Raw genomic sequence first — 72,089 nt, 5'->3', positions numbered from 1 at the left:
TATGCTTCTGTTATTACTCATATATTGGCATTAACTTGTTTACATGTCTTTCTCAGTACTAGCCTGAGAGGTTTTTTAGGTCAGGGCCCTGTCTGGTTTTACTTTATAATCCTAATGCTTAGCCCACCTCCTGATATAAAGTAAAGGTTCAAGAATTGTTTGTTAATTTTATTGCAATGAATATCATATTCCTAGAATTGTACCTCTAAGACCCAGTTGAGTTTCAATCATGAAAGTTTAACAAAATCCTTCTTCCTGGTGTTACAAGATCAGTGGGTAGATTGAAATCAGCCTTTGTGTGGGAGTATTTACGCCAGGGAGTTGCGTAAGCAATACAAATGACCCCCGCACCCCACCAACCCTGTTGGAAGCTGGCTGCTAAACACAGCACAAGCACAACACTTCCTGTGCCTCCGGTATTTGCTCCCCAGTTCTCTTTCCTTTTCTCTTGCTCTCTGAGGCAAACAGTTGGAGGATCTTGTGTTTAGAGTTTGCCTCTTTAACCTTGACTGATTCTGTGTCTGACCCCGCCCCCCAAAAAAAGTATTCCTGACTCTTTACACCTCTCTCTCTCTCCTCTCAAATTTAGTGGTAGCAAGGCTCATTCAGACATTGGCTTTGACTGAAGGAAATCTATTTTGGTTGGAATCTTGCCATTAAGGACCATAGCATGGGGCATAGGGAAAAGCATGGATTTCACAATTGGATTCGAAATCCTCCCTCCAACTCTTCTCTCTGTGTCTTGGAAGGAGTTACTTAACCTCACTTATTCTCTGTCCTGTAACCTGTGAAGGAGACAATATAACAATTGTACAAATTTACCGTGAGGATTATATGAGATCATGCGTCTGAAATCATCGAACAGAGTGCAGAATAAGTAGACGATAAACACAGCCATCTTATTATGCCATGTTTTCCTTTTAGGATTAGAAATGTATCCTTACTCCATCAACAGCACGTCTGTGTTTAAATATGAATTGGAGACAAAGGACCTAGAACAGATGCCAGGCTTTGCCACCGAAGGGTAGTACGATCTGAGCAGAGCTCTCTGAATCTCAGTCTTCCCACTTGTGAAGGAGGATAACGATATCTCACTTGCTGCCCTCACAGCACAATTGAGAGAATCAAATGATGTAATAAATCTGAAAGAACTTGGAAAACAAATATGAGGGCTCCTACCAGAGGCAGCCTAAAAAATGCATGTGTCATGAACAAACAATTCCATTTTTCAGGAATTTAACTAGAAGAAATTCTTAGAAAAAGAATACATACAGAATATTCATAAAGCAGATAATTGCAGTGGTGTTACTGATAAGAAAATTAAAAATAAGCTAAATACTCAATGAGAGTGAATTTTAAAAATAGATTAAAATACATTCATGTAGTGGAATGGTCTGCAATTACAGTCATTTTCTAATAAACCTGAAAGAATGGATACCACGCTGCTTTTAAAGAAATTGTCACTGGGTGGTAGGATTCTCGGTGACTTTACTTTTTACTTCTTTGTATGTTCTAATCACTCTGTGATTAATATATACCACTTATGTAATATTAACAATAATAATAATAGTAAATGTCTTAGAAGAATATTATTATCATTGTATGGAGTCCACAACATATTAAGTAATAATAATGATGATAATAATAATAAAAATTACAAAACGGTACCCAAAGTACGAAGAACATAGTAGCAGTGCCAGTGTGTGAACAGAGAGGGCCATGAGTAAATGGTTTTATATTTTGTGCATTTGGGTCTCTTAAACATCCATGCATCGAGTATATATACTTTTATAATTGAAGGAGAAGCACTACGATACAATAAAGAAATATGGGGGACTGATATTTAGATATTGTCATTTTATCATTCTATCAGCAATAGTTACCGTTTAGACAGAGATACTTTTCTGATCGCTTCCAGAAGAGCTGATATTGTAAAAGGATAGTCGAAAGCAGGGGTCCCCAACCCCCGGGAGCGCGCAGCAGGAGGTGAGCGGCGCCCAAGCGAGCGAAGCTTCATCTGCCGCTCCCCATCGCTTGCATTACCACCTGAACCATCCCCCACATTGCTCGCATTACTGCCCAAATCATCCCCCCAACCCCGCCGCCCCCCCCCCCGCCCCCCGTGGAAAAATTGTCTTCCATGAAACCAGTCCCTGGTGCCTAAAAGGTTGGGGACCGCTGCTCTAAAAGAATCTCTGTTGATCTTCAGTCTCATATAGTTGTAAGACCTTAGCCCACACCTTGAAAATTATCTGATATACTTAAGGGTTTCTCTTTTTTATATTAAATGGGGAGTTCTCTTTTCTTTATATTAACTGGAGAAAGGGGGAATAACTCAGTAAGAAACTGGACTTTTCAAGTTAGATCAACTCTTTTTTCCTCCCAGTTACAGAAAAAGAAACTTTCTTCCTTTGGGCACTGCTATTCTTATACATTAAATGTGGTAGTGAAGAAAACATGGCCATGATGGTGGGAAGAAGTGTGTGTGTGTTTGGGGGTGGGAGTAGGCAGCTGAAGTATGGGCCTTATATGAATGCCACTGAAAGGAAGCATTCCTTACATGATTCCCAGATGGGAATGCATTTAATAGAATGTCCTACTCATACCTTACTCTGGCATCCTTCTCAACATAGGGGGACTAGGCCCCAGAAGCTTAGGTTGTACTAAGTAATCCTACTTCCCTGGCCACAGCTTATGGATCATGATGGAGATACATGTCCTGGGATGACTCATATGCAAGTAAAATTCTCAAGACACAGGTTCTAGGCAAACTCTGAAATGTAGTCATAGTATTGGCAGTGTCCTAAGATTCAGGAGCTATCATGGCTGGCTCCTGGGAGGTCGCCTGACTCCTAACTTCTAAGGCCTGATTGTTTAACTCTGTCTTCCCTTTTATGAACTATCCTACTTTCCTTCTAATAAATTACCCCCCTTTTATTCTAAGGAACTGGGCAGAGTCAGTTTCTGTTGCTTATTCTGTAGCCGAAAGAATGTTAACTAATGATGTACGTATCTATCCCCTGCACCCCACCCAAAAAGCCATCACTTGGATGAAGAGCGTGAGATTCCTCATCTTAATATTAACTGTATCATTGATAATGGATATGAATGCACTTGTCCTGAATCTACTTTTAGGAAATAGTACATAGAATGGACTTATACTAAATCTGTAGTTAAATGACCCAAAGTTGCCTGAGAGGGAATTGCTGGAATGGGGGTTATGTAGAAAAAGAAGAGTCAACATGCATTAATTGGGAATCATGAATTGAAATGGGATTGGCAGACAAAGGGGAAAATTGGTGGCTGTGAGAGACGTAGATAGATTAGGGCCTGAAGTTTTGTATTTGAGCTGAGCAAGTAGGGAAAAGTGTTACGCTCTGTTACACTTTTTAAAGTGTAAAAAAAATTACTTAACATTGTTCTAATGTTTCCATGTCCTGCATGCATGTTATTTCTAGACCTAATCTAATGTCTGTATGTAGTCTCTCCATCCCTGATTTTCGATTAGGCCATGCCATCTTCAATTATCTCAAAGTACACTGAAAATTTACCAGAGATTCTTGGGCTTCCCTGGTGGCACAGTGGTTAAGAATCCGCCTGCCAATGCAGGGGACACGGGTTCGATCCCTGGCCCGGGGAGATCCCACATTGCGCGGAGCAACTAAGCCTGTGCACCACAGCTACTGAGCCTGCACTCTAGAGCCCATGCTCTGCAACAAGAGAAGCCATGACAATGAGAAGCCCGCGCACCACAAGGAAGAGTAACCCCCACTTGATGCAACTAGAGAAAGCCCGTGAGCAGCAGCGAAGACCCAACACAGCCAAAAATAAAAACAAATAAATTATTATTTTTTTTAAATTTATCAAAGATTCTTGAAACAGAATTAAATGTCATACCTGCTAATTATAAAAATAAATGCAGGTAAGAGATAGTTTATGTCATGGAATTAAACTGATGGCTTTTAGATGCTGCACGTTCACGGAGGTTTGGAACTGCTGATTTGGGAACTGCAGGATAGAGCAAATATATCAAAAGATGCAGGCAGAGAAAGCTGTGCTTGTGATGAGGAAAGATTGAGAGCTGGTGACAAAAGCTGTTGAGTTGAGAACACCTTGCCACTTATGATAGTTAAGATAGCTTGCCTTGCCTTGGGCTCTTTATTTTAATGTAGATGTCTGAGAGTGCGTGGGTGATTGAGGGAAATGGAGAGAGGTTATGTGTCTTCACAGGGCAAGACGGCAATTGAATGACTACCAAACCCATCCCCTGTGATGTTAATATATGCACTCATTGTTCCACCCTCTTTTCTAGTAACAGTAAACAACATTTGTCACTGGCAACAGACTACTTTTCACTTCCGAACTGATAGTGAACCAACGTTTGTATTTCAAGTACCAAAGTTCAGGCTGCAGAAGCAGGAGGCCCAGAAAAGATGTATGCGGTGGGTGGAGAGAGAGAACGGGACAAGGTTCACATGTGCAAATAGGCAGATTGTTCATAAGTCTGGCCTCCATGACAGGAGATGGCCTAATGCCTCATTAATTCCTGCAGAGATGACGATGATACATCACCCCTCTCAATCTGAAACTAAGTAATGCATTCCAACAAAACCTAATTTGCACATGTTTAATGTGTTCATTAAGCTATTAGTCTTTCAACAAGAGATTTAATAGCAAATTAACATTTCTTTTAAATAATTTAAAAAAATCACCCCTTCCCCCAAGCCCCCAGTTAATACAATTATTTTGTGTTTTGAGTAAAATGGGCTACAGGAGAAAGCACTTGGCACTAGATTGGGAGTGAGAAAGACCATATTGGGTTCTTCTCATTTATACACAATTAGTCACCCTGGGGCATTATTTTCTTTGAGTTACAAATATTTCTGGGGAATAAAAAGTCTATTGGAAGTAGATATGAGAAGGTCAAAGACAGAAAATCCGAAAGGGCTAGTTTTGTGAACTGAATCATGAAAAACAAAAAATGGCTTTCCCTTGGGCTTCCCTGGTGGCGCAGTGGTTGAGAGTCCGCCTGCCGATGCAGGGGACGCGGGTTCGGCCCCGGTCTGGGAAGATCCCACATGCTGCGGAGCGGCTGGGCCCGTGAGTCATGGCCGCTGAGCCTGTGTGTCTGGAGCCTGTGCTCTGCAACGGGAGAGGCCACAACATTGAGAGGCCCGCGTACTGCAACAAAAAAAAAAAATGGCTTTCCCTAATCATAAAGTTTGTGAAACAATAAAATTGACTTTTTTTGGTCAACATTCAAATATCAATATTTACCTAACATTCACTTAGCTCCTGTTACATGTTAGGCACTAGGCTAGGTGATGTAAGAGGCTTAACATATAGAAACAAATAACATGTATTCTTTCTCCCAGTAAGGTTTTGTTGAATATCTATTTGTGTGCCATGTTGAGCAAGATGAATAAATCATGGGCTCTCTTCTTGGGGGAAGTTACAGATTGTCAACTGAAAAAAAATTGCACAACCTAAAAGTTAAGAATTATGCTTTATTCAGTGGACAAACTGAGAACTTAAGCCTGGAAGACACAGCCTCTCAGCTCTGAGGGACTGCTTTGAAGAGGTAAGGGAGGAGCCAGGACATATAGGAGTTTTTGCAACAAAGACCAGGTAGTCGGAACATCAAAAGATTACTGTTAATTAAAGAAAACCAGACATCTCAAGTTAATGAATTTAGTGCTTTTCTATGTATGAGAAGATACAAGAGTCTGGGCTCAGTGAAATCATCCCTTTGATATGCACCTTAACTATCTAGGGCCAGTATGTTTTTCTCCATCCTGAATCCCCTCAGGGTACACAGGTGGGGGTGGCTGCAGTGGCTGAAAGCTTGATGGCCACAACATCCTTTGTCTCCTGATATGGCAGGTGACATTCTTAGTCCACAAGATGAATTTGAAAGTAAGCATGTAAGCAAAAAATTCATATCTAACTTGCTAAATCTTAAAAAATATAGGAATAGATAAAGTGCTTTGAGAGCAAAGATAAAGGAAATTCTAACTCTAGTGGGAAATTTAGAGAAAGCTTTATAAATAGAGTGCAGTTTAGGCTGGAACTTTGAGATTGGCACACATTAGACATAAAGAAAGGAGTGGAAAATGTACTCCAAATGCAGTGACAGCACGGGTAAATGTACAAAAGAAAACTTAATGCATAATTTTAAAAATGACTTGCCTCACATCCCCTCCCTTCCCTAATTAACAATTGCTTGAATCTGCCCATTGGAACTCAGGGAAGGTCATGGTGACCTAGTGAAGCCTATTTCCTGTAATCAAGAAATGGGGGACACAGAAAGGCTTTTGTGCCCAGGATCCCCACAGGGCCTTGCTCGGTATCATTATCACATTGGAGGTTAGGATTTCAACATATAAATTTTATGGTGATGTAAACATTCAGTGTATAACAGCTACTCTACTGGACATTACTCCTATTCTTTCCTCCCTGGCTTTCAAAGCATTTTATTATATGAGTTTGAATCCACTTCTCTAGAAAAGCAGAGAAGACATGGAGAACATATTGATTAGTGTCCACAGATAAATTTATATTGCATTCTGAGAATGGGCTCTACCAAGAAATATAACTATTATGTTCCTGCTGAGAAGAAAGCCTTTTTCACTTTCAGTAATTAACTATCTCTGGGTAAAACAAATTCCTGTGTATTCCATTAAATAAATATGGGATTTTACAGCAGTTTCAACAAATATAGCTCAAGGGCATTGCCTCGTATCTTCTATTCCCACCCTCATAAAATGTCCTGTTTGTTTGTATCATCCATGGAACATTATGCGCTTTTTTAATAGACTATCGTATTGCATGTATTCTCTCCCTTAAGTATATGTCTTCAAAATGAACCCAATGAGATTCTCATTTTACTTTAATGAATTATATTTAAAATTAAAATCTAGAGTAAAGTGCACTATATTCCTCAATCTGTTAATAGCAGTGTGCATTATTCTTCCATCACTGTATACATACTGCTTTGGTTTGAGGAAGATCCTTAAATTATTTCTGAGAAGAGACTATGCTGATTGACAACTACACAATACTAGTTATTAATATTATTCCACGTCTGACAGATTTCTTCCACCGTGATATACTTTGCAAGTTCCTGGGGTAAACTTTGATTTGTCACCTTGGGAACCAAAGAAAGAAGAAATGAATCTTGAAAAAGCTCAGAATCCATCTTTTTGGAAAATAGTAAAGAATCAAATGAGTAAATAACATCAATATCAATATTTGATGTCTACATGCACACCCGAACTTTGAAGAACATCTCTCTTCCTGCCACTAATGATTTTGTTCCAGATGTAATCCAAGTATGTTTGCAAATGGGGAGCAGAGGGGTTAGCACAATTTACTTTGTAAGCAGTTGGTGTTTATTATAGCTATTTTTTGTTTCTTTTAAAACATACATACATTTCAAAGAGCTATGGCACCCTGCACTATGTTTGAAATGACAGTAGAATAAATCTAAACTTGCCTTGGGCTTTGCTCTGCTGTTCATCTTCTTGAAAGAGAAACAATATGGTGTAATGGCAACAATGTGGGGTTTGGAGTCAAGACAAAGTATCACAAGTAGTGATATGAACAAACTCCCCGTTTATGCCTCTGATTTCCTATATGACTTTGAAAAAGCCATTAATAATGGCAAGAATAGTAAGAATAACTGAGTATGATGTATTGCATATTAGGTGTTCTACTAAGTGATTCACATGAAATACCTCTTTTGTAGTCTTCATATCTTCCCTATAAACAGTGTGCTATTACTATTCCAATTTTAGAAGTGAGAAAACCAAGACATAGTGAGGTGAAATGATTTGCCCAAAGACCCAGAGCTAGAGAGTGAAAAGATAAAATTCAGAACCTCAGCTCAAAGCGGTCACATTCTACGCTCTTTTCTTGAGCACTATGTCTGAGACGTTACAAAGTACAGGTGACTAAACAATAACAATATCAGTAACAGTAATAATACAAACTGGTTAGGTGCTCACTGTGTGACTGCCACAGTCCTGAAAATGTAATAATTTTAATTTCATAAACTCTCACTGTAAGCCTGTGAGGTAGATCCTCTTATAGAAAAGAAAGGGAAGGCACGAGAAATTAACCCTAGGTCATATAGTTAATAATGATTAGGAAAAGAATATAAATCTAGGTATTCTGACTGCAGATGCTACTTTTTTTTTTTAACTGTTAAGGTCCATCTTAAATACTTGTTGAATGAATGAATAAATTTTCCCTTTCTTAGTCCTAATTCTTCATTACAAAATGGCTGTGAATGTAATGTATCTCCCAATTACACTGGGAGCTACATTACGTAGCTCCCAATGTAATGAAATATATAGATCACAGTTTTGTGAAGATAGGCATCATTATCATTCTCATTTGGTGAGGATCATATCAGCCTTTATGAGTCTGGAAAAAGGTTTGGCAGTGTCGTCAACTTTACTTATTCAGGAAAGGGTAGAGCAGAGACTTAAACCTGGCTTTCAGAGGCCAGATGCTCTGTTCCTCACCTTCTCCATGTTGCCTCATCTAAAGTGAATGGTCTTGTTGAAAGGTACTTATTTATTGGATGTTTTGTCATTGCAGACTTGTGCTGTTCCTTAGGCCACCTGTTCCTTTATTTACTACAACTTGGAAATAACTATATCCAATTTAGTGTTAGGCAGTGGTAGAGGGTAGAGAGCTGAGTCACTGGGTTGTTCAAAAGATTTCTAAAAGCCATTTGCAGCCTGAAACATGGAACGTTCAGCCAGAGAGACTTGACACATTGAAATGCAGATCTATCTTTCTGGCAGCAAACTATCACTGGGTCCTGGGAAGCCTGAGTCCCGGTGAGCTGAGGAGTAATGAAGCCCTGCTTCTCATGTCATTGACTCTGGTATTTCAAGCACCACATTCATAAGAGTAGACGCAAACTGCCAGGTCCCTCTCTACTTCACTAAATTGAAAGGGTTCCGCAGGGGAATATGGCAACAGGGATGAAAGAAAAATAACATTCCATTTTCCACTGTACAAAAAGAAGGTGCTGACAATGTTTATTCAAAAGAGTAACCTCTGGAAATAGTGCTGGGACATGGTGACATTATGCCTAGCCATGCTTCAGTAAAGGCATCCAGCATCCTGGAGGGTGGAGAAAGAGTGTTTTTATTATGGTCTTTTATTTATTTATTTATTTTGAGTGTAAGCAGTGAAGAAATTCAGGACTAAGGAAGTTTTCCCATCTCACCTCAATTCCCTCTGTGTAGCAGCTTGGAGTTTCTGTTGCCATTAATAGAAACTCAGATGCAAATTAGCTTAGGTTAAAAAGATTTAATGGATCCCATGTTAGAAAATCCAAAGTTACCAGCTTCAGACATGCTGGATATAGGAGCACAAATAACATAATGAAGATCCATTATTTCCCTCCCAAGTGTGTTGTCTCTGCTTCCTCTATTTTGACTCTGTTCTCTTAGTTTTGTTGCCCCATGGTTCCAATATTGCTTCCAGTATCTTTCAGGACTACTGCTTTCTTAGTCCCTGTCCAGCAGAGAAAAGAGGATCTCCTTTCTTAATAACATTTTAAAATGTCCCAGAATTGAGTCCCTTTATCTCTTATTGGCTTGGCTTGGGCCATGTGTCTATACCTGAAACAATTTTGCTATTGAATTACAGTATTTGATTCCCCTAAGCCACCCTTACAGTTACAGATGGACTCAAACTTCAATGGAACATTTAGACTCAGAATGGAGGAAAGATGTCCATTTCCAAATAAAATATGGGATTTTTACAAAGGGAGATGCAAGGGATGTTGGGTAATACAACCAAACCATGGAAATAAAGACCAATTAATTTCTAATCAGTCACAGAACTAAAAGAACCTTTACATCTTATCTAGCCAAGAGATTGCAAATTCATGGCTCAAGGAGTCAATTTATCCCCAAAATGGGTTTTATATGACTTGTAAAGGTTGTTTTATTGTAATTTGAGTTAATACATAACATCTAAAAAACAAACAAAAAAATCCAGATTTTCATGGTTTCTCCAATGAAACTGGAAGATTAAACACCTCTGAGCCAACATTCTGGCTTGGCAGTTGTCAGCTGAAGATGAGCAGTTGCTTTCTCCTTTAAGCCAAAGCCAGATGCTCCAGTTTACTGCAGTCTGTACTGTAGTCCAGTTTACTGTAACTATTCTATATCACCTCCTCAACACTGAAGCCTGGTCTAAGTATCCAGAATTGAACACACTTGCCCTGCTTATATCCTTGTGGCAGAAATATGTTTCTCTATAAAAAGGCAGAGGGTAGCATGAGTGATTCATGTGTATCAAGAACATGGGAGTAGACTTATAGTTTGGGAAAGCAAGGAATAGCCCTGACAGTTTAGTAAGGAAACACTTTGATACACACGATGTGCTTAGATTAAGAAAAGTAGGCTTAAAAAACCAAACAAACAAAAAAACCAAAAAACCTCATGGCAATTCTCTGAGGTAGGTATTTTTTTGCTTTTTGTTTTTGTTTATTGGGCTTTGTTTTCTTTTTGTTAGTTTGTTTTTTGCCCACACCGCACGGCTTGTGGGATCTTAGTTCCCCGACCAAGGATTGAACCCTGTGCCCTTGGCAGTGAAAGCTCAGAGTCCTAACCACTGGACCACCAGGGAAGTCCCAAAAAGTAGGCTTTTGCATTTGGAACCCTGGATCAGTTTCATTCACCATCATTTTACAGATGGTGAAGTTGAGACCAAAGATGACAGAATCTTACTAAGATGCTACAATAAGTAGTGGGTCCACACCTTCTGCCTTGGACCTTTACCTGACACATAAACACACACACACACACACACACACACACACACACACACACACACACACTGTAGAAAATTGGGAAAATAGAGGGAAAAACATTTTATTTACTTAAGTTGTAAAAGTAATGTAAATATTTACAGAAAAAAACTCACCCGTAATCCCACACACTAAAACCAGTAAATTATTTTTCTACCTTTTTTTCCAGTTTTAAGTTAATACCCATTATTTTACATTGTAATTATGATATACCTGCAACACTGTGCTCTGCTTTGCTAAACATCTCAAGAGCATTTCTTTATTATATAGTGTTCATCATTGTTAAATATGTAGATAATAGCCTAAGAACAAATGTGCTATAATTTTTGTAACCATTTGTCTTCTTTTTTTTTGGACATTCCTTAAACTATTCTTGTTTTTTTATTCTGCCTTCCATTCCAGTCTCCCAATCAAGTGCACAGTGCTTCACAGAACCCTGTCCTCTTTCCCAAGCATTCAGAGAAACAGTGAGTGGGCAAGCTTGAGGAAGATTTCATAATGGGTGGGAGATCTTAACCTAGGTTTTAGAAATTGGTAAATTAAGAAAAAAAAAAGCCAAAGGTAAAGTTTCAGATTGGCCACAGGCAAAGAAGTATAAAGGAATAATGTTTCTTATTAGAAATAGCTCTACATGTTGAAGAGGAATTCAAACATATTAAGCCAGTTCTGAGATTCCCATAAATGAAAGTACAGAGGAAAGAGAGCAAGCATGTTCTGATCTAGGGCTCAAATAATTTGTCCAATATGCTTGTTCTCACACCTTTTTTTCTCTATTTATTGGCTCTTCTATATTAGTAAGTGGGTTCCATCCATGGAGCCCTGGAGAGTGCTACTGACACCCTGATTTGCATTCTTCTGGTACCATGACAACCAAGGAAAGATAATATTTCCAGGCAGAAGAGTCCCAGGGGCGCAAGACTATTTTTGGTTCATGTACCCATTCCCCAAATAATTATGGTGGTCAGACAGGTAAATATTCATTCATTCATTTAGTCACTTGTTTGTTTTGTTCAGTCTCGTGTTCCATGATCACTTTTGTGATCTGAGAGCATGCAGTGAATTAGAAGAGGAAAGAGAAACAGAGAGAAGTACAAAGGCATCTGAAATACTACCTACCAACTAGCTCAAACCTGAAGTGACAAGGAGTTAACTTTTGAGGGAGTAGGTGAAAGCAAAGGATTAGAAATGGGTAGACCATTCAACAAATGTTTATTGAGTCCTTAAAGTGTTCTAAACTCCATTATATGAATTGAAAGAATATGCAAATGAATAAAATGTCATCCTGGCCCAGAGGGAACTGTTTGCTTTTGGAAGCAAGAGGAGAAATGCAGGTGCTACTAAATTGAGTCCTAAAGAAAATGGTGTCAGCTTTAAGTGCTATGAGAGGAAGTGCTGGAGGAATTCATCTTGGGCTGGAGATAGTCAGGAAAGCCTTATGGGAGAAATAAGCCTTTGAAGGATAAACAACTGAATATCAAATGGTAGTGATATGCACAGTGTGTGTTAAAGATGAGGAAGAGCCTTAAAGTTGGAATAGTGAAAAAGAGCAGGAAGTAAGTTTGGAAAAATGAGTAGGACCCATTGCAAGAGAGTCTCAAATGTGAGACCTAGGGCACTGAACTTGATTTTTTTTTTTTTTTTTTCATTATGAGATGCCTTCAAAAGATTTGACCCCAATGGCTTTGAATTATTTTTTAATTGTGTTATGTGTGGAAGGTAGAATGTACCAGGATGAGAAAACCGAAAGACATTATATATTCATCAAGAGTACCCTATAAATAACCACAGAAATATGAAAATAGGTTTAGCTATGCTAAAAATAAAGAGAGAGAGAGAAAGAGAAAGACATTTATCAAAAGATTCATAAGGCCAGGTGTTTATCAAGGATGTGGTCAAACAAACATCCTCATACACTTCTTTCTTTTCCTGAGTGTAATTCCCTAGAGGAAAATAAAGCAATACAGATTAACATTAAGTATGCATATTATTTAAATCAAGAATTTTAATTCTAGGAAACTATCCTAAGTATCTGGAGAGATCACTGGTTAAGAATGTTCAATAAAGCATTGTCTGAAATGAGAAAAAAATGAAAACAGGCAATATAACTAAAATTGGGTTATTAATTTAATAAATGATTTGAAAATCATTCAATGGGATGCTATATAATATTGGAAAATAATGTGGTTATGTATAAAAATTAATATAATATATTGCATTTTAAAACGCAGACAAAGTTTGAAAGACTATATGCCAAACTGAACAGTGACTGGCTAAGGGGCTTGAGGAATGAGAGCATAAAATAATTTGTATTTTACTTTATACACAGCGCTAACTTTAAAATATCTTATAACAAGAATTAATTTCATTTAAAATCAGCAAAATATGCACATATGAATTTAGCTAAAAGAAAGGAAATTATGAAAGTATAAGTAAACCAGGCAGAAACTGATTAAATGACTGACTAGAAAGAAGCAGTGAAAAGAAGTAGAAAACAGCCTGGCTGTCAAAGTCCAGCAGATATTGAGGCAATTAACTAATGAATTTGAACATCAATTTAGAGAACTGAAGTAAAGGTTCCACTTGACAAAATATGTCTGGCTGATCTATTTGTCAGGTATCAACCTGCATATCAAATTATCCTATGGAAGAAATAAAATAGAAATATTTGACTATGCAATAAAGGTAGGCTGAGTGTTAAGAATGCTGGAAAAATCAAAATCTGAGTTTGCAAAAAGTTAATTAAGCTATTAGAATTCATATCACAAAAGGTGCTTGCTATTTATGAAAAGAGTCACCCTGGGGATCTTTGAAAAAGCACGTGTTTTTAATGCAATTAAACAGCAACTACATTTACAAACCTTTTATTAACCCAAATCTTGTCATGACCACTGCAGCTGCATGAGTAGGGTTCATCTGTAGTTTCCCCCTCCATGATACTTAATGTGGTTTCCACTTGGCTGTGACCTTGTGGACCTGGTGGAAGTATAGTACTAAAACTAAACTAAAAATGGAATGGTTGACATTTATATGATGAAATTGATCCATGTAGACAGACACTCTGAATAAATCAACCTTTAAAACTCATAAAATCTTGTTTTCTGTAATATTTTGTATACTTGGCAAAAGCATTTTTATAATGCACAGATTTTAGAATTAGGAGAGCCTCTGACATCCATATAGTTCAGTCTCCTCATTTTATATCTTTTTGTTTGTTTTTGGCTTTGTTTTTGCGGTACATGGACCTCTCACTGTTGTGGCCTCTCCCGTTGCGGAGCACAGGCTCCAGATAAGCAGGCTCAGCGGCCATGGCTCACGGGCCCAGCCGCTCCGCGGCATGTGGGATCTTCCCGGACCGGGGCACGAACCCGTGTCCCCTGCATCGGCAGGCGGACTCTCAACCACTGCACCACCAGGGAAGCCCTCATTTTATATCTTTAAGAGATAACCCAAAGGAGTTAGAAAGCTTGTCCCCGACCACCTTTCCCACTTGTGGAAGATGGAGAGCTAGAGAGATGTCCCCTAAGTCCAACTCCAAAATCTTTTCCCACCAAACAATGTGTTAGTTACCTCATTCCTTTCTTAGGGTTACAGCTTTACTTTGACACAGGTAAGGCAGGGGTTGTTTTTACTCTAATATTACCACTAGCAACTGCCAGTAATTACTAGTTACTCTGGTAAAGGGCTTATTAAATCTTTCCCTGACCAGATATATACACACTCACACACACACACACACCACAAAACAAACGCTGTATCCTGAAAGTTAAGTTCTCACTTTGATCTGGCTCCTTCTTTTCTTCTCTTTAGCCCTGTTACCTTCTTTAAAGAGCTCTCTCATTTCCACATCGTCAATAATTATCTGTTTCTATGTAGATGATACTCAGATGTTCATCTCCATCTCTGGAATCTCTCCTTAAAATTCAGTAATATATTTCTAATAGTCTTATGCTTCTTTCCCATTCTGGTGAAATACTGAAGCCAGCACAGAGAGAAAAATTTAGGTAACAGAAGGAAAGAGTACGAAGGGTATCTGACTTTCTGGACTTATACTTGAAATAAGCAAAAAGCTGTCCCTGCCCATTCTGTACTTCAGTACCTGAACCAGTACATACTATTTTTAATCATTAGTTAAAATTGAGCTTCTGCTACTTACATGATTGACTGTGATAGAGTATTGTCGAATCCATAAATTAAAAAAAAAAAACTATCTGATTCCAGCTAGATAAAGATAACAAAGATTTTCATTTTACAAAGATGGTCACAATGATATCTCCCATTCCACATGCTCTTCTGCAATATGACTTTGCAATGATTCCAACAAGAGATGGAGCCTATCTCTTTACCTACTTGAATATGGGTGATTGTTTTGACAACTAGAATCAGGCGGAAATGATGCTATGCTAGTTCTTAGGGGGGGACTTTAACTGTTTAGGTGACTTCTTTCTGCTTCTTAGAAGCCAGTCACTGTGTAAAAGGTATGACATCCCTGAGACTCCCTTGTTGTGAGTAGCCCAAACCAGTAAAGTTATCTTATATTAGAATGTTGAGATGACATATGGAGAGACAGAAACAGAGAGAAATGCCAAGAAGCTCTGAGGTTCCAGACAAGTGCAATCAGAAGCCATCATCTTGGAAGAGTACTGTCCAGCCGTGTCCCACATGGATCCCGTGTGGATCAGAGACAAGCTGCCCAACCAAGCCTTTCCAGGTTTCTGACCCCAAAGTCTTGAGAAAAGCCAAATGGCTGTTTTATAGTACAATAAGTTAGACAGTAATTTGTTACAGAGAAATAAGGTAACTAGGACCAATTTTGTGGACCAAAACACAAAACTAAGAAATGACAGAAAATATTCCAAAACTAGTGAGAGATCCTTTCATTTCAGTAAGAAATATGAAAATTATAGGAATCAACCATGTAACAGGAATAGATTATAGGATGGGGTTGATCTGAGAGCCCTCCTAATAAATAAAGTGGCGTTGACTGTACTGTGCACATAACTTAGATCCCCTGAACATCGTGATGATGGAGGTGATGAACACGATCTGAGCTGTGAGAGTTTAGCGTCCAGACTCCAGAGCCTGAGTCCCTAATGCTTGTCTCTAACCCTGCTCTGCCACCTACGGACTGCTGACCTTGGGAAAATTGCTTTGCCTCTCTGTTTCAGTGTATTTATCCATCCAATAGGTATAATAATATTACTTACATCATAAGGTGTTAAGATTAAACGAGCTCTTATTTACATAGTGCTTAGATCAGTGATCAGCATACAGATGCATTATCTTTGTGTTGGTTAAATTAAAAAAAATAAATTATGCAGATACCACTGGATGCATAGGTAGAATACATTCTCTTGTGGTTTTTTTTTAGGGTATTTTTTTGTAGTATAATATATACATCATATAACTTACCATTTTAACCATTTTAAGTGTGTGATTTAGTGGCACTAAGTGCCTTGGCATTGTTCTCAACCATCATCACCATTCATCTAAAGAACTTTTCATCCTTACAAACTGAAACTCTGTATCCATTAAACAGTTACTCCTTATGCTGTCCACCCCTGACCCAGTTCCTGGTAACCTCTATTCTACACTCTTTCTCTATGAATTTGACTACTCTAAGTACCTCATGTAAGTGCAGTCATACAAGATTTGTTCTTTTGTATCTATCTTACTTAGCATAATGCTTCAAGTTTCATCCATGTTGTAGCATGTATCAGAATTGCATTCCTTTTAAATCTGAATACTATTCCAGTGTGTGTATGTGTATGTATATATGTCTATATGTGGCTGTGTGTGTATATATATATATTACATTATATATATACTATATATCATAATATATATGACATTTTGTTTGTCCATTTGTCCACTGATAGTTGTGTATTATTTCCACCTTTTAGCTATTGAGAATAATGCTACTATGTACATTGTTATGTAAATACCTGTTTAAGTCCCTGCTTTTAATTCTTTTGTGTATATAACCAAAGTGGAATCATTGTATGATAAGGTAATTCTGTGTTTAAGTTTTTTGAGGACTGGCTTTACTGTCTTCCACAGTGGATGCATCATTTGACATCTCCACCAGCAATGAAAAAGAGTTCCAATTTCTTCTTGCCAACATCCTCACCAATACTTGTTATTTTCTTCCTTCCTCCTTTCCTTCCTTTCTTCCGTTTCTTCTTTTTGACAGTAACCTTCCTAATGGGTGTGAAGTGAGGTTTCACGCAATAGGTCATGACAACTTTGAGATCTTAAGAATAAGTAAACCTTAGCTAGGAAAAAACTAGGGGAGGGCATTGGGCATAAGCTAGGGGAGGGCTATAAGCTCTGTTCTGGCCAGAGCTTACAGCCTGTGAAAGGCTCCAAGGCAGCAGAGAGGACACTGTATAATCAACTTACTTTTAAAAGTTTCGTGTGGCCAGAACGGATAGTGTGGAGACTGGTGAGAGACAGAGACTGAGATGTAAGTGGAGGAAATCCTAAAGAGCCGTGTTTTATGGGTTGAATTGTGTCCCCCTCCCCGCCCCCCAAAAAAGATAAGTTCAAGTCTTAAGCCCAGGTACCTCAGAATGTGACATTATATGGAAGTATAATTAGTGTGGATGTAATTTAGTGAAGATGAAGACATAATGGGGTAGGGTGGGTTCCTAATCCAATATGTCTGATATCCTTATAAGAAGACAACACTGCAAAAATACCATGTGATGGTGCGGGGTTGGAATGATGCATCTGCAAGGCAAGGATCATCAAATATGGTGGGAAATCACCAGAAGCTAGGAAGAGGACTGGGAGGATTCCTCTACAGGTTTCAGGAGGAGCATGGACGCTCTGCTGATATCTTTTTTTTTTTTTTTGATACTCGGGCCTCTCACTGTTGTGGCTTCTCCCGTTGTGGAGCACAGGCTCGGGACGCGCAGGCTCAGCGGCCATGGCTCACGGGCCCAGCCACTCCGCGGCATGCGGGATCCTCCCGGACCGGGGCACGAACCCATGTCCCCTGCATTGGCAGGCGGACTCTCAACCACTGCGCCACCAGGGAAGCCCTCTGCTGATATCTTGATTTCATATGTCTAGCCTTCAGAACTGTGAGAAAAGTAATTTATGTTGTTTAAGCCACTCAGTTTGTGGTACTTTGCTAAGGCAGCCCTAGGAAATTAATACGTCACGTAACAAAGGATGAGAGCTATCCTAGGAGAAATGGTGTGCCAGTGGAAAGTATCAGCGAGAAGAGAGAAAAGCTGGTGAGGCTAGTTGAGATGCTTCTGGCATGATTTATATAGGAGGGTTAAGAGGGTAGATTCAGATAGAGGTGAAGAATTGAAGAGTTGTTTAGAGGAACGAATACTAGGTCTCAGTCTGGATAATAATACAAAAAAAAATTGATGACGATAATGAGAGAATAGGAACAAGTATTTACTTAATGCTTGCTCTTTGTCAAATCCTGAGGTGAAATACTTAATGGTGAATTATTAAATTTGTTTCATAAACCATACCTATAATGTAACTACTATTTTTCATGTACTATTATTATAATGAAAGGAGTCTTGAAGAAGAGAACTGTACAAGGACAGAGATTAAATGTTCAAAACGGGATTCTAACTGATGCAAGTTTTTTCCCAGAGCCTGTGGTCTGAGCCACTTGGCTGTACTTATCTTGATCAGAAGGAACAGAGTGAGAGAGGGAACGTGGAACAAGGGAAACATTTCTATGGAGAAATCAAAAAATGCTTAAACCCTAGATGATCAGGTGAAGGAGAAACAGATGCTATAATTCACACAAAGAGGAGTGTTGAAGTTTGGAGCCCCTGCGGGCCAATGAAGAAGGAAAACTGAGTTCCTTTTCGTCAAGGACAGAAAATTGCATCATGTCGCCAGGCCTGAATGAGCCTGGTCATTTCCTCTGAATGCTACCCCCGATCCAGTCTCAGCCACTCCATGAATGACATGCAGCTGCACTCTCTCCCCTGTGTTCCAGGAAGGCATCTAGAAATAAACAGCACTTAGCCCTGCTGCTGAGACAAAGGCATTGTTTCTTTAATAACATGTCTCTTTGGAAACCGTCTCCAGACCTACTTCAGAAGCTACGCTGTGCTGACCCTGACATGATGTAGTTCGCTCAGTTCTGCTGGGCAAAGGACTATGTGGGAGCTGTTGTGGGCACCTAAAGAGAACGGAAAATGCGACTTAGTGATGACTTCTGTGAGAGGCCCTTATATTGCAACAGGCAGGTACTCATTTAAGAATGCAGATGGTGGGACCCTCCGTTTATTTAAATTGGGTGTGTGTTTGTGTGTGTGTGTGTTTGTGTGTGTGTGCACAGGTCATTGGACTAGAGCAGGATTGACTGCTGTCAGCAGTGTGTCTGTGTCAGCAAGCATGCTGTCTGGAAACCCAGCAGAAGTGGAGCTCCACCCCAACCAGTGTAATAATGAGAGCATGTTCTGAATTGACACCTGCTGATATTTACATCACACAGGTGGCGGTGGTACGGGGAGGAGCTACCATTTATTGAACACAGAGTATATGCTCAGCACACTGTTATCTCACTTCAAGTGTATGCGTCAGTTAGTTGCTGTATATGCAACAGTTACAAAACTGTTGTGAAACAATCAGCCACAAACCTTCAGAGATATACAAAATAAACATTACTTTTTGTTGATGAGTCTAGAGGCAGTTGGTCAGTTCTGCTGTCCTGAACTAGACTTGATGGGGCTCACACAGTGTCTATGGTCAGCACAGTGTTGGCTAGACAACTCTCCAGATCTTAGGAGGACTTCCTCACATGTCTGGAGGCTTGGCTGGGACACCTGGACTGACTCAGCTCTGTTCCACCTGCTTCCTTCTCCAGTAGACTATCCCAGGCATGTTCTCCTGGGGAAGCCTGCGAGGTAAGAGAAGAAGCTGAACCACATAAGCACATTTTGGAGTCTCTGCTTGTGTCACATTTTTTACCTCTTTATTGACCAAGGAAAATCACAAGGTCAAGTCACAAGTCAGAGCTGGACAAAAGAGTCACAGGGTGGGAGGGGACAGCAAAGTGTGGAATACAGGAATAGCTTTAAGAGGTCCATTGATGCAATTGACGTAGCACAGCATACTTTTCCATTTAATCCTCGTAAGAATTCTATGACCATTTTAGAAATGAAGGAGCCTAGGAACCATTTAATGTCACATCTTATTTAATATCACACAGCTATGAAGTTAGGAAGCCAGGACTTGAAGTCAAGAGAACTTTTTTTTTTTTTTTTTTGCGGTACGCAGGACTCTCACTGTTGTGGCCTCTCCCGTTGCGGAGCACAGGCTCCGGATGTGCAGGCTCAGTGGCCGTGGCTCATGGGCCCAGCCGCTCCGCGGCATGTGGGATCTTCCCGAACCGGGGCATAAATCCGTGTCCCCTGCATCGGCAGGCGGACTCTCAACCACTGCGCCACCAGGGAAGCCCCAAGATAACTCTTGTCAGTCTATTTGTTTGTGTTGGTTTGTTTGTTTCCATTACATCAGGGGAACTAGACTCCAACAGAATGAGAGCAGGGAACTCATGAAAGTGAGGAATGCCATGGCAGTCCAATGAACTGTAATTCAGGGAATGGCCAGTTAAGAGGCCATACCAGGAATGAGTCAGCTTTGGGTACAAGAAAGATATGAGTTTCAGCTGGACAGTCAGCAAGAACCTATCTAGAATATTCTTATGAAGGAAGAAACATCAAGAGGAGTTTGCAGGATCTAGGCAGATACAGGAAACACAGCCAAGCAGTTGGGGATCAGGGCTGAGTTTCAAGTCAAGGAAATAATTAAGCACTAGGCAGGGAAAAACCCAGTTTAAAACTAATCCTTGGGGCTTCCCTGGTGGCGCAGTGGTTGAGAGTCCGCCTGCTGATGCGGGGGACACGGGTTCGTGCCCCGGTCTGGGAAGATCCCATATGCTGCGGAGCGGCTGGGGCCATGAGCCGTGGCCGCTGAGCCTGCGCGTCCGGAGCCTGTGCTCCGCAGCGGGAGAGGCCACAACAGTGAGAGGCCCACGTACCGCAAAAAAACAAAACAAAACCTAATCCTTGACTTCCCCTTGCCTTTTGTATGGAATTGAACATCCTTAACATGGCCTCTAATACGTTGCTTGGGTTGACATCATATTGGACCATTCTTCCACATATTATCCTTTCCCAGCTTAATGTCAAATGTACCATTTCCTTTCTCACTTTCTGGCATTTACACATAATCTCCCTTTTATCTGGGACACTTTCTCCTAACTTCTCACACTTTCTCTATTTGGCTAACTCTTATGCATCCTTTAGTTTTGGATTATTTCAGATTAGTTAAATGTTATCCCCTCACTCTAAGACACTTCCAGAGCACCCTGTACTTCTTAATATTTGCACATATTTGTTTCATTCCTTGTCTTTCCTCTAGAGCAAGTGTTAACAAACCTCTTCTGTAAAGAGCCAGATAATATGTATTATATCCTTTGTGGGCTACATAGTCTCCGATGTACTCCACTCTGCTGTTATAGCATGAAAGTAGCATTAAGGATATGCAAGTGAATGGGCACATCTGCGTTCCAAGAAAGCTTTATTTATAAAAACAGGTAGTGGACTGGATTTGATCCATGGGCTGTGGTTTGCTGTCTCTTGCTCTGAAGTATAAACTCCATGAGAGTTGGGAGTTTGTCTATGTTGTGCATCACTGGGTCCCAGTAACCAGAACAGAAATGGTACACAGTAGGTGTAAAAAACATGTTTGTTGAATGAATTAAGAAGTATAGTCTTGCATTCCGGGCCATGGGAAGAATGGATATATGGGATGTCTGTGAAGTAGAAAGCTCAACACCTGAACTCAAGACTAGAACCACAGCCTCACCAGACTGTGGAGCCCAGGCTGCAGGATCATTCTCCAGATACATTTGTTTCAGAAAGTGGAGTGTATCTCGTCCTCTAGGTAATGTCCATCAAAAGTAAAGGCAAAGACATCTAGGGAGGGTCTGGTTGGGGGAATCAAGTACAAACCTTGACTGGTACAAATGTCGAACTAGTTATATTTATTAGACTTGCATAACTGTCATAAAAATTACCTCAAACTTGGTGACTTAAAACAATAAAAATATATTATCTTACAGTTCTGTAGGTCAGAAGTCTGACACACAGTCTCACCGGGTTAAAATCAAGGTGTTAGCTATGCTGTATTCCTTTCTAGATGCTCTAGGGCAGGGGTCCCCAACCCCAGGGCAGTGGACCAGCAGCTGTCCGAGGCCTGTTAGGCACTGGGCTGCACAGCACGAGGTGAGCGGCAGGCGAACAAGCGAAGCTGCACTTGCCGCTCCCCATCGCTCCCCATCGCTCGCATCACTACCTGAGCCATCCCCCCCCTCCCCTGCCCCCCATCCATGGAAAAATTGTCTTCCACGAAACTGGTCCCTGGTGCCAAAAAATTGGGACCGCTGCTCTAGGGAAGCATTTGTTTCAAGGTCACCTATGTTCCTTGGTTCATGGTGCCCTTTCTTGATCTTCACAGTCAACAATGTTGCATCTCTCTGACCACTTTCCATCTTCACATCTCTCTCTCTTACCACTGTCAGGAAATATTCTTTACTTTTAAGGACATATGTAATTAGATTAGACCCAGATAAAAATGTGATATTTAACTAGAGAATGGACTTGAGGATGTGGGGAGGGGAAAGGGTAAGCTGTGACAAAGTGAGAGAGTGGCATGGACATATATACACTACCAAGTGTAAAATAGATAGCTAGTGAGAAGCAGCCGCATAGCACAGGGTGATCAGCTCGGTGCTTTGTGACCACCTAGAGGGGTGGGATAGGGAGGATGGGAGGGAGGGTGATGCAAGAGGGAAGAGATATGGGAACATATGTATATGTATAACTGATTCACTTTGTTATAAAGCAGAAACTAACACACCATTGTAAAGCAATTATACTCCAGTAAAGATGTAAAAAAAAATGTGATATTTAATAATCAAAGGGCATGATTTAAAAGTTTGCATAAATATCTAATTACTACAAAATATCTTTTCAAACAGTCAGTTTTACAAAATTGGCTGAAATGAGCAATTGAATGAGGACCCACTATGTTCTTGATACATTACACATGGTTCTGAATATTTTCCAGCTTTATTAAGATATCACTGACGTATAACATTATATAATTTCAAGGGGTACAACCGGTTGATTTGATACACTTATGTATTGCAAAATAATTGCCACTGCAGCCTTAGATAACACCTCCATTCTTTCATAAATTATCATTTCGTTTATGTGGCAAGAACATTTAAAATCTACTCTCAACAATTTTCAAGTATATAATACAGTATTATTAACTATAATCACCGTGCTATACATTAGATCTCTAGGACTTATTCACCTTATATCTGGAAGTTTGTACCCTTTGGCCAACAGCTTCCCATTTCCTCCACCCTCTAGCCTCTGGTAAACACAAAAGGCAACATTTCCTTCTTTCTCATGGCTGAATAATATTCCTCTGTGTATGTATGTGTGTGTGTGTGTGTGTGTGTGTGTGTGTGTCCGTCCATTCATCCATTGGCTGACACTTAGATTTTTTCCATATTTTAGCTGTTATGAATAATGCTGCAACGAACATGAGAGTGCACATATCTCTTTGAAATCCTGTTTTTATTTCCTTTGGCTATATACCCAGAAGTGGGATTGTTGTATCATATGGTAGTTCTCTTTTTAATTTTTTTCAGGAATCATCATACCATTTCCCATAGAAGCTGTATCAATTTATATTCCCACCAACAATGCACAGGGGTTCCCTTTTCTCCACATCCTCACCAACACTTATTTCTTGTCTTTTTGATAATAGCCATGTGTGTGGCTGAACCACACTAACTCCATTTTTTCAGCTCCATCTTAGGCCCTCAGTCCTATCCCCTCCCTCCCCTTTCTGCATGACTGAGCTTTAGCCTTATCACAAGGAATGTGCCCAAACAAGATAAGTTCTCTCTCAGTGTCTCCCCTTGCCTTCATCTGATATGAAACCTGGAAGAATGCCTTTTACTGAGGACGATGGTTAAGTCATAAGATCCTTGGAGGGGAGGAAAAACCCTTGTTTCCCATTGGTGCAGACATGCTTCTCCAACATCATTCTAAGAGGTGTAAGATAATATCTCAGTGTGGTTTTAATTTGCATTTTCCTAATGATTACTGAGAGAGTACATTTTATCTTGAGAATCCACTCCAGTTGATTGGTGGTGATTTCCTGGAAAGACATATTGAGAAATCTTCTAAGACCTCATGAGAATATACTACACTTGATTATAAAGAGAAAGAGGCATTCTGCATGACATGATTTTACCATTCTTGACTTATTAGGAAATTATATGAAAAAGAAGAAACATGAATTGCCTAAATTCTGGAATTTAATTTCTAAGAAAGCTGGAATACCTTTTTTTTTTTCTTTGCGGTACGCGGGCCTCTCACTGTTGTGGCCTCTCCCTTTGCGGAGCACAGGCTCCGGACGCGCAGGCTCAGCGGCCATGGCTCATGGACCCAGCCGCTCCGTGGCATGTGGGATCTTCCCGGACCGGGGCACGAACCCGTGTCCCCTGCATCGGCAGGCGGACTCTCAACCACTGCACCACCAGGGAAGCCCTGGAATACTTTTTAACCAGGAAAAGCTGGGTTCAAATCTCAGTTTCTACCTTTGTTATGACTAAGGCTTTATTATCATTACTGACTTCTGTGGACCTCACTTCTTTCAACTAGAAACTGAGAATGATACTACTAATCCTTACCTCACAGTTCTGTTATAAAAATTTAATAAGGTCATATCTTTTAAGTATTTAGCATCAAATAGTTATTCAATAAATATTGGTTATTCCAATTATATACTAATTGAAAGACTCAGAGCACCAAGATAACAGAGGAGGCATCCAATTCAGACATTCTGTTTTCTCAGGGGTAGCTTGAAGGTATTTACATTACAAAAGTAAACCACAGAAGGAAAACGCTAAGAAAGTGAAGTAAGCACATTGATAAATAGTTCTAAGTAAAAGCAATTTTAGCCTGAAACCCTAAGGCTGTCTTCTCTCTCTCTCTGGGTGACTCTCAAACCCCAGAGATATGGCTTCTTATAGCAACAGACATAGAAACAAATTATGCTCTGGATAGGTAGGGTTTCCTTTAACTACACTTGAAGTCCAGGTGGCTCGACTTACTGTCAGAATAAAATACAAGAAATCTTGATGGATTTAAAGCAAAAGACAAATTAAGGTGTGAGTGTGTGTGTGCACTTGTTGGCACAAATGCATGCACATATGTGTGTGCGTAGTCCAAGTAAAACAGGTTTATTTTTGGAAGATAAATCCTGCCCTATCTTTCCCTGCTAGTATTTATGAAGTCAACCAGGCACTTTTCCAATTCACTTCATTCTCCATTGCCCATTTATTCCATTTATTGAATCCTTGGGGGATCTCCAGAGAGCACCCACCAGTTGTGCCGATCATGCCTAGGGCTGCACAACTGTCTATTAAAAACTTGATAGCATAAGCTCCTTTCAAATCCATTATGAAATAGTTCTTTCTTTCCAATGACTTCTGGTGGCAACTGGCTTGAAAGAACAGCTTAGGAGAGGTATTAGTCAATTTCTGAGATTTGAATTTGAAATAAAAGAAAACAGAAAAGCCCCTATTTCTGAGATTAATATTACGCTTTTGATGTACACTCTAACAGTTTATCAAATTGATTAACACTTGGTTGTTTGTAGTAGGTCTCTGGATTTCATGCTCTTTCCCTCACATACATAAAACCAAAGTAAGGAACACAATAACCCTGATTCTAGGTAGAACAGATTCTGCAGAACATTTAATGAATGAAAAAAATTTATAACAACATCTATCTGAATATCCAGACAGTACTTTCTACTGACTTCCTTCCTTTCTTAACTTACCCCCACTATATGTGACTGACTCCCTTGCAACCAAGGCAGCTTAAGAATTGAATACAGGGTACTTGGGTTGTAACCACTCTCCTGGAATTTACCTTATTAGTTAATTTGAATAAATCACTGCAAGTAGGGATTATCAATGGTTTTAAATTTAGGATATTAAAGCTTTCCTGAGTGCATATGGAAATGGGTAGGGGTGCACATTTCTATATGAACGTGTAGTAGTTAACAGGAAATTAGGGCCTGGGGGCTAGGGTTGCTAAACACCTGCAATGTAGGGATAGTACAGTACAAGCAGGAATTACCCTGCCAAGGTTGCCAAAATCATGTTTCTTGAGAGTCACTGGGGCAGAATTTGAGAAAGGTGCTTTGGACTACTGATATATGGTTCTTTGACTTGAGCACTCACTCTCAGTTACAAAGAAGGGTCATTTAGACAAAAACTTAGCCCAGAAGATAAAAGAAAAGGTCAGACTGTAAAGTCCAAAGAAAATACATACTCAGACTAACTCCTTGTTGAAGATGTTAATTGTAAAGTTCACAGAGGTCACCCCTCCCATATTAACACTGGTAACTGCTTAATTAGCACATTCTGATTTTAATGACTATTCCTGGCAATGTTACTTTGGGTTTTGTTAGTTTGGTAGAGTGTGTGTGTGTGTGTGTGTGTGTGTGTATTTAGAAATTAAAGGTTAGTGAAATAGCTGGAGGGAAGGAGAGTTTATTCAAATCCTTACAAATGTACCTATGGTAACATATCATGGGGGCTTTCTGTGGTTATGGTGTCCTGGAGGAACAAAGTACTGTGGTCTCCATGGTGCGAGGGCAGTGAATTGAAAGAGTGATTTAAAGCCTGTTAACATAAATGAGGGGAGACAAGCCTGACCTATGTGCAACAGCCTCTCCACAAAGTACAGACAAGGCAAAGATGTTTCTCTTCTCTCACTTATTCTCTCTCTGCAGCCAGCAGGTGAGTATTTCATAGTGGAGTAATTCAAAGTGAAAGAACCCATGGGTAAGGCAGCAACAGTCATCCAACATTCCTTAAGCCATTTGATCTCACTGGAGCATCCACATGCCATATCTGCCTTTTTGCAGACAAATTCCGTGCATTCAATTGTATTTAAACCTTTCTCTCCATTCTGCCTTTCTCCTGTCCCTAGATCCTGATACGATTATCTAGCATTGGGCAAAGCACTAGCATAAATTTTAAAATAGACGCATTCATAGTCTGCATCCGTGTCTCAAGTCAGAACCCGATTAGTCCCTTACTCAGAATTCCATATCCCTTTATTTACCTTTGCCTAAGTAGTTGTAGAGTTAAGGATCTTGCAGTCCTGTGCTTTCTCCACAAAAGTATAAGTTTTTTAAAAAAATTAGTATTGACATTTATTGTAACTTTTAAATATGTGTTCCCAGCAATATATAAGTTGGTACACATATGAGGTCCTCAACAAATGCCTTTGCCATAAGAAGGATCTCTTTGAATGTATGCTTTATTTGACAAGGAAGTCTTAAAAGCTCAGGAACTAAACTTGGAGCTTAATTAATAGGGGAACATTTAATACTTATAAAGCCCAAATGATGGAAATCAAACATTGTATCTGTTGCATTACCTAAATCCAATTATAGAGGAAAAAAACAATGAATAAAACTGTCACATACATCTCAATGCTATAAAATGGCATATACTCTACTCTTAATCTTTGGACGCATTCATTTTTTTTTTCTGTTATATATTCCTGACTGGTTCGTGTGGTTTGTAGGAATCAAATTCCGTTTGGATTCTTGGACAAGCAATTAATGCCTTGCCATACCCATAGAAAATCACATTCAATACCAGGGACAGAGCAAAATTACTCCTTTCTGAACTACAGCTGTTTCCAGAATTATTTCCCCCTACTAATACATCCAGACCCACGTCTGTCTCTTAATTGCAGGAGGAGTTGTTACAAGACATCTTGAATTTTAACAACCTATTTTAAGATGAAGGAAATGGACTAAAAGCAGACTAGGGAAAACTTTAAGTACTTTTGTAGGATCCGAAAATTAACACCCCAGAAGTATGGAAAGGCAAACGTTGGTATTATACAGATGAACAAAATGGGTGAGGGGAGAAAGTACCCATCATTAACAAATAGAAGATATTAGAGGAGGTACACAGAAAACTATCAGAGAATGGGAGAATGAGCTGGACGGTGTCACCATTGTAAATGCATCAAGACACAGTAGAAGAATTGAAATTTACATTTGGGGTAGAAAAAAGGGTTTTGAGAATTTGGTCTTATGGATGGAAAAGGAAGTCCCAATATTTTCTAATAAAGAAGTAACAAATAATACCAGAACTGTGATTAGCTCATCTTTTTTGAAGAAACAGGGAATTTAAAACAACCACACAGTGTTGTTTTCATAAAGCCTTAGAATTATAAAATATTACAGATTAGTCTGTGACCAGCATGTGAATTGATTATCAAAATTTTCACCTGTGCTGTGCATTTCCTATGGAGAAGGCAGTCACTTATCTTTAGACTGCTGCTCATCTCTTTATGAATTCTTGTGTTTGTTAAATATTTATTAAATACCACTATGTTTTAAGAATTTGGATAGGCAGTAAGTCTACAAGAGTGGCCAAGACACAGTGCATATCCCATAGGAACTCACAGCTGCTGAAACATGAAGACTGTTATTTTGATGAAGAGCAGGGCGTGCCATGTAGAAAGGAGGCGAATAAATACTGGCTTTCTTCTGCTTTTGGTTGGTATGTTTTAGGTACAATACAAAATGCACATTTAATCTATTTTCACTGGGTTCTATCATCTCCATTTGCACACCTGAGTAGCCTTCTAATGTTTGCATAAATATCCTGCTCCAATGAAAATAGAATTTCTTTCTCTTAAGAGTCCAGCTTTCAGATAAAAAGAATATATGTGTATGATCATCTATTTCACGTTTAATATGTTTGTCTGTGTTTATTTTAGTTATGATGTTAATGACAGTGGATTATTCTGAAAAATATCAGTTGAGGCAGCAGCTCATTTTATTAAAATATGAAATACTCTGTTCATCTGTTTTTATGGCTACTTAGGTTGTTTCTATATCTTGGCTATTGTGAGTAATATAGTGGATCATATGGTAGTTCTATTCTTAAATTTTTGAGGAATCTCCATACTATTTTGCATAGTGGCTGCACCAACTTACAGTCCCATCAGCAATGTATGAGGGTTCCCTTTTCTCCACATCTTTCCCAATACTTGTTAGTCCTTGTTTTTTTGATAATAGCCATTCTGATTGGCATGAGTTGATATATCATTGCATTTTTGATTTGCATTTTCCTACTAATTAGTGACGTTGAACATCTTTTTATTTGTCTGTTGGCCTTCTGTATGCCTTCTTAGGAAAAATGTTCATTCAGCTCCTAGAAGGTGTGATACACACACACACACACACACACACACACACACACACATTGGAATACTTCTCAGCCATAAAAAAAACAAAAACATGGAATCTTGCTATTTGTGACAACATGGATAGACCTTGAAGACATTATGCTAAGTGAGATAAGTCAGACATAGAAAGACAAATATCATAGATTTCACTCATACATGGCATATTAAAAACAAACAAAAAAACAAATAAATTTAAAAAAACAAACCAAGCAAAAACAAACACATAGATACAGAAAACAAAGTAGTCATTACTAGGGGGTTGGGGGGAAGGACAAAACAGGTAAAGAGGGTCAACAGTATGGTTACTCATGAAGACTAAACCTTTGGTGGTGAGCGTGCTGTAGTGTATACAGAAGTCACCATATGTTGTATACATGAAACTTATCTAATGTTATAAACCAATGCAAGTAATAGAAAGTTAAAAATAAATTAAAAACATGAAATACTACAAATTAAAAATGTGTTTTTGTTCAGTGATTTCTTCTAGATAGCTTATGCTTTTCATGATGCCCAAAAACCTTAAATTCAAAGAAATATTGTGATTTTATAAAGATTTATATTACCACTATTGATAGTAGTTATAATAACAAATAATAGAAAACACTGTTTGACCACTATGTATAAGATATAGTACTATGTGCTTTCCTTGGTTTATCTCATTCAATTTTTATTTAATCATCACACTTGGTGAGGTGTATATATATATATATATATTTTTTTTTTTCTATATGTCATAGATCTGACAGCTGAGACTTGGAAAGGTAATATAACTTGTCCAAAGTCAAGCAGTTGTTTCGTGTGTATGTTTTTGTGTACTTTAACAGATACTTTTGTTACATTTACTATTTGCCAAGGATTGTTTTAAACAAATTACAAGAATAAAATTATTTTGTTAGTATTATTACTATATCCACTTTATAGATGTGGAAATGGAAGTTTCATGAGGCAACGTTAACGTACCTAAGACTACACCTTACAAAGTGATGAAATCAAGATTGGAACCCAGACAGGCTGACTTCCAAGTCCACACTCTTAACTAACATCCTAATCCTTTTGGAAATGGTACTTTAATCCCTTAAACTGTATTTCTTAACTAACTATTAAGTGCTTACATCCATCCTGAATATCCCTTTTAATGTAGGGGACTTTGAACCATCACATTATCATTTTGTATAATCATTTTTTTTGGTTACATCCACTTCTCATTTCTTTAGAGACTTGGAAAGCCACTTCTTCACTTCCAAAAGCACTTGGAATATCCATTCATTTGTTCTGAAATCTAAAGGATAATCATCACAGTTTTGCTCTCAGCATGGACATCCTTGCCTGCCATCAAAATTCAAGCCCTTTCACCCACTCTTCCCCTGCCACACACATACAGTTACATATCTTACCATGTACTTTTGTTTATAATAATCTGTGCCTCCTGCTTTCTGAAATATTGATATCTCTTGACTCTTACTTCTGTGCCAGTTATAACCTCAGCTCCATTATAAATGTCTCCTTTATGTCAGAAAACATTCTCAGAGAATGTTCCCTCACCTTCTTTTGTTTCTGAAACCAGCTCTCCCCTGACAACACTTCTTCTCTGAAGCTGGTTTATTATTTCTCACCTTACGGTCTCTGAGGTGATGTCACCACTCTGTAGCTTGTTTTTGCTTCTATTACAAATCTTTCTTATGCTCTCTTATAAAAAGCACTCCTTTGTGTCTCACAGTCTCCAACTGTACATTTTATTGATTTATGGACTCCTTTTAGTATCTTATATAAGTGACCCGTTCCTCCCCAAAATGCTCAAATGTTTTTAAAACAATATTTAAGTTCCTAGTTATAAATGTGGAAGTCTCACAGTATCTGCATGGACCCTTTGACCAGACTCCTGGTTTCTAAGCACCCCTTACTACTCATTAATGTCATATATTGAACATTACTTCATTGCAAAACACCATTTGGGACCTGGGTTCTTGTCTTCCTCTGAACTCTACTTTTCTCCTTCAGTACTGAGCTAGATCATCAATACAGCCATACTGCACTCAACATTTCTCAATCTCTTTAAATCAAACAACCTTCAAAGTCACTTTTTTAAGGAACTCACATTAGAGTGTACCATTTTCCAACAATACCAGCATCAAATATTTTTGATCTCCAATTATATATGAGAGATACAATAAAATAATTTATTGATGTAATATGATAGACAATTTACTGAGCAGCTTACATCTATCAACTCTTAATCCTCATCATGAGCTCTATTAATATTTCCATTTTTTTAATGAAGAAAGGAAGCCAAGATTGGTTAAATTTCCTGTGCAATTTTTACACCTGTATATAGGATGGAAGCTGGGACTTAAACCCAGAAAAATGTGGCCATAGGGCTCATGTTCTCACCTATATGACTATTGTGCAAGCTTTGTGGTCTAATGAGAAATTCACATAAGTAGAGAAGTCAATTGTGTTAGATAAATAAACAACTTAATTGCCATTGGAGGTAGCTGTAGTTATAACACAAAGCCTGAAATATAGAAGGCAATCATAAATATTAGCTACCTTTCTTTCCACATTCTTCAGAGCAGCTTCACATAAGAATTATTCAGGACAAAAAGGAGCTAGCAGCAACTGTTTAGACACTGAAGAATAGATTTTACGTGCTTGAAGATTTTAGATGTGCATAATTTAGATCTTCCAATCTACGTGCAGAGGTTTATGCACACTACATCGTATCTATGCCAGATGGAAATTTCTCATCCAAGCTCCATTTGTTGAGAACCTGAAACCCAGAGAATGTTTCCTTTGACAAGATCCCAACAGCTCTTAAATCACGTATCTTCAAGGAAAGTAAAAGAGAAGGGACACATTGGAGGCATGAAGGAGAAATATCATTTTGAGAGACAGAATCCCCAGGGAAATTGGGCTGTTCAGCTAAAATGAATTTATTGGTCCCTCTTGATGCCCCCCGCCTTGCTAACACCATGTATTGTTTACTCTGTTCTTTTACTCCTTGTCCCTGGGAGGAAATTTGGTATTGCACTTGCCTTTTAAATGATTTCAGAACTTCTATTCACTACTTAACTCTTAAGGGTTCTGCTTTCTACTGCCTGATCTGTTATCTCTAAGCACCACTTTATGCCGGTGCCTTCTCTTCCCCACAAAGCCTCTCACATAGCCCAGAATACCTACAGAAAACAGAGTTTCTTAGCCTGCCGTTTAAAGCCCTGAAGATCATAAGATTTCAGACATTTTCCATTTTGTTTCACTAGTACAGAATATAAAAGCATTGAAATAAGACTTACTTATTCATTTGTTTCTATCTCTCTTTACATTGTTTAATCAAATTACCAAAGCAGAAAGGATTTTCTTTTCCCTGCTTAGATTCTCTTTGTACAGAGATATGAAATCTCCTGACCATCTAAACTGTGATGGCTTACAATTTGACATCTTCAGGCTAGAACTATGTTCTGAATTACAGATTCATCTATATACCTGCCTTATTTGTATATCCACTTCCATGATACTTGGCTGTTTCACCTGAGATAGGTTACTTTGACTCTCTTTACTTTGATTTCCTCCTTTGTCAAATGAGGAGAGGGGTCACATCTCTCCCACAGGATTGTCCTGAAGATTACAACACCCAAAGGCTATAAAATGCATCAAAGAGTGTGTGATATATACTGAGTGCTGTGTAAGCTATTGCTGTTTTCATGCTTAATGTTGTAGTTGTACTATGTCCAGCCTGTAGTCCTTAGCCATCACCAACAACACACACAAGCATCTTTTTTTCCCTCAATCTTCCCTATTTAAACAATACAGTACTTCCTACACTCAATTCCTCTGGCCAAACTTGGATATTATCTTGAGTTTTCATTTTCCCTCACCTTGCAAATTTAACTTATCAGAAACTCCTGTCTATCACAACTCAGAAAAACCTCTCAAGTCCATTTACTTCTCTTGTTTTCGACTTCTACCACCATATGGACATCATCTTCACCTCTCACATGGACCACTGCCCTAGCTTACTAACAGGCTTCTGTTCCACTCTTTTCCATTTCTCTTCATGAAACAGCCAGAGCGATGATTTAAAATATAAATTTAAATTTAGAAAATTCATCCACTGTTTTTAGAATAAAAATCCATACATTTTACCATGGCTTAGAGAATGTTCATAATTTGCTTCTATGTTTCTCCAGCTTTGTTTGGTTACCATTTTTCCTGAATCTCACTGGATTCTAGACTCACTGACCTCTTCTCTGTCCCTCTAACATGCAAGGTCTCTCCTACATCTGAGACATTGCATATTGTGTTTCATTTGTTTGGAAAGTGATTTTATACAGTTTTTTATGTATCTGCCCACTTTTCGTAATAGCTCATAATTACGGAAGCTCACAATTATACCCTAATTTCATATAAAATGCCACCTCAGAGAGGATTTGTCTGATCATTCTATCTAGAGTGGACACTCCACATTATGCTTTATCTCATCCTCTTACTTACTGTTTTCATAACACATAGCTCAGTTGTAATGATCTTGTTTTTTTTGTATACCTTTTAATGTATGCCTTCCCGTCTAGAATATAAATTCCATTAAGGCAGGAGTCTTGTCTGTCTTACTCACTGCTACATCCCTACCATCCTGTCTTCAATGAATACTTATTGAGTAAACGAAAGTCTCATGTGCCTTTTTTAAAAAAACATCCTTTATGCCATTCAACTGACAAAATAATTTCTTATAATGTGTGATGCATTAAAATTTCCCTCAGTTTTAACTTACAATTTACTTTCTTATTCCTCTTCTAGATTCTAAGGCTCCTGATAGCATAGGCTGTTCAGATTTACCATTATATTACCAGTGAGAAACACATGGTCTCATATATCATGATGCTTAGTAAGTGACTAATCAGCAAGTGAACGGCCTGTGTTTGGAGTATGGTGTATGTCATCATCCAACTACTCATTTAATCAATATCCGTTAAACGCAATCTATGTTAAACAAACTTTAGATCCTGGAGAAACAGAAATGTTTAAGACAGGCATAGTTTCTGCCTGTGCCATGAAGCTTATAGTCTATGGCAATGTGTCTCAACTACTGCCATTTGGAACTGGGTAATCCTTTGTTGCAGAGAGCTGTCTTGTGCATTGCAGGTTGTTTGGCAGCATCCCTGGCCTCTACCCACTACATGCCTGTGGTATGCCTCCACCCCTCCCAGGTTTCACAACCAAAAGTATCTTCAGACATTACCAAATGTCCCTTGGAGGGCAAAATCACCTCTGGTTGATAACCATTGGTCTAGTAAAAGAGGCATACGTTGCTATGTAGGCTGATATGTGTGTAACTACAAATTGTAATCAATGCTATGGAAAAAAGTAAAAAAATAAAGACTGACATGTTAGAATATAACTGGGGAGACATTTAAATTGGTGAGTGCAGGTTGTCAGTGGAGTCAGTGTTACTGATGATAAAGTGATGTTTAGGCTTGGGCCTGTGGGATGAGTAGGATGACAGGTAAAGAGTTGGAAGAAGAAGGTTTCAGGCAGAAGGAATAGCATGAGTGGAGGTCCTTCCTGAAGCATGACAAAGCTTGGGTTACATGGAGAACTGGTGCATGCTGACTGAGGTGCACAGTGTAATGTGAGGGAGCTGGGAAGGTGGGCAGAGGCAAGGTTGTGCAGAGTACTGGGAACCATTAGGAATTTAGGATTCTATCATTAAGATTAACGGAAAAAAGCTAAAGTTCTAAGCAGCAGTGGTGAAATAGGGGAATCCAAACTAGAACTGGATTTCTCCAAACCAAAATTTGTGATTGCATAATGGAGAAGGAGGCTATTACTGGAATTAGGGTGAGAGATGATGCTGATTTAATCTGGAAGAGTAGTGTTGGACATTGAGAAATGTGGATGGCTGATAAAATCACCTTGCTTGTAAGGATGAAGAGAGGGGTGGATTCATGTGCTTCCCAAGGGGAAATATCCTCTAACGGGAAGGTATTCTGTGTTGGGAATACCAAGGTGACGTTTCCTTAGGAAGCTTTGCAGCATATTTATCTACTTCTTTCCCACTCAGTCCAGCTCCTGCGTCAGTCGAAAGGTTTCTCTCTTGCAAACATCACAGATGGTTCCCACTCTTTCTCCCCTCTGGAGAGGCCACTCCTTCTTCTGCCTGAGGTGTGAGCATGTGGGTATGTTCTCAGTGTGGAAAGTGGGTGGGGCAAGTCAAGCAGACTGAGTCCCAGGGTCCAGACACCTGAAGTACAAATGATCACAAGGAAAACTGTGGGTTGTTTCCTTGTTTCCTCGGGCCGTTCACCTGCTTTGAGTGGTGCAGTTAATTAGCAATGCGGGCGCAAGCTGACAGCTTCCGAAGGGAGGAATAATGCAGTGGGAGGGGAGGGAAGACAGTCTTGCTGGGGAAGTTGTTTCTGATTTATAAATACACCTGATTATTACGGCGCCACCCATTTGTGATTTCATAGTTAAGGGTCTGTCCATTGTCCTCATTCAAACCCCTTGTTTTCACAGATTTCTAACACAATGAACAAAATTCACTCCAGCTTCATACACAGCATACAAACCAAGTCTTGTTTTCAAACATTTAAAAAAATTGATTAGATTCTCATTCACAAGGAAATAAGGACAGGTGACTGAATTAGCTCAGCTACAGATTATTTATAATGCTTTTGTTTGTTTTTAAGCACAGACCACATAGTGTCTTTATTGGAATGGACACTAACAATCACGTGCTTCAGCCCTCTTCTTAAAAGATGGATACACTGAGGCTCACTACTGAGATTTTAGAAAATGCTTTCATTGATGTTTACATCCATCCAACAGGCATTTTTTGGGACAGTTGTTTAGCTTTGGGAATTGGGCCAGGAAAGGAGCAGGCAGAAAAAAAGAGTATGCCTTGGAGTAACTTAAAATTTTGAGGAATACAAATTGAATCATTACAACCACGGTAAAAACCCCAAACAAACACACCAAACCCAAATACAGAGATGTGTATAAAGTATTGTGAGAGTGTCAGAGAGAAAAGTAATGGGCATCCAGGAAAGGAAAAAGTAAAAAAAAAAAAAAAGAAAACACAAAACAAAGATTTGAAGGAAGAAAAGAAAGAAGAAAGGGAAAGTGAGAGTAATCCATTTCTGTTTCTATAGTATTGAACCCAAAGTAGTAATAATGAGGAAGAATTTGAATGTTCAGCCTGTTTTGATGAAGAAACTTAACTCTTTCATAGAAGTCATGGGGGATTGGAAATGAGCAGGGAACTTACCCAGGACAGAATTCAGGTCTCCCTCCTTCCCTCTCCCCAAGAAGCACAGATCAGACTTTTTTTTTTTTCCTTTAGTGTAACCCAGCCAACCCCTGGAAGAAGAGGGAAACCACTTTAGTTGTTACTAATTATTTGAACTTAGTTTATATCCAGCATCATTCTCATATTCCACCAAGGGCAATTTTGAGAAGAAAAAATAAGTTTTTTTTAAATTAAGAGTGGTATAGCCAAGAAGCCTGGTGAGGCTAGAGAGGGATATTTTAAAAGTCTGAATATCAGGGAGGTGTTCAGAACTGAGAAAATAGCCCCCAGCTGGGATGGCTGTCCACAAAGAAATGAGCATAGAAATGGGCACAGGAATGTCTGGAAAGTCTGTGATTTGTGCTTAACATCTTTGTTTGCTCCACATCCTTGACAGCTGGTGGCTCCCCTCTTATGAAACTAGGATGTTTGCAACTCAGAAACCTGCTTCTTTTTCTAGTTAGATATTTAGACTTCCCATATGAACACCTTATTCAATTAACATCAATCACCTTTACTATCCAAAAGCCAAGAAGGAAAATGATACCCAGTCCATGAGCTTTACTCTGGTAGCCTTGGTCTATCTTGTAAAGAGGTCTCCTTATAATACCCCTAAAGATGACAACAGATTAAAGGGAAACCTTGGACATCATGTGGGGAAGAGCTCCCTCACTTGAACTTAGAGACAGGAGGCTGAACTGAGAATGCCAGAGTACCTGAGACAGTGGGGAAAGTTAGAATTATTGCAACTATTACCATCAGTCAAGCTCTTATTATGTGCAAGGCACTGTGTTCGTCATTACAAGCATTATCTTATTCAATAGTCTTAAATTCCTTTTTTATTCTAATCATATACTTAAGAAAACTGAGATGCACAGAGAATAATAAATTTTCTGAAGGTCATATGCCTACTTAGCGGTAGATAATTCAAACTGACTGTTCAACTTCAACATCAGTATTTTTTTCATTTTCTTTGCTGTAACTTATTCTTCCAGTATCATTATACTTACTTTGTAAAATGAGAAAAGCGAGTATGCTTGTGTCTTATTTCTTAGTCTTTGTTATAAGGGCTTCTCTTTTCCTAGAGCAGTGATTTCCCAAAGTGTTTTCCTTAGAACATTTGTTCAAAAGGATATTAATAACCATTCCATTTGAAGTTGGAGTAGGTGAAAAAGTGTCTGTGATCAAAAAAGCTTAAAACATGGTAGAGTAAGGAATCACATTTTTGTAACTGAAGGATTCCTCAGAACATTTAAAATTCTAAAGTGAACAGAACATCTATAGAAGAGATAGAGGCTGAGAATGTAAAATGTAACATTAACAAACATATTTGAGTCCACAGAATCATTTTTAAAAATCATTTCGTGTACTTATGACATTTATTTGCTGTGGAATGCATTTAGGGACAAACTGGCACAAAGGATAGAGTCCACATTTATTAACCCAGTCTATCACTACTTTTCCTTCAAACTCCAGCCCTTGCCCACCTCTCTTGCCCAAACCTTCCCTTGGCACACACAAATACACCTTGACATAGCCCTCCTTCTTTTATTCCCAACTCTCCCCAACACAAACCACACAGGACCTCTGAGTTCCTTGAAAACACTGGACTCCTTGTCATGCCCAAGTGTTTTCACAGAATGCAACTTCTTCCTAGACTGCCTTTTAAAACTTCCATTACCATCTCTGTAACAAGTGTGGATTCAGCTATCCATGTCTCTACTCAAATGCCACCTCCTCTTGAACCCAGTTTTGAGAAAAGTTTATAACACTATCTCAGCCCTTCCCTTTCCCCAGTGTGCATTTCTTTATATCTCAGTAACACACCAATGAAGACCTTAACTCTGCTGGGAATTAAGGGCTTGGATTAACAGCTGACCTATTGGGGGCTACTGGTCCAGATCCCACATACATTGTGGAAAGCAGTTTCTGCATATAAAAGCATTAGAGACTAAAATCCTGCAGCCTGTGGAACAAAAACCACATTCACAGAAAGACAGACAAGATGAAAAGGGAGAAAGCTATGTACTGGTGAAGGAACAAGATAAACCCACAGAGCAACAACTAAATGAAGTGGAGATAGACAACCTTCCAGAAAAAAGAATTCAGAATAATGATAATGAAGATGATACAGGACGTCAGAAAAAGAATGGAGGCAAAGGTCAAGAGGTTGCAAGAAATGTTTAACAAAGACCTAGAAGAATTAAAGAAAAAACAAACAGAGATGAACATTACAATAACTGAAATGAAAACTACACTAGAAGGAATCAATAGCAGAATAACTCAGGCAGAAGAATGGTTAAGTGACCTGGAAGACAAAATGGTGGAATTCACTGCTGTGGAACAGACTAAAGAAAAAAGAATGAAAAGAAATGAAGACAGCCTAAGAGACTTCTGGGACAACATTAAATGCAACAACATTCACATTATAGGGGTCCCAGAAGGAGGAGAGAGAAAAAGGAATTGAGAAAATATTTGAAGAGATAATAGTTGAAAAATTCCCTAACATGGGAAAGGAAATAGACACCCAAGTCCAGAAAATGCAGAGAGTCCCATACAGGATAAACCCAAGGAGAAACATGCTGAGACACATAGCAATCAAACTGGCAAAAATTAAAGACAAAGAAAAATTATTGAAAGCAGCAAGAGAAAAACAAAAAACAACATACAAGGGAACTCCCATAAGGTTAACAACTGATTTCTCAGCAGAAACTGTACAAGCCAGAAGGGAGTGGCATGATATACTTAAAGTGATGAAAGGGACGAACCTACAACCAAGATTACTCTACCTGGCAAGGATCTCATTCAGATTCGATGGAGAAATCAAAAGCTTTACAGACAAGCAAATGCTAGGAGAACTCAGCACCACCAAACCAGCTCTCCAAAAAATGTTAAAGGAACTTCTCTAAGTGGGAAACACAAGAGAAGAAAAGGACCTACAAAAACAAATGCAAAACAATTAAGAAAATGGTCATAGGAACATACATATCGATAATTACCTTAAACGTGAATGGATTAAATGCTCCAACCAAAAGACACAGGCTTGCTAAATGGATACAAAAACAAGACCCATCTCTATGCTGTCTACAAGAGACCCAATTCAGACCTAGGGACACATAGAGAAAGTGAGGGGATGGAAAAAGATATTCCATGCAAATGGAAATCAAAAGAAAGCTGGAGTAGCAATACTCATATCACATAAAATAGACTTCAAAACAAAGAATGTTACAAGAGACAAGGAAGGACACTACATAATGATCAAGGGATCAATCGAAGAAGAAGGTATAACAATTATAAATATACATGCACCCAACATAGGAGCACCTCAGTACATAAGGCAACTGCTAACAGCTATAAAAGAGAAAATCAACAGTAACACAATAATAGTGGGGGACTTTAACACCTCACTTACACCAATGGACAGATCATCTAAAATGAAAATAAATACAGAAACAGAAGCATTCAATGACACAATACACCAGGTAGATTTAATTGATATTTATAGGACATTCCATCCAAAAATAGCAGATTACACTTTCTTCTCAAGTGCGCATGGAATATTCTCTAGGATAGATCACATCTTGGGTCACAAATCAAGCCTCAGTAAATTTAAGAAAATTGAAATCATATCATGCATCTTTTCTGACCACAATGCTATGAGATTAGAAATGAATTACAGGGGAAAAAACCGTAAAAAACACAAACACATGGAGGCTAACCTATATGTTACTAAATAAACGGAGATTACTGAAGAAATCAAAGAGGAAATCAAAAAATACCTAGAGACAAATGACAATGAAAACACGACGAGCCAAAACCTATGGGATGCAACAAAAGCAGTTCTAAGAGGAAAGTTTATAGCTATACAAGCCTACCTCAAGAAACAAGAAAAATCTCAAACAATCTAACCTTACACCTAAAGGAACTAGAGGAAGAAGAACAAACAAAACCCAAAGTTAGCAGAAGGAAAGAAATCATAAAGATCAGAGCAGAAATAAATGAAATAGAAACAAAGAAAACAATAGCAAAGATCAATAAAACTAAAAGCTGGTCCTTTGAGAAGATAAACAAAATTGATAAACCATTAGCCAGACTCATCAAGAAAAAGAGAGAGAGGACTCAAATCAATAAAATTAGAAATGAAAAAGGAGAAGTTACAACAGACACCACAGAAATACAATGTATCCTAAGAAACTACTACAAGCAACTCTATGCCAATAAAATGGACAACCTGGAAGAAATGGACAAATTCTTAGAAAGGTATAACCTTCCAAGACTGAACCAGGAAGAAATAGAAGATATGAACAGACCAATCACAAGTAATGAAATTGAAACTGTGATTAAAAATCTCCAACAAACAAAAGTCCAGAACCAGATGGCTTCACAAGTGAATTCTATCAAACATTTAGAGAAGAGCTACCACCCATCCTTTTCAAACTTTTCCAAAAAATTGCAGAGTAAGGAACATTCCCAAACTCATTTTATGAGGCCACCATCACCCCGATACTAAAAGCAGACAAAGATACTACAAAAAAGGAAAATTACAGACCAATATCAGTCATGAATATAGATGCAAACATCCTCAACAAAATACTAGCAAACAGAATCCAACAACACACTAAAAGGATCATACACCATGATCAAGTGGGATTTACCCCAGGGATGCAAGGATTCTTCAATATATGCAAATCAATCAATGTGATACACCATATTAACAAATTGAAGAATAAAAACCATATGATCATCTCAATAGATGCAGAAAAAGCTTTTGACAAAATTCAACACCCATTTATGATAAAAAAAACTCGCCAGAAAGTGGGCATAGACGGAACTTACCTCAACATAATAAAGGCCATATACGACAAACCCACAGCAAACATCATTCTCAATGATGAAGAACTGAAAGCATTTCCTCTAAGATCAGAAACAAGACAAGGATGTCCACTCTCACCACTATTATTCAACATAGTTTTGGAAGTCCTAGCCACAGCAATCAGAGAAGAAAAAGAAATAAAAGGAATACAAATTGGAAAAGAAGAAGTAAGACTGTCACTGTTTGCAGATGCCACGATGCTATATATAGAGAATCCTAAAGATGCCACCAGAAAACTACTAGAGCTAATCAATGAATTTGGTAAAGTTACAGGATACAAAATTAATGCACAGAAATCTCTTGCATTCCTATACATTAATGATGAAAAATCTGAAAGAGAAATTAATGAAACACTCCCATTTACCATTGCAACAAAAAGAATAAAATACCTAGGAATAGGGGCTTCCCTGGTGGCGCAGTGGTTGGGAATCCGCCCTCTGATGCAGGGGACGCGGGTTCGTGTCCCAGTCCGGGAGGATCCCACATGCCGCGGAGCGGCTGGGCCCGTGAGCCATGGCCGCTGAGCGTGCGCGTCCGGAGCCTGTGCTCCGCAACGGGAGAGGCCACAGCAGTGAGAGGCCCGCGTACCGAAAAAAAAAAAAAAAACCTAGGAATAAACCTACCTAGGGAGACAAAAGACATCTATGCAGAAAACTATAAGACATTGATGAAGGAAATTAAAGGTGATACCAACAGGTGGAGAGATATACCGTGTTCTTGGGTTGGAAGAATCAATATCGTGAAAATGACTATACTACCCAAAGCAATCTACACATTCAATGCAATCCCTATGTAGTTACCAGTGGCATTTTTTATGGAACTAGAACAAAAAATCTTAAAATTTGTATGGAGACACAAAAGACCCTGAATAGCCAAAGCAGTGTTGAGGGAAAAAAGCAGAGCTGGAGGAATCAGACTCCTTGACTTCAGACTATACTACAAAGCTACAGTAATCAAGACAATATGGTACTGGCACAAAAAAAGAAACATAGATCAATGGAACATGATAGGAAGCCCAGAGATAAACCCACACACCTATGGTCAACTAATCTATGACAAAGGTGGCAAGGATATACAATGGAGGAAAGACTGTCTCTTCAATAAGTGGTGCTGGGAAAACTGGACAGCTACATGTAAAAGAATGAAATCAGAACACTCCCTAACACCATACACAAAAATAAACTCCAAATGGATTAGAGACCTAAATGTAAGACTGGACAGTATAAAACTCTTACAGGAAAACATAGGAAGAACACTCTTTGACATAAATCACAGCAAGATCTTTTCTGATCCACCTCCTAGTGTAATGGAAATAAAAACAAAAATAAACAAATGGAACCTAATGAAACTTCAAAGCTTTTGCACAGCAAAGGAAACCATAAACAAGACGAAAAGACAACCCTCAGAATGGGAGAAAGTATTTGCAAATGAATCAGCGGACAAAGGATTAATCTCCAAAATATATAAACAGCTCATGCAGCTCAATATTAAAAAAACAACCCAATCCAAAAATGGGCAGAAGACCTAAATAGACGTTTCTCCAAAGAAGACATACAGATGGCCAAGAAGCACATGAAAAGCTGCTCAGCATCACTAATTATTAGAGAAATGCAAATCAGAAGTACAATGAGGTATCACCTCACACCAGTTAGAATGGGCATCATCAGAAAATCTACAAACAACAAATGCTGGAGAGGGTGTGGAGAAAAGGGAACCCTCTTGCACTGTTGGGAATGTAAATTGATACAGCCACTATGGAGAACAGTATGGAAGTTCCTTAAAAAACTACAAATAGAATTACTATATGATCCAGCAATCCCACTACTGGGCATATACCCAGAGAAAACCATAATTCAAAAAGACACATGCACCCTAATATTCATTTCAGCACTATTTACAATAGCCAGGTCATGGAAGCAACCTAAGTGTCCATAGGCAGACGAATGGATAAAGACGATGTGGTACATGTATACGATGGAATATTACTCAGCCATAAACAGGAACGAAACTGGGTCATTTTTTGAGATGCGGATGGATCTAGAGACTGTCATACAGAGTGAAAGTAAGTCAGAAAGAGAAAAACAAATCTTGTATATTAATGCCTATATGTGGAACCTAGAAAAATGGTACAGATGAACTGGTTTGCGAGGCAGAAATTGAGACACAGATGTAGAGAACAAACATATGGACACCAAGGGGGAAAGGGGCGGGGGATGGGTATGGTGGTGTGATGAATTGGGCGATTTGGATTGACATGTATACATTGATGTGTATAAAATGGATGACTAATAAGGACCTGCTGTATAAAAAAAAAATAAAATAAAATTTTAAATAAAGCCTTAGAGTATTAGAAGTGCTAAGGATGCAAGTGAAGTCTAATTAGATTCTCGTTTTCTCATTGCCATCAAACACAGGACACTTTTTATAACCCTATAACCCACCTATTATGATCATAGCTGACCTATTCTCCAAATTTAATCCTATCTACATAACCTTGTCTGCAGACTAATGCTAAACTAGACATTATATCACCAAACCAATCCTAGCCTCATAACTCATTGGCCCATTAAATCCTTCTAATCATTCCTTTATAAAACATAACCCACCCACACAACCCTATAACCTTTCTAATGGATTCAGAACCAGCCAATTACCAAACTTGATCTCATCTGCATAGTTCCTCTCACCTCTTAATGAGCTCTAACTGGCCCTGTAAGTTTGAGCATTAACAAAAGCTATTTCATTCAATTTGTGGCCTTTTGTTTGATTTTTTTAAACATCAAGTACGGTACTAGTTTTAAGTCCATTTTTTTCCAACTCATCCAACTCTCTTTTTTCCTGCTTGAGAAAATTAGAATATTCCTTGCCATTATAGTTCATTATCTTTTCCAAAAGAATTTGAGAGAAGTAATATAAAATATATATTTTTTCATGTTCTACCACTACATTTTCATTCTCAATAACTCAGGACAGGCCCTGAGTTATTTATTTTAATGGATTTATAAGAAACCGATTTTAGGGTTGCACGGAGACCCACAGGTCTTTCCATATGGGATTAAATGGAACTGAACTCAGAGTATTCCTTGAGAAATATTCCTTCCACTAAGTTATCATAACAAACCTGACAGAGCTAAGAAAAAGGAAAAGAAGAAAAAGCAGATGGCAAGTTAGTATCCTTGTTGAAAACTCTATTTTCCTAGAATTTGCATTAAAACTATGGATTTCCACTTAGGAGGATGGGGGTTGCCATGGGCTCTTTTTGTTCATTTATTCATGTGACAAACATTTACTGAGTGCCAGCCTTCTGTTAATGGGGCTGAGTGAGCTTGGGGCAAAGGATTCTCACTCAGCTAAATCCATAGCACATCCTTATTACTTGACCATGTTTTTTATCTTCTCTGGATTTCATGGGGGGTTATGTGCATAGATGTAAATATTTGATTATTTGATTATGCACATATTGGTGTATAGTAAATTAACATATATAAAATTCAGCCATGCAGCAAGTATTCATCAAGGGCTGTTGCCAGCTAACATACCCAATACCCTGAAGAGAAGGTATCATCTTCAGCTGAGGGAAGTAGTTCTAAGAGAGCTCAGTAAACTTGCTCAAGGTCTCACAAGCGGCTGTGGTAGAATTTGAATCCAGGTCTCTCCGACTTAAAAGGCCAAGTTCCTTCTCTCATATCATACTACCTGTCACGCAGAGTTGCCTCAGAGACATTCGTCTATCTGTTCCAAATCCCTTATATTATAACTGAGGAAACTAAGGCTAGAGAAGAGAGGTCATTTGCTCTAGGCTTCATAGCTACCACTGTGCAAAATCTAGAGAAATATGGAGAAGATAGTTGCCCTATATACACAGCATCCTAGCAATTCAGATTGGCTCTGTCCCCGAGCACAACAAGAAGGGAGAATAAGTACGCCATCACCCAGCCCCAGCAAATGGCCCTTCTGGCATTGATTCACTGAGGCGTAGGCCTCCTGAGGGAAGAATGCGTCGTTCATCCTGCTGGCCCAGCCACATTATGCTTATGGATATGAAGACCCACACATCAAAATTAGCATTTGTGCAAATGAGCACGCAGTCCCTTCAGGCCTGCTGTGTCCCTTTAATAGGCCCATCTTTCAATTATGAAGTGACGATCAGTCAGTGTTCTTCCATTATCTCATTATTTTTGTTTTGTTGGCATTATAGAAGGTTTTTTTTCTTTTTCTTCCACTTGAAGCCAGGACCATCAACATGAGATGGTTATTGAACCAACAGAGGGATAAAAGGACATTTTAAAGTCTTACTTAGCCTTAGAATAGGAACATCTTTGATATATTCATAAGTAAGAATAAAAAAATCCATATTTAAGACTCCACCTTCTTGAGTAGAATCTCAAGGAGCTACTGATTGACCTAATTAATTCCACCTTTCATTGCTCAAGGGATTATAGGTGTTAAGTATTTCAGTTTGAGATTTTAGATATCGGGCAACTTACCCTTCCCCCTACATCATTTACCTCTTCTGCCACATCCTTAACAGGTCATCACACAGACTTGGCTTGATTAGATCTAGCTTTGGGGAACTCACTACCTCACAAGGCAGTGCCTTTCTTCAGCAGCATTCATCATAAGGTTATTCCTTCTCAAATCAAAATTGGAACCTTAATCTTCCAACAGTTGGTTTCTCTTCTGTGCCTGCAGAAATAAATGCAACCACTCTTCCATTAAAAAGTACTTAAAATATTTAGAGATGTAACCATAACCTCATTTTCAATGCATATTAGGCAACTTTAATGCGTTTTCCTCTTTATTAAATGCCCAGTACACTCAATACAATGTGGTATGGCTCACTAATATTTATTCATATAAAATCAAGCAAATTACCAAAGTATCTTGTGCATGAGAATGGGCTTGTGTACGTGCACAGTCTGGGAGAGTTAGTCAGCTCTCAACTGTCCCCATTCTGTAACTAGATGCTATCAAGCCATGCTCTAGTTGACTTGGGGCAATCTGTAATTGAGATTACTAGAGAAAGTATCTGTGTAACTTGCCCTCTATTTAAGAACATTTTTAAGAAGTAGTTTCAAACTTACAGAAATTTGCAACAATAGTAGAAAGATGATTTTTTAACTCCCTGCAGCACTTGAGAGGGAGTTGTGAACATAGTGTCCCATCACCCTGAAAACATCAGTGAGTAAGTCCTATGAACATGAACTTTATCCAGCGTCACTGCAATACAACCTCCAAAATGAAGAAATTAATACTGATGTATTACTAACACCCAATTTAAAAAACCCTTTCCAAGTATCTCTAATTTCCGTAAATGTCCTTTATAGCAAAAAGGTCCATTCCAGAATCACATGTCACATTTAATTGTCATACATTTTTTGTATCCTTTAATCAGGACCGGTTCCTCAGCCGTCCTAGTCTTCAATGACTTGGATACTTTCTAATATCACAGGCCAATTAATTTGTGGACTGTCATTCAATGTGAATGTTTGGCATTTCTTCATGGTCAGGTTTAGATTATAGATTTTCTGGCAAAAACATAAAATTGGAGACAGTGTTTTTCGCATTGTATCCTATCAAGTGGTACACAGTTTCAGTTTGTCCCCCTACAGGTGATGTAAACTTTGATCACCTGATTAGGGTTGTGTCTACAAGGTTTCTCCACTGTACAGTTAGTTCTGTAATTAATAAGTATTATGTGAGGAGTTATTTTGAAACTCCTAGGTGAATAGGAGTGAATATTCTATTAGGTGAATATTCTATTCCTTATCAAACTCCCACCCACTAGTTTCAGCACCATTAATGTTGATTGGAGAAATTAATTACTATGGTTACCCAATGGTGATTTTCTCTCACCATTGTTCCTTCTCCATTTGTTAGGTGGCATTCTAGTACAAGGAAAAGTGTTTTATTCTCCCCATTTGTTTATTTCTGTATATTAGAATGGACTCATGGGTCCCTACTTTATTCAATGGGTTATAATACATCACAACTTCTAACTGAATTGGAAGCCTAGCTCATTCCAGTGGGAGGTCCTTCTGGCTGGTTTCTGTGCCTTTTTTACCCATCCACATTATGCTTCGTATTCACCTTCTTTCCGGTGCACCAAGCTGTATCAGGCTCATCTTGAACTTTAGTCCCCACAACCCTGAAATCAGCAATTTCTCTCAGGATTCCTGGTTCCTTTTAGTGGAGAATATTTTGTAGACAAAGATCTGGGTGTCAGATACGTTCATTGTTGTGAGGTGTCGCTGTTCCCAGGTCCTCTCAGTAGACAGCCTCACCCATTCAGGCTCCAGTAGGAGCCTCTTAGGCATTGACCTCCTTCTCTGAGGGATGCAAACCTTGATACAGCTCACCTAATGGCTTTTGCATTAAGTGATTTAGGAAGGAGTGGATGAAAGAAAATAGAAGGAAGGAAAGAAGGCAACGAAGGGAAGGAGGAAGGGAAGGGGGGAAGAAGGAAGGAAGGAAAGCTCTCCTATTCAAGTTTAATTTTACTACAATTTCTGCATGAAACAGACAGCGTGAATAGTTTTTGACAGAGAAAAAGTAGGGATGAATCAGTCAATAGTCTCATGCTGAACATAGGGGTCTTAAATGAACCATTATTACTGTTTATAGTAAACTTTTGGCTGCTATTGTGTTTGTTTCATAATGTGTGACCTCATCTCAAAGGAACTTTTCCCCCCTTGATGCCCTGGTGTCTGGCGGATAACTGCCAGGACATGTCAAAAAATAAATAAACTTGACATCACTATGAACTTTGCTCTTGCTGAACTTTGTCTTGGAAATACTTGTTTGCCAATGGCACTCTTAAAATGTGGCATCATAAACTGCACATATATGTGTGTGTTTCTCTAAGAATAATATGATGCTATTATAACTACACTACAGTGAATGCTGCTCTTCCTAACACTACAGTGAATACTGCCCTTCCTAACAACATGACCAAGTACTATATTAGCAGCTTTCTATATGTAACAGAACGTTAGAATGGAAATTTGGACTGAGGCATATTCTCAAATGAGATTCTAGACCAAGAAGCAAACATGTCAAAATAGTGGATAATAACCTGACACCTTTTCAACCCTTATCTCTCATTAGGGGTACAAGACAGTAATCAATTGGAGAGTGAAGAAGGAATTCTGGAAACAGCACTGCATATGCTTTAAGGGTACAATTGGGGAGGGTGTCCCTGTTCACATCACATCAAGACATGGACTTTAGGGAAACCATTTGAAGACCTTATTGAATATTCCTCTTGCATTCTACCGTCTGAGTCATGGCTGAGAAATATAAAAGTCAAAAGCCTGGATAAAGTGATCAGGGACAATTGTGGTTTTAGAAATAACTATCCTTCCTGTTTGATAGAGCAAAGTATGTATGGCCTTTACCCTAAACCAGATATAAGCCATGCAATAAAGAACACTGGTTTAGAGTTATCTAGAATTGTCTAAGAGGTTTGCATGGGTGGGCATGAGGACCACGATATGGCTGAAGACAGTGGGCTGAATAGCAAGAGGTGGGTTGGCATAGAGACGCATCACAAAAATTCAGGTGAGAGATACTCAAGAGTTGGGGGTGGTAGTGCCAGAAGGACCCACGATGGACATGGATAGCATGAAACATCTTTCAGGCACAAAGAGCACTGAAGCTATGTCCCCAGCCAGTGTCAGTCAAGGAGGAACTTTCCTACTGACTCCCTTTCCTCCCCTCCAACCCTTACTCTGATCATAGATCCCAGGGTCTTTGGAATGAATGAAGCAGATGCTGTCGACATACCCTTTTGCCTCTACAGGGTGTGAGACTGAAGCATGCCTAGAAGGAAAGGGTGGGGGAGAAGCTTTAGTTTTATATCAAGTTCCAGGTTGTGAGGATTGTATGGGACAGGGCATACTAATTATTAAATTGAGACAGAGTTTTATAACTTAGTTACCTTAAAATTTTTTCTGTGGTGACCAGAGTAGATGAGGTGCCTGTCTGAGAGCACAGAAGCACCTCATGTACTAGAATGGATTGTAAGTTGCTTTACAGTCACATCTCACAAGACATACTTGATCAATGAAATATAAAATATACATCGTGTCACTGAGTCTGCACAAAGACATCCCAATTTTCTAGATGAGGCAAACAACTCTCAGAAAGGCAAATAGCTTTTATTCAGAATCGCACAGCTCTTTAGGCAGAGAAAGGATTTGAATTTATGTTTAACTAGAACTTAAATCCAAGTTCTTAACTATCGGGAGCCTTGTGAATTTGTGTCATCCATGCACAGATAAATACGTGGACACTTCATCAAGTTTTGCTGTGAGGATTTGAGACAGAAATCCATGAGACGCAAGCCCTTTAGAAGCTGAGAAAGCTCTCTCTTCCTATGAACAGAAAACAAACAACAAAAACAAACAAGAGCCATCTTGTTTAAGGAGCTCTTAGCCCTACTTAATAAGGAAATGTTCAACAGATTAGGAAATCTAAAGCTACTATATTTATCTGTAACATATTCCGATTTTTAAATTTAGATGTCCTTTAAAAAAATGCATCATTGAAATCCGCGTGCACCACCTCCTTGTCGCTCCCCAATCAATCAGTAAACCCGATTATAGTAACAACAACCATGAAAAACAACTGAGCATTCATCCTCTTACTCAAACGAGACTCAGGTTTTCAGTACCCTGTACTCTCCATCTAATTTCCACCTTCACAGCTTGCTTTCTCTTCCTTCCTCCTTCTTCCCTCCTTTCCTCTCTCCCTCCATCCTTCCTTTCCTGCCCTCCCCTTTTCCTTCCTTTGTTTTTTTCCATCCCCATGCCATGCAAACATAAGAATTTTTTTTGGAGAAAGACAGAGAAAGCTCTTTTATTCCACTTGGAAAATAATGTTAATAGTGATTATTCAATAATATTTATAAAGTACCTACTTAGGTGATGGCAAAAATCTCTAAATATTGTCCCTACTTTCAAAACACAAGCCTTTAGGGAATTCCCTGGTGGCGCAGTGGTTAAGAATCCGCCTGCCAATGCAGGGGACACAGATTTGGTCCCTGGTCTGAGAAGATCCCACATGCCACGGAGCAACAAAACCTCTGTGCCACAGCTACTGAGGCTGCGCTCTACAGCCTGTGATCCACAACTACTGAGGCCATATGCCACAACAACTGAAGCCTGTGCACCTAGAGCCCGTGCTCTGCAACAGGAGAAGCCACCGCAATGAGAGGCCCGCGCACCGCAACGAAGAGTAGCCCCTTCTCACCACAACTAGAGAAAGCCCACGCGCAGCAACGAAGACCCAACGCAGTCAAAAATAAATAAATTAATTAAAAACAAAACACAAGCCTTTATAGATACTAAACGGTGTAACGTGTGTACCTGGTACATGTAGTATTGGAAAACATGGAGCCTCCTCTCCACATATGCATATGAACTTATATTTCTATCACACCCATCCTTCAGTGGCAAGTTTGTCTCCTCCCTGAGGCCTTCTCTAGTAAGTACTGCCCGCAGAAATTAGTCTCCCTCTTGATGGTCCTTCTCATTCTTTTTAATTAGCATTTAGTTATTTTTGAAAAATAGACTTTCTTCTGCATTGTATTATTTTAAAGATTCACAGGAACTTATACAGCATTTTATTCAACTCCTCGATTTAACCGTTTAGGACCTCAGGCCAAAGGAGTTAAGAAACTTTCCCCAAATCACAGTACATTAAAGACAAAACAGTTGCCCTAATTCATCATTAGTCTTTAATTATTTTACTGAAAGCTCCACAAGGGCTAAAATTATACTACATTCTTTTATTATCTTTACTCCCTGAGACTAACAGCAGTGGTAGGATCACCAAGTGGGCACTCAGTACATTCTTGCCGTGTTAAATTTTACTGATTCTGCATACACAAGGGTTTTTCAAATACGGCTGTGCACAAGACTCACCTGGGGCCTTGTTAAAGTATGGAAATCCTGTTCCTCTACCCAGAGACTGTGACTCTGGAGGTCTGAGGTGTGTCCCAGGAATCCGTATTTGTAAGAGATACTCCAAGCAAGTTGATCTTAATGGTCTAAGAAGTAGTGCTTAGGAACTACTGGCAAGCATAGATACCCTATTCTGGAATATTTCCAGGGGAAAAGTCTATAATTTTGCTTAGTATCATGTTTTGGTGTCTAGTAGCTAAAGGAAAAAAAATAAGTTCTTTGTAATGCTGTAACTAAATTCTCACTACTGCATTTTCCTCCCTACTATCCTGGGTGGAAATGGATAACAGCTGGGCTTTAATCCTTGCAGATTATTAAGTTACTCATCCACCTTCCCTTCTCCCAGCTAAACAGTCCCAATCTTTCTAAGCTATCCTGTAGGCCCTATTTCCCAAACCCTCCTTCTCTCCCATAGTTGCCTAACTTTTGAAGTAAGACTAACAGTCTCTTATTGTGCTGTGTTACATGAGGTGTAATGAAAAGCCATTTAAACATTTTGAGAAGCAGCACCATGCAAGTGGTAGGCTTTGGATTTGAGAGTAATATTCTTGTATGTCTTGTCGGCCCATGTTTATTGGAATTTGCCATCTCTAGGCAGATAGAGGGGCAGTACAGTGCCAGGGGTAGAATCCCACACAGCCAGGCAGAGCCCCGTGGATTGCGTGGCCAGTGCTTCCTACTCACTGCGTAGCGGAGCAAGCCATTTTCTCTTTCTGTTGTTTACTTCCTTATAAGGAAGACCATATATATTCTTCCTAGACTCCAACAGTCGTTATAAAGCTCCAATCAGTGTAGTCCGTGAAACTTTGGAAAGTATGAAGTTCATTCTATAGGTAGACTTCAGGGTTTTATACATAGGAGGCTGGTTTGGTGGAAAGTGACAGAGAATCAGTAGGGCACCAGTAGCTTGGGGATAAAAATTGCAAGATTACAAAGTCCAATGACTTAGACACAATTAGAACAAAACAGCAGGGACATTCACAGCAAACTGAACCAAATGTCAAATGGAATGCTCCTCCTCCAGGAAAACAACCAGTGATTTTCTTGGAAGGCGGGTGCTTCTCTGAGTTCTGATACCTGTCTCTGACCACCCTGGACCTGATTTCTCAGCATGATCTTCCTCATGATGCCCAGCTATTCTGTCATTCCTGTTGTGGTATCTCCATTGCAGTCCTGCCAAAGCCATTATATTTTATACCATGATGGTTTAGACATAGATTCGTGGCATAGCCATACCCACAGTCAAAGAGGAAATTGGATGTAGGGTATCAGCTGTAGGAGAAAGACTGATAAACCATCATCACCAACCACATAGGTTGATTATTTATTCAGTAATAACTATAGCATTTATTGAGCATTACTGAGTAACTGATTGACCTTGGTACTAGGTGATGATGATGCGAGGTTCTGTTCTAAATGATGCAATGTATTATCTCATTTAATCATTATGTACTACTACTATGAGTGAGAGATCATAATAGTCTCATTTTACAGATGAAGAAACTGAAGTAGAAAGAGGTGAAAAAACTTGCTTGAGTTTCTACAGTAGCATGAGCCTCAAAGCAGACCACTGAACATCAGAACCAATGCCTTTGAATACCACACTATGCAAATTTTTAAGGTTAGAGGTGGAACTGTGCCCTGATGAAAAGAAATGATGACACTTCCCTCCTGTGCCAGAAAACCATCAATGCCAACTTTATAACTGAAGATTGAAGTCCTAACTTATTGGCTTAGCAGCTAAGACTTTTAAGGTCTGGAATCAAAGTTTTATCATAGTTTTATCTCTAACAATCCCTTCTCCACACACCATAATCAAAGACAAATGCAATAGCCCCCTGTTTGTTGCTTGTGCTCCAAGCTTTCCCACTTCCTCACCTTTGTTCTCACTGTTCCTCCTGCCTATACCAGTCTTTACAAAATTAGCATGCCCAAATTCTAACCTTTATCAATAAATAATTTAAATGTTCCCACTTAATTTCCTAATTCCTGATCCAAGCAAAGAGATGTCATTTTTGAGCTCCAAGACCATCTCAAAAGCTATCTTTTTACTCCTAGAATTTTCTCTTATGTTATGTGACAATATCTTATCACTCTTAAAAATCAGTGATGTTGGGGGCACATACAATGTGCTAGAGATGATGTCATATGGTTTCCTAACCCTCATGTCAGTCCGATGGTGTTGACATTAAAACTTCCATTTTACAAGGCAGGAACTGAGATTCATATAGGCAACTCAAGGTCATACCACTGGATTTTACCTCCAGATTTTTCTAAATGCAAAAACTCTATTCTTAATAACCAAACTATACCACTTTATTGGTCTGTGAACTTCTTGAAAGCAATGTTTGCATCTTATATTTGACTTCTAAACACATTGCAGACGGTAGTCATCATGGATTCTTTTTTCCTTTTTCTTAATTTCTTTGCAAATTGATTTAAGCTGAATTCTGTCTTAGACACTGGCTTTTGTGAAGTGGCACACTAGCTCCAAACAACACAACCTGAAACTTTCTTTCCCTTTGTTCATTGTTGATGAGTGTTTTGCTTATTCTTCTCCTTACGTTACTCTTTATTCACTCTTTGCTTTAAGCTGGCTTTCATGTTCTTGCCGCCGAGCTGAGAGTTCCTCATTTCAGCTGTTTGACATCTTGCATACTCTGCCTGCTGGCATCAATATTTACTAATGGACCCTTTCTCTGACAAAAGCTGTTTGCAATAAGGAAAGATAATGAAGAAATTACTTGACCCCAGACACGCATCTAGCAGTAACGATGGCCTGTGTCAGTGGACCTCTCTGCCATCTGTGTCCAAGCAAGGGGGCAGGGCAGGGAAAAGATGGAGAGGCTGAGATGGTGGAGGAGAACTCCAAGGAGAGAGAAGGTTGATGATTCAGAAACCGAAAGGGAACAAACCTTTATAGGCTGCTTCTATGGCCCAGACATTTTGCATGCACAGTCCCATTTAATTCTCAAAACAATGTGCTAAGATCATTGTGGCTGATCCTTTTGAATTGTTCTTAAAAAAAAAACAAAAACAACTGAGAGTCAAAGAAAGTAAGGGAAGAGAGGCAGAAAGTAAAGGAGACTATGCATTGTACCAGTTTAAGTCTCTGAAATTTGGAATTGTCCAAGAATGTATTTGAATCTAGTCTTCTGCAATAGGAATTGTGTGACCTTGAACAAAGGCTGTTTGTGTGTGTGTGTGTGTGTGTGTGTGTGTGTGTGTGCACACGAAGTGCCTGGCAGATTCTCAATATTCATTTTCCATGAGTAGAATGAGAATAATAACAGGATAAACCTTGATGTGTTACTCTAAAAGTTAAGTGAGATAATGGACAAAGTTCTTAGCCCAGGCTCAGGCACAAAACGACTACTGTATACATGATAAGCTTTCTAGTTTTGTTCTTCTTGTTAGTACTCCAGTAAAATGATAAAATGGTGGGTCCAGCACTCAAATGCAAGCCTGTTTCCTTCTGAATTCTATGCTCTTTCGCCTCCAGGACAAGGCTCAACAAGTCAACAGTAAAAGCAAGTAGAAAGGGCAAGAATAAAGTATTGAATGGTTCTCTTTGTCATTGTAATACACCTCTTTATGTTGATGGGGGTAGAGCCCTCTGGCCCAGATTTGTAATTTCAAATTTTTAGAGCCTACAGATGTTAGCATTCTTTCTGGGTGGAATAATGATAACTTACTGTCATGCTCAAGGTGATGCCTTTATATTCATACCACAGATTTGTAGTAAAATTAAATATTTATCAGTACATAAGATTTATCACAGAAATGGTAGAATACAGCATACTTGAGTGAGAGAAAAGAAGCTCTTTTTTCATGAATTCCCAGATTCCTCCATTTTTATAGTCTTCATATGAAAGAGAATGGGTGTGATCTGGCTGAGAAGCTGGAAGAAAGCAAATGAGGTAGGGGAGCCTCAGTGGATTGGTCATGAGAGATCACATCACAGTGGAAAGCTCCCTGCACCACTCTTGCAGAGTTCTATGACCTTGATAGTCACTAATTGTCTACAAGAACCAAATGTGCTATTCTCCATCTTCTCATTGGCAATTTCCCCTGAAACACCACCTCTCCTCCCTCTCTCCAAGTCATGTACTTTCATGGATCAGAGACTCTGAACCTAGGCTCCAGCTCTTTCTCTATATTGAATTTCAGGATCTTTTTAATGGCCTCTCTCTCAGATGAGATGGTTTCACAGATGAGATGGAATCTCTGAATTGCGGTAGGGACCAGTTAAGAGTCCTAGAGTCATTAGTGGAAGCATATGCTGGTTTTCTTCTGGGTCTTTTCTTGTCCATCCCTCAGGAATAATTTCCCACCCTCTTGTGTATTACTTCATGGCCCCCACTGGACTTCATGACCTTTATTCCTGTAAACACTTGCCTCCCCTACTCTACAACCTGGACCAAATGGACAGACTTCTAACTGTATGCAAAGCATGATGCTGAAGGTCTGGCGTATAGTTGCAACTACAAAATAAATGAAGAATGAATACAGGAAAAGATGAAAAACTGAATAAATATATAATGTATGCAAATATACCGCATACCATGCTTAGAATATAGAAAAAGCTTGGTAAATAACCCTTCCACAAAGAGGTCTACCTTTACCATATTATGTAGCATTCACAGGAGATTTTCGTTCTATTTTTGTGTTTATTCATTTATTTAATAAGTTTCTCTCTTGTAAACTACACAGAGGATGTTCATTGCTGGGACAAGCACAGTACCTGAAACAAATGTCAATCCTCAACATACACGAATAGAACAAATGAGTCAGTCATCTCTCCTTCCTTTCTTCCCTTCCTACTTTATTTTCTTCTCCATCTTTTCATTCGTGCTTACAGTATTTCTCTTACTTTAGTTCTCATACTTACCTTTTCTCTTTCTTCTTCACTCATTTATTTTTCTTTTTTAAGCTTCCTTTCTTCTTCTCTGCAAAAGACAAGAATACATTTGATGATGATGATGATGCTATTCATAGTAATCACTTTTGGAGGGCATGTTATTTGCCAGACACTGTTCTAAGCATTTAACCTAAATTACTTAATGGCTCCCCTAAATCTTATGAAACAGATGCTACTGTAATCCGCAGTTTGCAGAAGTAGAAACAGTTCTTGAGGAATGAACTTGCTATTACAGGTCATGGAACCAGTAAGTGACAGAGATGGCTGCAAACCAGAGGCTCTGACTACAGACATCATGGTCTTTAACTACTGAAATGCACTGCCTCCCCAAAGCCTCAAGAGCCTCAAGGAATATATTATAGGAATCTTTGGAGAGCTTTGGATTTAAAGACTGATATACGGGGCTTCCCTGGTGGTGCAGTGGTTGGGAATCCGCCTGCCAATGCAGGGGACACGGGTTCAAGCCCTGGTCCAGGAAGATCCCACATGCTGCGGAGCAACTAGGCCCGTGAGCCACAGCTACTGAGCCTGCGCTCTAGAGCCTGTGAGCCACAACTACTGAGCCCACACGCCGCAACTACTGAAGCCCGCGTGCCTAGAGCCCGTGCTCCGTGACGGGAGAGGCCACCGCAATGGGAGGCCCGTACACCGCAATGAAGAGTGGCCTGCGCACCGCAATGAAGAGTGGCCCCCGCTCGCTGCAACTAGAGAAAGCCCACACACACCAATGAAGACCCAATGCAGCCAAAAACAAATAAATAAAAATAATTAAAAAAAAAAAACACTGATATAGGATTGGATGGTTTTTGAATTTTCTCTGTTACTCTTTCACCAGTTTCTTGGAAAATTCACTTCAAATTATCAACCTGAAAATGGATCTGACTGGGTTGAAAGTCTGAACCATTCTGGCCTCCCCTGCTGTCACAGACAACCTGACAGCCTCCATAGTTCTTGATCTGGGGAATTATGGGAGAATCTTGAACCTGTCAGGTTGCTTGACCAGGCCCTTGTCCTGTGGGTGAAAGATAGCAGCACCGCTTCTATCTCTATGTGATTTTCTCTCTAGGAGTAGCCAATTCTTAGAGCTCTACGCAGAATATATGCAAGTGAGGCCCCCGTTAAAATACTTATGTCGTGAAAACATAGGGTCAGAAAGAGGGCACTGGCTGGGAGTCAGCATACCTGAGTTACCTGAGTTACAATCCTTCCTCGAGATCCCCAGCTGATATGGGGCAAGTCACTTACGATATCTAGACCTCCATTTTTCTAACTGTTGTCTAAAGGGATTGAGCTAGTATGTCGTTTAAGGTCCCACTCAGCTATAAAATTCTCTGAAGCTCATGTAAAACCACACACAAAAGAAGGAAAGCAAAATAATGGATTGCCTGTTCAGGTAGTTTGACTCCAAGGTGGACAGCTGCACCTCTGCAACTTAAACAAAAGCCCAGAGGAGACTATCTCCGCCCCCTCTTCAAAGGCTGCCCCTACTGAGTATTAGAATATGAAAAAGAATAATAAGCTCTGGCTTATTCAGGTCAGTAAAACAAATGAACATGAGCTGTGAAGAAGGTGAGTCCGGGCTGCCAGGCGCTAGAGATCTGTAGGGAGTGAGGATTTAAGTAAGAACAATGAAGAGGGAAAAAATGGGCCTGATGTGATCTGAGAGCTTGATCCAGTCTTTGTGCTAAGAGCAGGTAGTGAGTAGAGCAGAACTTACTTAAGTCTGAGGCTGGATGTGCTTTTGCATGTGGCTTTTAGTAACAGAATTCCTCTCCAGCTGACCTAAACGGCAAAGGAGACATAGGAGCTCATAAAGTGGAAATCCAGAAGTGGGAAGCTCTAAAAGCATCTTCTTCCATCTGTCTGTCCTCTTCGGCAACTGTTTCAGCTTCCTTGTAAGGCTGGTTTCCCTCGTGGGTTCAAAATTATTCAGCTATTTCTTATACCAATTGCCCAGGAAGAGCTAGAGGGATGGTTTGGGGTAGCTGTCCCAGAAGAGCAGGGGACTATTTCTGAAAAACCCTCAGAAAATCTACTTTCATGACTACTGATCCAACTCACATGTCTTTTCCTAAATTAATGTCCCTGGTCATGGTCACGAAATGCCTCTGTTACCCAAATAAGTAACTATAGCAATGGTGTGGTGGTCTCTTACTGGGTTAGATAAATTACGAATAGCACAAAAGCTGGGGTGCTTAATCTCCCCTAAACTCATGGCTTCTCAACAATGGAGGAGAGGAAACATGGATGTTGAGAGTCAACAACTATGCCCATACGGTGAAAAGAACAGAGGAGGTAGCAATACATTTTTAAAAATAGAGATATAATTGACATATAAGATTATATTAGTTTCAGATGGACAACATTATGATTCAATATTTGTATTTACTTCAAAATGATCACCCAATAAGTCTAGTTAACATCTATCACCATCACAGTTAGAAAATTTTTCATCCTTGTGATAAAAACTGTTAAGAGCTACCCTCTTGGCAACTTTCGAACGTACAATACAGTATTATAGTCACCATGACTTATTATATTATATCCCCATGACTTATTTATTTAATAACTGAAAGTTTGTACCTTTTGACCACCTTCATCCACTTTGCCCATCCCTCCCATCCCCGCCTCTGGCAATCACCAATCTATTCTCTGTATTATGAGCTCATTTTGTTTTGTTTTGTTCATTTTTAGATTACACATATAAGTGAAATCATGTGGTATTTTTCTTTCTCTAACTCATTTCACTTAGCGTAATGTGTTCCGCTTCCATCCATGTTTTCTTCCTTTTTCATGGCTGCATAACACTCCACTGTGTGTGTGTGTGTGTGTGTGTGTGTGTGTGTGTGTGTGTGTTGGGGAAGGGGACATTTCCCCCCAGCCCTTTTGAGTTATTTTGGCTGGTCTAATAATTAAATTGACATAAGAGAGATTAACAGGAGGAAAAAATAATTCATATGCACAGAGGTATCATATAAATGGTAGCCCTGAAGTGACCAGAGCAGGCTGTTTATATATCATGTTTAGACAAAGAAGCAGTTATTTGTGAAGATTTAACAAGGGGGCTTGTGCTTGGAGTAGCAGACTAATGAAGAAGTAACAAAGTTTGTTTACACAGCTTTCTTAGCCTTGAATTTCCTAATTCTGTTGATAAGGATGCTTTCTATCTCCCTGGTATAAGGAGGATACTTTTGCACGGTTGATTTATTTTCCACTTTTAAGGGAAAAGAGGGGAATCAGAGTATTTTTTAATATCAATTTTTTATTTTACCAGCTGTTTCTCAAGTAATTTTCATCCAAATAATCAACATGCCATTGTGGCAGCCTGCTCGGGGCCCCAGCCACCGTTTCTTTATCCATTCACCCACCAATAGACACTTAAGATTGTTTCCCTATTTTGGCTATTGTAAATAATGCTACAGTGCACATGGGGGTGCATATACCTCTTTGAGTTATTGTTTTTTTATTTTCTTCAGATAAATACCTGGAAGTGGAATTGCTATATCATATGGCAGTTGTATTTTAAAATTTTTGAGAAACCTCCATATTGTTTTCCATAATGACTATACCAATTTTCATGCCCAGCAACAGTGCAAAAGTGTTCCCTTCTCTGCAACCTTGCCAACACTTGTTACTTCTTGTTTTGTTTGTTTGTTTTTGTTTTTTGATAGTAGTCATACTAATAGGGTGAGTTGATAGCTCATTGTGGTTATGATGTGCATTTTCCTGGTGATTGGTGAGGGAGCACATTTTATCTTGGGAATCTACTCCAATTGATTGATGATGGTCTCCTGGAAAGATGTGTTGAGAAGTCTTCTAAGACCTCCTGGGAACATGCTATATTTGATTACAAATATCTGCTCTGGGCACTGAAAGAGGCTGTCTGCATGACATGGTTTTCCCATGTCATCTTGATTTATCCGAATGTTATATTAAAAAGAAGACACATGTGTTGCTTAAATTCTGGAGTCTAGTTCATTCCGAATCCAGAAGAGATGAAGGTATCACCAGGTAGCACTTAGTCCTATATCTTGTACCATGGACCCTGGCACTACTAAAAGTTAGGATCACTGAATGAGCTTTTCAAATTCTGAACACTTTCGCCTGTAGACACACTAGAATGAATGAAAATAAAATATATTTAACACAGCAAATGAAGTGAGGCAGAGCTAAATTTAATGCATAAAATCTTTATTGCACCTGGGAAGTAACAATGTTACAGAGCAAGCTGCTTAGAAGATGGGCTACAGACCATGATCAACACAGCTCTCTCATCTGGTCATTGGTACCTCTATGTCTATACAACCTTGGAGAATAGGTGGGGACATTGCTCACCCAACCATCTAGGCTTAGATCTAACCTCCAAAGTGGGATGACGCACACGATAGTAGGAACGGGGGAAGTTGGTAAATCACTGTGCTCAAAATATTGAATTCAATAAAAATGTGTCTAGTACTAACTGAATGCTTACTTTTCTATAAGGAAATCTGGAAGGCATAGACATAATCTCTACTTACAATAATTTGCAGTCTATCTAGGATGTGGCTGGAGTGGGCTATACCAATCAGGGTCTAACCTAGAAAACAGGAACCACTCTGAGAGGAAACAGGGAGCAGGGCATTTATTCCATAGATGATGGAAGAGCTTAGCAGCCAAAGAAATAAGTGAGGCAACCCAAGATTAGCAACAGTTGAAATCCACTACCATTTCTAAGCTTTTGTGGGAAAGGGAGAGAAGTCATGCTGCCAGAAACCTGCGCCGGGATCACAAGGAACCACAGAAAATCTTTCCTGAGAACAGAGGAATATAGTAGGAACTAGAGGAACATAGGAGACCCAGTCACTACTGTTGACACCAGTGTGAGGTGGAGGTAGAGGTTGAGGGGGGGAGATACCTTGCTTTCTCCTTATCACCCTTCCAATCAAATCTCCTTATCTCCTCATCACCCTTTAAATTCTCCTATTGGCTGAACACATCTGTCTATCAGTTCATATGGGAATCGGGAGTAGGCAGAAGGCAGGGCTCTGTCTCACAGAGGAGGGACAAAAAAGGACCCCAGGAACAACAGGTCAGGACCAGCATAGAGACTGTCGTAATAGCTACTATTTATACTACATGCAAACTATACTAAATAATTTGCATCCTCTGTGGTACCTAATCTTTCCTATAGACCCCTGAGGTAAATCCCATTACCATCCCCATCTTTTAAAATGAGGAAATAGGCTTGGAGCCGTTAAGGAACTTCCTCAACTCATATAGCTTGTAAGAGGCCGAGCCAAGACACAAACCCATGTCTGTTTGCTTCTCTGTCAAGTCTGGGTTCTCCACCATGTTGATAGGACATTGACTGCCAGAAAGCAGCATATTAGAAGTGTTACAAAGTGCCCATGCCATTCAGGCCCAGTGGCAAGGGTTCTCAGTGGGCATTTCTAAGAAATAATCATGGAGGTTGGGGCACTGGGATTATTCCTTCGAAGATGAGAGCACAGAAATGACCCTGGCTGAAGGAGAAATGGTGATTAGGAGAGGAGGGGGGTGGTTACTGGAGATACTAGTGCAGAAGGGAGGGACAGAATAGGAACAAACAATGACAGGAAAATTAGGGTATTTTAAAGGACGGGTGTATGTCTAATCTAGCTTAGCTCTTGTACAGAAAACTCCCAAAATAGAATTTAGAATGTGAGGTTAGAGGGCCTCTGATTTAGCTTAGAGATCTATTTCAGAAGAAATACTTTAAATACACATCTTTTCCATAGCACTCTTTAGACATGCATGCTTTTGGAATTCACATAGTATGATCTGAGGAAACAGGATGAGAGTGGTGGTAATTTTCCAGGAAGGTATACTCTTATCCACATAATGGACACATGAAGCAGAAATAAAGGCTCTGCACATATCTGTATTAACCAGGATAGAGTTTAGAATTCTGAGTGTCAGAGCCAGAAGCAATGACAGGGATACCTTGGCCTTGTACCATCGAGATAACTGAGGTCAAGTGTAGGAGAGACTTGCTGGGAATCAACCTGCAGAATGGCAGGGTATCCCGTAAACCTCACTGTCTCCCTTTGGTTCACAGGCTGGTTGCCTATTGTGTTGAAATGAAGCATTTGGGAGGACTCAGTGAAAACATCTTTGGAAATTTCCAGCTGGGTGGCACCCTCCTAATACCAGGTTTAAAAGCATGGAGTGGGTATAAAGAGCATTTCCAAAGGGCAGGCTCTGGGGGTGGTAAAGTTTGGGGTAGAGAGGAGAGACATGCAAAGAAAAGCTTTTTGTGATGAGACTTGCACTGGGAGCCAAACTCATCCACTGGGGGAAGTTTGTTTGATGTATATTTAATTATGGATTTCTATTTGAGCTGGGAGTGGTGAGTTCATGGGGTGGGCTGCTTCCCCTGGGAGATGGTTCAACCTTTTCCTTCTCTTTCCCTCGGCAGGAACTAAGAGGAAGGGAGGGTGTGGAGATGGATGTGTGAGGTTGAATGCAATTGTGAAGTCAGCTAGGATACAGATCTTGGGGCCGAACAAATCATGGCCTTTCCCGAGCACCAGTCTAGGCGAGTTGGCCTGAATAAGGAGGAAAGCTGTACCCTTGCATGTGAGTAAGTGTGCAAGGAACACTTATTGAGAGAGAGAAGGCAGGGCAGGGTAGCTAATCTAAAAAGGCTGATCTCGACTTGTACTAAGAAAGTGATGGACCCATCTATTAAAATATTAATAATAAGCCAGCAAACATGGACAGAGCCTATGTGCCAGGCACTGTACCTGACACTTAACCTCAGTTATCTCATTCAATCTTCACATCAACCTTATCTATGAGAGTAAGTGGTATTATCCCTGTGATAAAGATACATGGGACCAGGGACTTCCCTGGTGGTCCAGTGGTAAAGAATCTGCCTCACAATGCAGGGGACGTGGGTTCGATCTCTGGCCAAGGAACTAAGATCCCACATGCCGTCGGGCAACTAAGCCCATGTGCCACAACTACTGAGCTCGCGCGCCTTAACTGGAGCCTGTGTGCCACGAACTAGAGAGCCCATGCGCCCTGGAACCTGCACACCAGAAGTAGAGAGAATCCGCGCGCCACAACAAAGAGCCTGCATGCCTCAACGAAGATCCCGCCTGCCTCAGTTAAGACCCGACGTAGCCAAAAATAAATAAAATAATTAATTAATTAAAAAAAAATACACGGGACCAGAGAAGTTAGAAGATGGCCAAGTTCACAAAAGTGGTAAGAAGAGAAATGGGATTGTGGCCCAAGTTAATCTATTACAAGGCCTGTACCGGCTAATAAGGAAAGGTAATTTTACAGTGTTCTTGCATAACAGAAACAGTTTGGTTTTTAGAGCCAGATTCCAAGTCCCCTCTGACTCCTGAATCTGTGCTTCTAACCACTATGCCACATGGTTTCTTTCTAAACCCCTGGCCGTCCCAAAGTGCCTGATAAAATAGATCCGCAAATGGGAATCGGGCAGGGTTGGATAAATAGCAAAGTCTGGTGAGACAGGAGGGATCAAACAAAGTGGTTAGGAAAGAACAAAACAGCGCCGAGAAGCAAAGCAGGCAAGCTGAGAATAAAAGGCTCGTGTTTATGACAAATCATTCCCTTTAACAGGCTTGTCTTTCCATTTTCTCCCCCTGCATCTCACCTGATGACATTCTCATTCCAACTGAATTCTCTTGTGGCGTACATCTCTGTTTTTTCCATCTCATTTTCTCTCACGTGTTCTATTTCCATTCCATTAAACCATGCCTCCTCTTCCTTCTGGACGACTCCATTTTCTGCCTGGCCTCCAATTGCTCCCCAAGTACCAGGCTCCCTCAAACTGCTTGTCTTCTTCCTCTGCTGAGTGACTAATAGCTTTTTCCTGATCTGCTGCTCATCGAGGGGGTAGAGCAGCCTCTACCCCACACCAGACTCTGGGAGGGGATCCAGAGTAGGGGGCATGAGAGGACAGAAAGAAGGAAGAAGAGGCAAAGGAAGAAAGATCAGGGATGTAATAGGGAGATGACAGAAAGAAAACAAAACGAGAGGAAAATGGAATGGAAGGGATGAAAAGAATAAAGAATGCAAGCTTTTAATCCAAGAAATGAAGGAAGGGCTGTAAGACAGAAAAGGATGAGAGGGGAGCAAGTAAGAAGAGACAGGTGCTAAAGAGAAATAGAAGGGGAGAGATAAAAAATAAAGAAAAAATAAGGCAGAGGAGAGAGGCAAAAAAATATTGAGGAAATAGTAAAGGCAAGGGCCTGGGGTGGGAAGGAATGAAGTTAGGCTGAAGGGGGTGAAAAAGCAACACAAAGTAATCAAGCAAGTTGAGAAAGCAGTGAGAGACATAGATAGCCAGCAGAAAGGAACATGGAGAGGCAAGGAAAACAAACCCAGCAGGAAGTAGATAGATGTAAGCAAAACAAGATTGAGAGAGATTCTTGGATAAGATGGAAAGATTCTTTTTTTTCAAGTTTATCTTTCCCCTTGCCTCAGCAAACACACCATTTTATTTAACAGCAAATGAGCACATTAAACTAGCTAAAAAACAAGTAAAGCCATGGAGCTGTGCATACAGGGAACATAGTTGGGTCAGTGATGTCTCCCAGGATATCTCAGGGCTTCATTCAGGCTTTGGGAAATATGCACTCATCATCATAATAGCGAATATTAACTGAAAGTGCACTATGTGCTAGCACTGTGCTTAGCACTTTGCATATACTGCATGTAATTCTCTCAGCAAGCCTGCAATGCGGTTACTATTCTTAGCTCTGAGACAAGGGTAGGGAGAGGGTTAAAGTAACTAGCCCACGGTTGCCTAAGGTTGCCCAGCTTTACATGGTAGGCCCAGCATCAAACTCAGGCAATCTAAATCCAGAGCCCATGCTCTCAACCACCACGGTCCAGAAAAGGAAGCATGGTAGCTAAAAGTAGGGCTTGTAGTAGCCTATAATGGAATATAATCTGAAAAATATATATTTATAACAAACACTTTGCTGTATACCTGAAACAAACACAATAGTTTGAATCAACTGTACTTCAATTAAAAATATATATAAAATAAATAAAATCAGAGCTTGGAACTTGACAGACATAGTTGACTGAGCCCATGTTGTGTACCTGGCACCATCTTGGTGGCCAGGAGATAATCAGAGATAAATGAGACAGAAGCTTGGCTCCCAAGAAGGTAATGGGATAGCAGTGAGAAGAAGATATATATAAATGCACCGCTCACATTAGGTGGGAGATAAGAACTTTATGTTGAAGGGGTAAAGATGCAGAATGGCCCTCCATGGGCAGGATTCGAAGGAAGGGTAGAGGTTCTTAGCAGATGTGTTCTGTAAAAAGACTGGTAATAAATACTGTCGACTTTGTGGGCCACAGGTCGCTGTGACAACTACTCAGCTCTGCCTTGATAGCACAGATGCGGCCATCGGGAACATGTAAACGAATAAGCAAGAGTGGATGTGTTCCAGAAAGACCTGTTTTGATGACAGTTAAATTTGAATTTCCTATCATTTTCATGTGTCACAGAATATTATCTTTTTTTAAAAAAATTGTTTCAATCATTTAAAAATGTAAGATACATCCTTAGCTCTTGGGTGGTAGGATAGATTGGCTGAGGGCTGTGATTGACCAACTCCTGCTCTAGGTAAAAAAGTGGGAAAGTACTTCCAGTAGAAAGAGGCATGTACAAAATCAGAGTGGCATAAAAGGACTTGGGGTTTCCTAAGTATAATTGAATCTTGAACAATTCAGGTTTGAACTGTGTGGGTCCACTTATATACCAATTGTTTTCAACAGTAGATAGTACACAACCTACAGTTGGTTGAATCACAGATGCAGAGGAACTGCTGTATCAGAGGACCAAGTGTAAGTTATGCATGGATTTTCCACTGAGCAGAGGGTAGGGGGCCCCTAACTTTCGCGTTGTTCAAGGGTCAGCTGTATTTCTATTGTCTGCCTCAAGTGCCAGGTATAGCCTAGGGCCTGATTGAGGTAGGGTTAGAGATGTGGGATGGGGTTGAATTATGAAGCATGCAGAATTTCTCTTAAGGGGCTTCGATTTTATGACCACTGGGAGTCCTTGAAATACGTTTGATGTAGGATTTACCAATCCCAATTTAGTGTTAGATGTAAACAACAAATGGGGTAGATCGAGACTCTAGCAGTATTTGAGCCATGTGTGGATAAAGACCCCAACTAAAGCAGGAGCAACTGATGTGGAAGCAGGGCCATTCCAAGTATTCTTTAGGAGGGGAAATTGACTGGTTTGGTGGCTGAAGAGTTGAGAAAGGAAGGAAGCAAGAGTCTGAGATGCCAAGCATGTCTTGCTTGACGATTGTGCTTGTAACGTGAACCAAAAGCGTTAAGTGTCATAGGGATAATGAGCTGCTTTACAAAACCAAACAAAAGTGTGTGTGTGTGTGTGTGTGTGTGTGTGTGTCAAGTTCTCTGATTACAATGTTAATATATGCTTATTCAGGTTAGGTACTATCACACATTTTCACTAACTACCAAACACCTCTTGTACATCACTGCAAATCCTTTGGACCTCACCTCTTACACCAGCATGTCAGTGATGAATGGCTTAATTCAGATGTAACCTAGCAGTTTCTTGTCCCAGACATGCATTAGGCACCTCTATCTTTTTGCCCCAGGGCTTCTGTGACTACACATCAAGGGACACCTACATGAAATACTTTGCATGCCATCTTACGCAAGCTGGAAACCAGAGTTAATGCCCAAAGATCACCTCTTGACCAGTGGGAGCTGGGAGAAGATATAGGAAGGCCTCTCCTCTATCATAGGTAGATAATTCTGAGATGAATGTAGTAACATATGCTTTCTCAGAAGGCCTGGTGGAACGAAGCACCAGCTGTCTGCCGTGATGGGCAAATCAATAATGCATCTTTGTATTCCCTTTTCCTCTTTCTCTGACTCAATTCACTGACCTCTCACTCTTACTCCCTGGATCAACTCCCTAAAAACTACCTGTCGGGAAATCTTTTTTTTTTTTTTTTTTAAGGTTAATTTCTTAGGAGAATTCAGGGAAAGGAAGATGATTAACAATAGAAGCTTATTTTTTGCCTAGATAATCTGCAAACATGTTCCTGTTTGGCAGGCAGGTGGTAATTTAGAGACATGGTTCTTTTCCTTGTGTGTCTCTGACATCTTTTAGGGCCTCAGAATCCCGTCTGAGGGAAATAATGCGTGGAAAATTCATACGTGCTTCTCTACCTTGGGACTCATGTGACACGTGTCCCATCCTCTTGAAGTCCATAAGCAAGCTGGGAGTTATATGGTCCTACCCAGATACACAGGGCTTCAAAAATGTAATTCCTGTTCAGTAGCCTTTCCTTAGCAAACTCTGCACTCTGGAAGGAGAGCATATATTTTGGTGAACAGCTGGCCATTCCTACCTCAATGTTCAACGTACAAATTTTGGAAAATAAAGAAAAGTATAAAAAATAAGTTGAAGTCACTATGACTTTACTCACCAGAAAGAGCCACTATTTTATTTTATTTTGAAGTATTTCTATCTGGACTTTTTTCTATATAGTTAGTCATATCTTAGAAATATATATATATATACACACATATATAGACACACAGTTATTTTATTACAGGTTTACATCGTACTCATTTCACTTAACATTTTATTCTATTACTATTATAATATTAATTAGTTTATATTATAATATTAATATTGATGTTATGATAGTTAATGAAAAATTTCTCATTTCATTTGTATTCCTCTTAAGATGTCAGGAAGGCTGAATTAGAGCTAAGTGATCATGTGCAAAGTGGAGGCAAACCTCAACAGGCACAGATGCAGCTCACAGTCTCGGAGAAGATAAGACTTGGACACAAATAAACATATGTTCTATTATGTTAGGAGTCAACACGTGAATTGGTGGGCTGCTGAAATGAGGCCATTTAAGACTTTACGTGTCCTAACTTTAGCCAGTTAATCTTTTTATTTTTCCTTTGAGAGCTTAGTGAAAATAATGAAATACTTTGTTGACATTGGATGTTACAGAAATGAAAGACTTAATTTTTAATTAATGAGCATGCCAACTATTATTGCTACCAGGCCAAAGTCTATATAGTGTAGCTCCACAGAGACTAGGAAAAGGGAATGGGACGCAAGAGTAATGTCCCCATGTGGACACGATGGTGTCATCTGAAGTCAAACATTCAAGCAGGTGCGGGATTTAGGAGGATAAGTGGTTGTCCTCCCTGGGCTAGGGATAGGGTACAGAAGAGCATATCTATAACTAGCAATGATCAAATTCCTAATGATGAATAAACTATTTTGCTTGGGGCAATCGTTTCTTCTTCCCTCTAACACTCTTACTACCTATACCGTTTAAATGTTAATACTCCTCCCAGTAAATTACATATCAGACTCAAGCAGAGCTGACCCAACTCTAGGGGGGTTTATCTTATGAATCCTATTTATCCAAAGGTCTCATGTAAATAAACATTTCCACACTTCATTCTGTGAACAAGTGGCCCCAAAGAGATTTTCGACTTTTATTCCACAAGAGAGCAATATAGATAAAGAGTCAGGTGAGTCCCAAGAAGGAACCTGTGGCTTCCATTAGGGATAAAAGAATGTGGAAGTGTTGATGACTAGCTTCCTGGAGGAAATGGACTCTACTCTACAGGGTTTCAAGTTCCAATTAAGGTTTAATTACCTACAAAACAATATATGGCTAAGAGCTTGCTCTAAATAAAGTTGAACTGACTGGGTTGAATCCCAAGTGTGATGCATTCTAAAAAAGTGACCTTGGCAAAGTCCCTTCACTTTTCTACATGTCCTTGATAAAACCAGGCTAATAGCATGCAGTCATCATGGAGTTTCTGTGAAAAATACATGCAATAAAGCATGAAAAGCATTTTGCACAGTGTCCGGCCGGTGGCAAGTGCCTCCTACACGTTATCCCGTTTTGCCAAGCACTTGAGATGCTGAATGGCATTTGCAAAGTTGTCTTCAATCCTGAAACACCTGGAAAGTTTAACATTTACTTTAACATTTTTGTAGGCTGACAAATTTTCTAAAATGCACATGGGAAAATAAAAATCTCACAGAGACCTAAGTGAATTTTGCAAAAGAAGAGCAAAGGGGGGGTTATTCATATCAGACATGAAGACAAAATCATAGTAATAAAAGTGATGGATTTAAATACCAATGGTCAAACAGACTAAAGGGAAATAATTCAAAGATTCTTGATAAAGTGCATAAAGAGTTTAAAACCTGTCCCATCTATATGTAGCAACTTAGTATATGATGGAGATGGTACTACAAACCAGTGGAAAAAACCAAATTATTTAATAGATGGTGCTGGGAAAACTGGATCACTATATGGGGAAAAATAATGTTAAAGTTCTGCCTTTCACAGGATGGATCAAGGATTTATATATAAAAGAAAAAATATTGTATAACCAATAGGTCACAGTAGCAGAGAATTATGACCTTGTGGCAGAAATATGACCCCAAATATATAAACTATAAGATTTTGGGAAAAAGGATGAAATTTTCTATCAAAATTATAGATTTTCATTGAAAAACTGATACCACAGACAAGGTCAACAGATGAACTATATTTGGGGATATAGTGGTACTTGCACTAAATATGACAACATCCTTGCTTTGTTCTGATCTTAGGGGAAAGTGTTCAGTTGTTGATCATTTAGTATGATTTGAGGCTTGGCTGTTTTGTTTCTGTAGATATTCTTTATCTGGTTGAAGAATCTCCCTTCTCTAATAATCTCAGTTTGCAGAGAGTTTTTACCATCATGAGGTGCTGGATTTTGTCAGATGATTTTTCTGCATTAATCAATGCAGTCATGTGACTTTTCTTCTTTGCTTGCTGATTAGTGGATTACATTGATTGGTTTTGTGACCAGACTTGCATACCTGGGATAAATCCTACGTGGTGGTATAATTTCAGTTTTCATATACATTGCTCAATTTTGTTCGGTATTTTTTGTTGAGGATTTTTTCATTTATGTTCATGAGGGATATTGTATTGTAGTTTTCCTTTCTTATAATGTCTTACCTGGTTTTCTTATTAGGATAATGCTAATCTCATAGAATGAGTTAAAAAATGTTCCCTCTGCTTCTATTTTCGACAAGAGATTTTGTGTGTGTGTGTGTGTGTGTGTGTGTGTGTGTGTGTGTGTGTGTATTAATGTTTGGTAGAATTCATCTGTAAAACCAGCTTGGACTGGTGATGTTTTTTGAATATCTATTAATTATTGATTGAATTTTTAAATATATGTAGTTATATTCATATTATTAATCTTTTTTTAATCAAATGAAAACAAACATGTAGATACAGAGAACAGAGTAGTGGTTACCAGGGGGGAAGGAGTAGGGGGGAGGGTAAATTGATAAAGGGGAATCAAACATATGGTGATTGACTGGAAAAAAAATTTTGGTGATGAGCATGTTGTAGGGTATACAGAGGTAGAAATAAAGTGTTGTACATGTGAAACTTATATAATGTTGTAAATCAATGTTACCTCAATTAAAAAAAAAAGTTTTGGTATTTTGAGTCTTTCAAGGACATGGTCACTTTCATCTATGCCCAAATTTGTGGGCATATGGTTTTTCTATTCCTTTATTATTCTTTCAATGTCCAAGGTATCAGTAGTACAAGATATCAGTACTCCACTTATATTTCTGATCTGTTCATAATTTGTGCCTTCTGTTTTTCAGAGTTAGCCTGTCCAGATTTTTATCAGTTTTGTTGATCTTTTCAAATAGATAGTTTTTGGTTACATTGATTTTCTCTATTGTTTTCCTGTTCTTAAATTCATAGATTTCTGCTCTGGTTTTTATTCATATTTTATTCTTCTTGTTTTAGACTTAATTTGCTCTTCTCTACTTTCCTGAGGTGGAAGCTATGTTAATGATTTTACACCTTTCTTCTTTTCTAAAATATATATTTAGTGCTAGAAATTTCACTCTTAACATGGTTTTCACTGTATCCCACAAATTTTAATCAGTTGTATTTCGATTTTTATTTAGTTCAAAATATGTTTTAAATTTTCTCTTGTGACTTGGACCAATGTACTGTTTAGAAGAATGCTGTTTAAACTCAAAATATCTGGGCATATCTCATCTGTCTTTCAGTTACTGATTTTTTATTTAAATCCACTGTCATCTGAGAGCATGCTTTATATGGTTTCTATTCTTAAAAAATTGCTTGATGTGTGTTGTATGACCTAGAATGTGGTCTATCTTGGGCATAGAGGGAACCTACCTCAACATAACAAAGGCAGTATATGACAAACCCACGGCAAACATCATTCTCAATAGTGAAAAACTGAAAGCATTTCCTCTAAGATCAGGAACAAGACAAGGATGTCCACTCTCACCACTATTATTCAACATAGTTTTGGAAGTCCTAGCCACAGCAATCAGAGAAGAAAAAGAAATGAAAGAAATACAAATTGGAAAAGAAGAAGTAAGACTGTGACTGTTTGCAGATGACATGATACTATATATAGAGAATCCTAAAGATGCCTCCAGAAAACTACTAGAACTAATCAATGAATTTGGTAAAGTAGCAGGATACAAAATTAATACACAGAAATCTCTTGCATTCCTATACACTAATGATGAAAAATCTGAAAGAGAAATTAAGGAAACACTCCCATTGACCACTGCAACAAAAAGAATAAAATACCTAGGAATAAACCTACCTAAGGAGACAAAAGACATCTATGCAGAAACCTATAAGACATTGATGAAGGAAATTAAAGATGCTACCAACAGATGGAGAGATATGCCATGTTCTTGGATTGGAAGAATCAATATTGTGAAAATGACTATAATACCCAAAGCAA

This window comes from Pseudorca crassidens, chromosome 7, assembly GCF_039906515.1.
Source record: "Pseudorca crassidens isolate mPseCra1 chromosome 7, mPseCra1.hap1, whole genome shotgun sequence".
Classification (NCBI taxonomy): domain Eukaryota; kingdom Metazoa; phylum Chordata; class Mammalia; order Artiodactyla; family Delphinidae; genus Pseudorca; species Pseudorca crassidens.
The sequence above is the reverse complement of the archived record's forward strand: the minus strand, read 5'-3'. Positions refer to the sequence as shown.